The sequence below is a fragment of the Moschus berezovskii genome, chromosome 20, assembly GCF_049115385.1.
Source record: "Moschus berezovskii isolate FMDL1 chromosome 20, NW_MosBer_1.0, whole genome shotgun sequence".
NCBI lineage: Eukaryota > Metazoa > Chordata > Mammalia > Artiodactyla > Moschidae > Moschus > Moschus berezovskii.
The window spans coordinates 10,329,615-10,400,549 of record NC_142479.1 but is presented as its reverse complement, the minus strand read 5'-3'; positions in this window follow the sequence as shown (position 1 = coordinate 10,400,549).

Below are 70,935 nucleotides of genomic sequence, written 5' to 3'. Positions count from 1 at the left end.
CCTTTTCATTGGGACGGCTTAGTAAGGTCCTTTTTGTGTCGCAGAATGGTGTCAAGTACCCGTTCGAGTTTAAGCGGGAATGTGGACTATCCCTTCTGACTCTTCAGCAGAAAATTCCTCATCTAGTATTGCAGGGGATATCTCATCTTTTTTATCGAGTTGCAGTGGGTAGATTCTAGTCCCTCTCGAGTTGCGACAGTGACCTCAGAATCTAGCACTTTTTACTTCAGGGATGTCAGGTCACCTTTCTTGTTGCAAGGAGGGCTTCGGGATTACACTCCAGGCATAGAATGGGAATAGAGCCTCATCGAAATTTGAGTCCATAAATTGTTTTCTCCTCTCCAGTGGGGACAGCTATGTCAAGGAATATCTTGGGTCACAAATAGTGTGTCAAGTCCTGGTTCGAGTTCAAGCGGGATGTGGGATTTCTCTTTAGACTCTGTATGGGAAATTTTCCTCATCTCACCTTGAGTGCAGAATCTTGTGGTTTTTCTCGTGTTGTGGCGGGAAGCTTGGGCTCCTTCTCAAGTTGCGAGGGGAAACTCAGGAACTCGCTCGTGTCGTCCCAGGGACGTCAGATCTCCATTCGTTTTGGAAAGCGATCCTCGGGATTCAGCTCGAAGCAGGGAATGGGATTTGGATCTCATCTTGTGTTGAATCCGTTTATTATATGCTCTTTCCAGTGGGGATGGCTTATTCAGGCATCTTTTTGTGTTGCTGAAAGGTTTTCAAATACCCTTCCGAGTTTTAACCCGGAATGTGTGATTTCCCTTGATACTCTGCAGCAGTAATGTTACTCATCTCGCATTGAAGAGAGAATCCTGTGATTTTTTTCGAGTTGCGGCTGGAAGCTTGTGGTCCCTTTCGCGTTGCTCGGGGATTTCAGGAAGTCGCTCGTGTTGCACCAGGAACTCATGTCTCCTTTACTGTTGGAAAGGGTATTTCAGGATTTCTCTCGAGGCATGGAATGTGAATTGGGCCTCATCTAGAGATGAGTCCGTTAATGGTGTGCTCCTTTCCAGTGGGGATGGCTTGGTAAGTGTCCGTTTTGTGTCGCAGAAATGGTGTCAAGTACCCGTTCGAGTTTAAGCGGGAATGTGGGATTTCTCTTGAGACTCTGCAGGGGAAGTTTTCCTCATTTCATTTTGAGTGCAGAATCTTGTGGTTTTCCTCGAGTTGCAGCAAGCAGCTTGGGGTCCTTCTCGAGTTGCTAAGGGGACCTCAGTAACTCACTCGTGTAGTCCCTGGGAAGTCAGGTCTACTTTCTTTTTGTTATGGGAATTTGGGTTTATCTCGACGCATGTAAACGAATAGGTAGTCATCAAAAGTTGAGTCCATAAATTGTATTCTCCTCTCAACTGGGGACAGCTATGTCAGGGAACGTCTTGAGTCGCATAAAGGGTGTCAAGTACCCGTTCGAATTTCAAGCGGGAATGTGGGATTTCTCTTGAGACTCTGCAGGGGAAATTTTCCTCATCTCACCTTGAGTGCAGAATCTAGTGGTTTTTCTTGAGTTGCGGTGGGAAGCCTGGGGTCCTTCTCGAGTTGCAATTGGGACCTCAGGAACTCGCTCGTCTTGTCCCAGGGAAGTCAGGTCTCTTTTCGAGTTGAAAGGGAAACTTCGGGATTATTCTCGAGGCTTGGAATTGAAATTGGAACTCATATAGTGATGAGTCCGTAAATTGGGTGCTCCTCTTTGGTAGGGAGAACTTCTATGGTTGCAGAAAGTGTGTCACGTACCCGTTCGAATTTCAAGCGGGAGTGTGGGATGGTCCTTGAGTGTTTGCAGCAGAAAATTCCTCATCTCGCATTGATGGGGGAATCTCGTGGTTTTTCTCGAGTTGCGGCGGGCAGCATGTAGTGGCTCTCTAGTTGCGACAGTGACCTCAGAACCTAGCACTTTTTACTTCTGGGAAGTCAGGTCACCTTTCTTGTTGCAAAGAGAGCTTCGGGATTACACTCGAGGCGTAGAATGGGAATATGGCCTGATCTAAAATTGAGTCCATAAATTATGTTCTCCTCTCCATTGAGGACAGATATGTCAAGGTATGTCTTGGATCGTACATAATGTGTCAACACCCGTTTCAAGTTTCAAGCAGGAATGTGGGATTTCTCTTGAGACTCTGCAGGAGAAAATTTCCTCATCTCACCTTGAGTGCAGAATCTTGTGGTTTTTCTCAAGTTGCGTCGGGAAGCTTGGGCTCCTTCACGAGTTGCAATGAGAACCTCAAGAACTCGCTCGTGTGGTCCCAGGCACATCAGGTTTCCAATCTTGTTGGAAGGGGAACCTCGGAATTCTGCTCGTGGCGTGGAATGGGATTTGTGTCTCATCATGTGTTTTGTCCGTTAATTGAGTGCTCCTCTCCAGTGGGGACAGCTTATTCAGGGATCTTTTTGTTTCACAGAAAGGTTTTCAAGTACCCTTCCGAGTTTCAAGCGGGAATGTGTGATTTACCTTGAGACTCTGCAGCAGAAATGTTCCTCATTTCTGAGGGGAGAATCTTTTAATTTTTTTCGAGTTGCGGCTGGAAGATTGGGGTCCCTTTCAGGTTGCAACGGGGATCTCAGGAAGACGCTCGTGTTGCCCCAGGTAAATCAGGTTTCCTTTCCTGTTGGGAAGGGTATTTCGGGATTTCTCTCGAGGCGTGGAATGTGTATAGGGCCTCATCTAGAGATGAGTCCATTTACTGTGTGCTCCTTTGCATTGGGGACGGCTTAGTAAGTGTCCTTTTTGTGTCACAGAAATGGTGTCAAGTACCGTTCAAGTTTAAGCGGTAATGTGGGATTTCTCTTGAGATTCTGCAGGGGAAATTTTCCTTATCTGACCTTGAGTGCAGAATCTTGTGGTTTTCCTCGAGTTGTGGTGGGAAGTTTGGGGACCATCTCGAGTTGCGAAGGGGACCTCAGTAACTCGCTCGTGTTCCCCAGGGAAGTCAGGTCTCCTTTCGTGTTGGAAGGGAAATGTCGGGATTATTCTCGAGGCATGGAATCGGAATTGGAAGTCATCTAGAGATGATTCCGTAAATTTTGTGCTCCTCTCCAGTAGGGATTGCTTAGTCAATGAACTTTTATGGTTGCAGAAAGGGTTTCGAGTACACGTTCGAATTTCAAGCGGGAATGTGGAATATCCCTTGAGACTTTGCAGGAGAAAATTCCTCATCTCGCATTGAAGGGAGAATCTCATGTTTTTTTCGAGTTGCAGCGGGTAGATTCTAACTCCTCTCGAGTTGTGACAGTGACCTCAGAACAGAGCTCTTTTTACTTCAGGGAGATCAGGTCACCTGTCTTGTTGCAAGGAGAGATTCGGGATTACACTCTAGGCATAGAATGGGTATAGGACCTCATCTAAATTTGAGTCCATAAATTGTTTTCTCCTCTCCAGTGGGGACAGATATGTCAAGGAGTGTCTTGGGTCGCACATAATGTGTGAAGTCCCGTTTCAAGTTTCAAGTGTGAATGTGGTTTTTCCCTTGAGACTCTGCAGGGGAAATTTTCCTTATCTCACCTTGAGTGCACAAACTTGTTTTTCTTAATTTTCGGCGGGAGGCTGGGGCTCCTTCTCAAGGTGCAACGGGGACCTCTCGAACTCACTCGTGTTGTTCCAGGGACGTGAAGTCTCAAATCGTGTTGGAAAGGGAACCTCGGGATTCCGCTTGTGGCATGGAATTTGATTTGGGTCTCATCTTGTGTTAAGCCCTTTAATTGTGTGCTCCTCTCCAGTGAGTACGGATTAGTTAGGGATCTTTTTGTTTTTCAGAAAGGGTTTCAAGGACCCTTTCGAGTTTCAAGTGGGAATGTGTGATTTCTCTTGAGACTCTGCAGCAGAAATATTCCTCATCTCGTATTGAGGGGAGAATCTTGTGGTTTTTCTCGAGTTGCAGCTGGAAGCTTGGGGTGCCATTTGGGTTGTGAAGGGGATCGCAGGAACTCGCTCGTGTTGCCCCAGGGAAGTCAGGTCTCCTTTCCTGTTGGAAAGGTTACTTCGGGATTTCTCTCGAAGCGAGGAATGTGAATTGGGCCTCATCTAGAGTTGAGTCCGTTACTTGTGTGCTCCTTTTCATTGGGGACGGCTTATTAAGGGTTGTTTTTGTGTCACAGAAATGGTGTCAATAACCCATTCGAGTTTATGCGGGAAAGTGGAATTTCTCTTGAGACTCTGAAGGAGAAATTTTCCTCAACTCGCCTTGAGTGAAGAAACTTGTGGTTTTTCTTGAGTTGCGGCGGGAAGCTTGGGGTCCTTCTCGAGTTTCGACGGGGACCTCAGTAACTCGCTCTTGTATTCCCTACAAAGTCAGGTCTCCTTTCCTTTTGGTAGGGGAACTTCGGTATCACTCTCGAGGTGTGGAATGGGAATAGGGCCTCATCTAAAGTTGAATCTATAAACTGTGTTCTACTCTCAAGTGGGGACAGGTATGTCAGGGAAAGTCTTGAGTCACATAAAGGGTGTCAAGTACCCATTCGAGTTTCAAGCGTGTTTCAAGCGGCAATGTGGGATTTCTATTCTCAAGTTTCTCTTGAGGAAAGTTGGGACTGCTTAGTCAGGGAACTTTTTGTGTTGCACAAATGGTTTCAAGTACCCTTTCGAGTTTCAAGCGGGAATGTGTGATTTATCTTGAGACTCTGCAGAAGAAATGTTCCTCATCTCGCATTGAGGGGAGAATCTTGTGTTTTTTCTCGAATTGTGGCTGGAAGGTTAGGGTCCCTTTCGGGTTGCGAAGGAGATGTTAGGAAGTCGCTCATGTTGCCCCAGGGAAGTCATTTCTCCTTTCCTGTTGGAAAGGGTAAGGCGGGATTTCTCTCGAGGCGTGGAATGTGAATTGGGCCTCATCTCGAGATGAGTCCGTTAACTGTGTTCTCCTTTGCATTGGGGATGGCTTAGTAAGAGTCCTTTTTGTGTCGCAGAAATGGTGTCAAGTACCCGTTCGAGTTTAAGTGGGAATATGGGATTTCTCTTGAGAATCTGCAAGGGAAATTTTCTTCAGCTCACCTTGAGTGCAAAATCGTGTGTCTTTTCTCGAGTTGTGGCGGGAAGCTTGGGGTCCTACTCGAGTTGCTACGGGGATATCAGGAACTCGCTCGTGTAGTCCCTGCGAAGTCAGGCCTCCTTTCCTGTTGGAAGGAAAACTTCAAAATTATTCTGGAGTCAGGGATTGGCAGTTGGAATACATCAAGAGATGAGTCGGTAAATTGTGTGCTCCTCTCTGGTAGGGATGGCTAAGTCAGGGAACTTCTATGGTTGCAGAAAGGATGTCAACTACCCATTCGGATTTCAAGTGGGAATTTGGGATTTCTCTTGAGACTATGCAGCAGAAAATTCCTCATCTCGCATTGAGGGGAGAAACTTGTGGTTATTCTCAAGTTGCGGCGGGAAACTTGGGTTCCTCCATGGGTTGCGACGGGGATCTCAGTAACTTGCTCGTGTTGCCCCAGGGAAGTCAGGTCTCCTTTCGTGTTGGAAAGGAAACTTGGGGATTATTCTTGAGGCATGGCATGGCAATTGGAAGTCATCTAGAGTTGAGACCGAAAATTTTGTGCTCCTCTCCTGTAGGGAGGGCTTAGTCAGGGAACTTTTATGGTTGAAGAAAGGGCGTCAAGTACCTGTTTGAATTTCAAGTCTGAATGTGGGATTTCCCTTGAGACTCTGCAGCAGAAAATTCCTCATGTCGCATTGCTGGGGAATCTCGTGATTTTTATCGAGTTGCGGCGGAAAGCATGTAGTTCCTCTCGAGTTGTGACAGTGACCTCAGAACCTAGATCTTTTTACTTCAGGGAGGTCAGGTCACCTTTCTTGTTGCAAGGAGAGCTTCGGGATTTCACTCGAGGTGCAGAATGGGAATTTGGCCTCATCTAAAATTGAGTCAATAATTTGTGTTCTCCTCAGGAACATGCTCGTGTTGTCCCAGGCACATCTGGTCTCCAATCATATTGGAAGGGGAACCTCGGGATTCCCCTGGCCTGGAATGTGAGTTGGGTCTCAGCTTGTGTTGAGTCCATTGATTGTGTGCACCTCTCCAGTGGGGACCATTTATCAGGGATCTTTTTGTGTTGCACAAAGTTTTCAAGTACCCTTTCGAGTTTCAAGCGGAAATGTGTGATTTCTCTTGAGAGTCTGCAGCAAAATTGTTCCTCATCTCCCCTTGAGGTGAAAATATTGTGGTTTTTCTCAAGTTGTGGCTGGACGCTTGGGGTCCCTTTGGGTGGCGACGGGGATCTCAGGAATGCATTCGTGTTGCCCCAGGGATGCCAGGTCTCCTTTCCTCTTGGAAAGGGTACTTTGGGATTTCTCTCGAGATGTTGAATTTGAATTGGGCCTCATCAAGAAATGATTCCGTTCATTGTGTGCTCCTCTCCAGTGGGGACGGCTTCATAAGGATCTTTTTTGTGTGGCAGAAATGGTGTCAATTACCCATTCGAGTTTAAGGGGGAATGTGGGATTTCTAATGAGACTCTACAGGGGAAATTTTCCTCATCTCACCTTGAGTGCAGAATCTTGTGTTTTTTCTCGAGTTGCAGTTGGAAGCTTGGAATCCTTCTTGAGTTCCATAGGGGACATCAGGAACTCACTCTTGTAGTTCCTGGGAAGTCAGGTATCCTTTCCTTTTGGTAGGGGAACTTGGGGATTAATGTCGAGGCATGGAAAGGGAATATGGCCTCATCAAATGTTGAGTCTATAAATTGTGTTCTCTCAAGTGGGGACAGCTATGTCAGGGAATGGCTTATGTCAGGAAGGCTTATGACACCCTTGGCATAAAGGTTGTAAAGTACCCTTTCGAGTTTCAAGCGGGAATGTTGCATTTCTCTTGAGACTCTGCAGGGGAAATTTTCCTCATCTCTCCTTGAGTGCATAATATTGTGGTTTTTCTCGAGTTGCGGCGGGAAGCTTGGAGTCCGTCTCGAGTTGTGACGGGGACCTCAGTCCTTGCCCCAGGGAAGTCAGTTCTCCTTTTGTGTTGGAAGGGAAACTTTAGGATTATTCTCGAGGCTTAGAATGGGAATTGGATTCTATCTAGAGAGAATTCCGTAAATTGTGTGCTCCTCTCCAATAGGGACGGTGTAGTAAGGGATATTTTGTTGTTTCAGAAAGGGTGTCAAATTCTCTTTCGAATTTCAAGTGGGAATGTGGGATTTCCCTTGAGACACTCTGGCAGAAATTTCCGCATCTGGCATTAATGGGGGTATCTCATGGTTTTTCTCGAGTTGCGGCAGGAAGCTTGTATTCCATCTTGAGTTGCAACAGTGACCTCAGAACATAGCTCTTTTTACTTCAGGGAGGTCAGGTCACCTTTCTTGTTGCAAGGAGAGCTTCGGGATTACACTTGAGGCATAGAATGTCAATTGGGCCTCATCTAAAATTGAGCCCATAAAGTGTGTTCTCCTCTCCAAGGGGAAAGCTATGTCAAGGCATATCTTGACTCGCATATATTGTGTCAAGTCCCAGTTCGAGGTTCAAGCGGGAATGTGGGATTTCTCTTGAGACTTTGCATGGGATTTTGCCTCATCTCACCTTGAGTGCATAATCTTGTGGTTTTTATCGATTTTCGGCGGGAAGCTTGTAGTCCCTCTTGAGTTGGGACAGTGACCTCAGAACGGAGCTCTTTTTACTTCAGGGAAGTCAGGTCACCTTTCTTGTTGCAAGGAGAGCTTCGGGATTACACTCAATGAGTAGAATGGGAATAGGGCATTATATAAAATTTAGTCCATAAATTGTATTCTCCTCAGGAACACGCTCGTGTTGTCCCAGGGACATCTTGTCTCCAATTGTGTTGGACTGGGAACCTCGGGATTCTGCTCGTGGCCTGGACTGTGATTTGGGTCTCATCTTGTGTTGAGTCCGTTAATTGTGTGCTCCTCTCCAGTGGGGAAGGCTTAGTCTGGGACCTTTTTGTGTTACACAAAGGGTTTCAAGTACCCTTTCGAGTTTCAAGCGGGAATGTGTGATTTCTCTTGAGAGTCTGCAGCAGCAATGTTCCTCATCTCACATTGAGGGGAGAATCTTTTGGTTTTTCTCAAGTTGTGGCTGGATGCTTGGGGTCTCTTTCGGGTGGCGACGGGGATCTCAGGAACCCTCTTGTGTTGCCCCAGGGATGTCATATCTCCTTTCCTGTTGGAAAGGGTACTTCGGGATATCTCTCGTGGCGTGGAATGTGAATTGGGCCTCATCAAGAAATGAATCCATTCATTGTGTCCTGTCTCCAGTGGGGATGGCTTAGTAAGGGTCATTTTTGTGTCGTAGAAATGGTGTTAAGAACCCATTCGAGCTTAAGCGGGAATATGTGATTTCTCTTGAGTTTCTGCAGGGGAAATTTTCCTCATCTCACCTTGAGTGCAGTATCTTGTGGCTTTTCTCGAGTTGTGGCGGGATGCTTTGGGTCCTCGAGTTGCTACAGGGATATCAGGAATTCGCTCATGTAGTCCCTGCGAAATCAGGTCTCCTTTTGTATTTGAAGGGAAACTTTGAAATTATTCTCGAGTCAGGAATGGTAATTGGAAATCATCAAGAGATGAGTTGGTAAATTATGTGCTCCTCTCCAGTACGGATGGCTTAGTCAGGGAACTTTTATGATTGCAGAAAGGATGTCGAGTACCCATTCGAATTTCAAGTGAGAATATGGGATTTCCCTAGAGACTCTGCAGAAGAAAATTCCTCATTACGCATTGCTGGGGGAATCTCATTGTTTTTACCGAGTTGCGGTGGGAAGATTGTAGTCCCTCTAGAGATGCTACATTGAACTCACAACCAACTCTTCATACTTCAGGGAGGTCAGGTCACCTTTCTTGTTGCAAGGAGAGCTTCGGGATTACACTCTAGGCGTAGAATGGGAATAGGGCCTCATCTAAAATTGAGTGTATGAACTGTGTTCTACTCTCCAGTGCGGACAGTTATGTCAAGGAATGTCTTGGGTCACATATAGTTTCTCAAGTCCCGGTCCGAGTTTCAAGCGATAATGTTGGGTTTCTCTTGAGACTCTGCTTGGAAAATTTTCCTCATCTCACCTTGAGTGCAGAATTTGTCGTTTTTCGCAATTTGCCACGGGAAGCATAGGCTCCTTCTCGAGTTGCCACGGGCAACTCAGGAACTCACTCGTGTTGTTTCATGGATGTCAGTTCTCCAATCGTTTTGGAAGGGGAACCTTGTGATTCTGCTCGTGGCGTGGAATATGACTTGGGTCTCATCTTGTGTTGATTCCGTTTATTGTGTGCTCCTCTCCAGTGCGGACGGGTTAGTCAGGGATCTTTTGGTGTCGCAGAAAGGGTTTCAAGTACCCTTCCAAGTTTCAAGCCGGAATGTGTGATTTCTCTTGAGACTCTGCAGGAGAAATGTTCCTCATCTGGCATTGAGGGGAAAATCTTGTGGTTTTTCTCAAGTTGTGGCGGGAAGCTGGGTTTCCTCCTCGAGTTGCGACGGGGACCTCAGTAACTCGCTCGTGTTGCCCCAGGGAAGTCAGGTCTCCCTTCGTGTTGGAAAAGAAACTTCTGGATTATTCTCGAGGCATGGAATGGCAATTGGAAGCCATCTAGAGATGAGTACGAACATTGTGTGCTCCTCTCCAGTAGGCACGGCTTAGTCAGGAAACTTTTATGGTTGCAGAAAGTGTGTCAATTACCCTTTCAAATTTCAAGCGGGAATGAGGGATTTCCCTAGAGACTCTGCAGCAGAAAATTCCTCATTACACATTGCTGGGGGAATCTCATCGTTTTTATCGAGTTGCGGCGGGAAGCTTGTAGTCCCTCTCGAGTTGCGACGGTGACCTCAACCTAGCTCTTTTTACTTCAGGGAGGTCAGGTCACCTTTCTTGTTGCAAGGACAGCTTCGGGATTACACTCGAGGCATAGAATGGGAATAGGGCCTCATCTAAAATTGAGTCAAACAATTGTGTTCTCCTGAGGAACACGCTTGTGCTGTCCCAGGGACGTCTGGTCTCCAATCATGTTGGACAGGGAACCTCGGGATTCCCCTCTTGACCTGGGATGTGATTTGGGTCTCATCTTGTGTTGAGTCCGTTAATTGTGTGCTCATCTCCAGTGGGGGCAGCATAGTAAGGGTTGTTATTGTGTCACAGAAATGGTGTCAAATATCCATTCGAGTTTAAGCGGGAATGTGTGATTTCTCTTGAGACTCTGCATTGGAAATTTTCCTCATCTCTCCTTGAGTGCAGAATCTTGTGGTTTTTCTCGAGTTGCTGTGGGAAGTTTGGGGTCCTTCTTGAGTTGCGACGGGGACTTCAGGAAATCGCTCTTGCAGTCCCTGGAAAGTCAGGTCTCTTTTCGATATGGTAGGGAAACTTCGGGATTACTCTTGAGGCGTAGAATGGGAATAGGGCCTCATCAAATGTTCAGTCCATAAATTGTGTTCTCCTCTCAAGTGGGGACAGCTCTGTCAGGCAATGTCTTGAGCCTAATAAAGGGTATTAACCTGTTCGAGTTTCAAGCGGGAATGAGGGATTTTTCTTGAGACTCTGCAGGGGAAATTTTCCTCATCTCACCTTGAGTGCAGAATCTTGTGGTGTTACTCGAGGTGAGGCGGGAAGCTTGGGATCCTTCTCGAATTGCGACGGGGACATCAGTAACTCCCTCGGGGTGCCATAGGGAAGTCAGGTCTCTTTTCATGTTGGAAGGGAAACTTCGGGATTATTCTTAATGCGTGGAATGGGAATTGGAAGTCATCTAGAGATGAGTCCGTAAAGTGTGTGTTCCTATCCGGTAGGGAATGCTTAGTCAGGAAACTTTTTTTTATTGCAGAGAGGGTTTCCAGTACCCGTTCGAATTACATGTGGGAATGTGGGAATTCCCTTGAGACTCTGCAGCAGAAAATTCCTCATCTCGCATTAATGGAGGAATTTCGTGGTTTTTATCGAATTGCGGCAGGAAGTTTGTTGTCCCTCGCGAGTTGTGACAGTGACTCAGAACGTAGATCTTTTTAATTCAGGGAGGTCAGGTCACCTATCTTGTTGCAAGGAGAGCTTCGGGATTACACTCGAAGCGTAGAATTGGAATAGGGCCTCATCTAAAATGGAGTCCATAAATTGTGTTCTCCTCTCAGGTGGGGACAGCTATGTCAAGGTATGTCTTGGGTCGCATATAGTGTTTCAAGTCCCGGTTCGAGTTTCAAGAGGGAATGTGGGATTTAACTTGAGACTCTGCATGGTAAATTTTCCTCATCTCACCTTGAGTACAGAATCTTGTGGTTTTTCATGAGTTTGGGCGGGAAGTTTGGGCTCCATCTCGATTGTGACAGGGACCTCAAGCACTGGCTCGTGTTGCCCCAGGGACGTCAGATCTCCTTTCGTGTTGGAAGGGAAACTTCGGGATTATTCTCAAGGCATGGAATGGGTATTGGAAGTTATCCTGAGATGAGTCCGGAAATTGTGTGCTCCTCTCCATTAGAGTCTGCTTAGTCAGGGAACTTTTATGGTTGCAGAAAGGGTGCCAAGTTCCCGTTCGAATTTCAAGCGGGAATGAGGGATTTCCCTTGAGACACTGCAGCAGAAAATTCCTCATCTTTCATTGATGGGGGAATCTCGTGCTATTCTCGAGTTGTGGCAGGAAGTTTGAGCTCTGTCTCGAGTTGCGACAGGGACATCAGGAACTCGTTCGTGTTGTCCCAGGGACGTCAGGTCTCCAAACGTTTTTGAAGGGGACCTCGGGATTCTGCTCATGGCATGAAATGTGATTTGGGACTCATCTTGTGTTGTGTCATTAATTGTGTGTTCTGCTCCATTGTGGATGGGTTAATTAGGGAACTTTTTGTGTTGCAGAAATGTTTTCAAGTACGCTTTCGAGTTTCAAGCGGGAATGTGTCTCTTGAGACTGCAACAGAAATGTTTCTCATCTCACATTGAGGCGAGAATCTTGTGGTTTTACTCGAGTTGCGGCTGGAAGCTTGGGGTCCATTTCGGGTTGCAACGAGCTTCTTAGGAACTCTCACGTGTTGCCCCAGAGAAGTCAGGTCTCCTTTCCTGTTGGAAAGGGTACTTCGGGATTTCACTCGAGGCGTGGAATGTGAATTGTGCCTCATCTAGTGGTGAGTCCATTAATTGTGTGCTCCTCTCCAGTGGGGATGGCTTAGTAAGGGTCGATTTTGTATGGCAGAAATGGTGTCAAGTACCCGTTGGAGTTTAAGCAGGAATGTGGGATTTCTCTTGAGACTCTGCAGGGGAAATTTTCCTCATCTCACCTTGAGTGCATAATCTTGTGGTTTTCCTCGAGTTGCAGCAGAAAGTTTGAGGTCATTCTCCACTTGCGACGGGGACCTCAGCACCTCCCTCTTGCAGTCCCTGGGAAGTCAGGGCTCCTTTCGTTTTGGTAGGGGAACTTCATTATTACTCTCGAGGCATGGAATGGGAAGAGGGCCTCATCTGAAGTTGAATCCATAAATTGTGTTATCCTTTCAAGTGGGGACACCTATGTCTGGGAATGTCTTGAGTCTCATAAAGGGTGTCAAGTCCCCGTTCGAATTTCATGTGGTAATTTGGGATTTCTCCTGAGACTCTGTAGGGTAAATTGTCCTCAACTCGCCTTGAGTGCTGAATCTTGTGTTTTTTTCGAGTTGCGGTGGGAAGTTTGGGGTCCTTCTTGGGTTGCGACGGGGAACACTTTCCTTGCCTCTGGAAGTCAGTTCTCCTTTCGTGTTGGAAGGGAAACTTCGGGATTATTCTCGAGGTGTGGAATGGGAATTGGAAGTCATCTAGAGATGAGTCCGTAAAGTGTGTGGTCCTATCCAGTAGGGAAGGCTTAATCAGAAAAATTTTTTGTTGCAGAAAGGGTTTCATGTACCCCTTCGAATTTCAAGCGGGAATATGGGATTTCCTTTGAGACACTGCAGCAAAAAATTCCTCATCTGGCATTGAGGGGGATTCTCGTGATTGTAAGTTGCGGTAGGAATATTGTAGTCCCTCTTGAGCTGCGACAGTGACCTCACAATCTAGCTCTTTTAACTTCAGGGAGTTCAGGTCACCTTTCTTTTTGCAAGCAGACCTTTAGGATTACAATCGAGGCGTAGAATGTTAATAGGGTCTCATCTAAAATTGAGTCCATAAAATGTGTTCTCCTCTCAAGTGAGGATAGCTATGTAATGGAATGTTTTGTGTTGCATAGAGTGTGTCAAATTCCAGTTCGAGTTTAAAGTGGGAATGTGGGATTTCTTTTGAGAGTCTTTAGGGGAAATTTTCCTCATCTCACCTTGAGTGCAGAATTTTGTGGTGTTTCTCGAGTTGTGGCGGGAAGCTTGAGCTCCTTCTCGAGTTGCGACGGGGACCTCATGAACTCGCTCGTGTTGTCCCAGGGACGTCAGGTCTCCAATCGTGTTGGAAGGGAAACCTTGGGATTCTGTTCGGGAGTGGAATGTGATTTGGGTCTCATCTTAAGTTGAGTCCATTAATTGTGTGCTCCTCTCCAGTGTGGGCGGCTTATTCAGGGATCTTTTTGTGTCGCAGAAAGGGTTTCAAGTAGTCTTTCGATTTGCAAGCGGGAATGTGTGATTTCTCTTGAGACTCTGCAGCAGAAATGTTCCCCATCTCGCATTGAAGGGAGAATCTTGTTGTTTTTCTCGATTTGCAGCTGGAAGCTTGGGGTATCTTTCGGGTTGTGATGGGGATCGCAGGAACTCTCTCCTGTTGCCCCAGGGAAGTCAGATCTCCTTTCATGTTGGAAAGGGTACTTCGGGGTTTCTCTCGAGGCATGGAATGAAAATTGGGCCTCATCAGGAAATGAGTCCGTTAATTGTGTTCTCCTCTCCAGTGGGGACAGCTATGTCAAGGAAAGTCTTGGGTCGCATATAGTGTGACCAATCCCGGTTCGAGTTTCAAGCGGTAACGTGGAATTACTCTTGAGACTCTGCAGTGCATCTTTTCCTCATCTCACCGTGAGTGCAGAATCTTGTGGTTTTTCTCGAGTTGCGGCACGAAACTTGGGGTCCTTTTCGAGTTGCAACGGGGAGCTCAAGAACGCGCTGGTGTAGGACCTGGGAAGTAAAGTCTCCTTTCGTTTTAGTAGGCAAATTCGGGATTACTCTCTTGGCGTGGAATGGGAATAGGGCCTCTTCAAATTTGAGTCCATAAATTGTGTTCTCCTCTCAAGTGGGGACAGCTATGTCAGGTAATGTCTTGAGTCGCATAAGAGTGTCAAGCACCCGTTCGAGTTTCAAGCGCGAATGTCGGATTTCTCTTGAAACTCTGCATGGGAAATATTCCTCATCTCACCTTGAGTGCAGAAACTTGTGGAATTTCTCGAGTTGCGGCGGGAAGCCTGGGCTCCTTCACGAGTAGCGACGGGGACCTCAGTAACTCGTTCGATTTTATCCAGGGTAGTCACGTCTCCTTTCGAGTTGGAAGGGAAAATTCGGTATTATTCTCGAGACGTGGAATGGGAATTGGAAGTCAACTAGAGATGAGTCCGTAAATTGCATGCTCCTCTCCAGTAGAGACGGCTTAGTCAGGGAACTTTTTTTGTTGCAGAAAGAATTTCAAGTTCCCATTCGAATTTCAAGCGGTAATGTGGGATTTCCTTTGAGTCTCTGCAGCAGAAAAGTCCTCATCTCGCATTGATAGAGGAATCTCATGATTTTTAGCGAATTCTGGCGGGAAGTTTGTTGTCCCTCGAGAGTTGCAACAGTGACTCAGAACCTAGCTCTTTTTACTTCAGGAAAGTCAGGTGACGTTTCTTGTTGCAAGTTGAGCTTCGGGATTACGCTCGAAGCGTAAAATGGGAATAGGGCCTCATCTAAAATGGAGTCCATAAATTGTGATCTCCTCTCCAGTGGTGACAGTTATGTCAAGGAATGTCTTGGGTCACATATACTATGTCAAGTCCCGGTTCGAGTTTCAAGCGGGAATGTGGGATTTCTCTTGAGACTCTGCATGGGAAATTTTCCTCATCTCACCTTGAGTGCAGAATCTTGTGGTTTTCTCAAGTTGGGGCGAGAAGTTTGGGCTCCTTCTCGAGGTGCGACTTGGACCTCAGAAAGTTGCTCGTGTTGTCCCAGGGACGTCAGGTCTCCAAACGTGTTGGATGGGGAACCTCAATAGTCCTCTCGTGGCATTGAATGTGATTTGGGACTCGTCTTGTGTTGAGTCTGTTAATTGAGTGCTCCTCTCCTGTGTGGCGGAGAAGGCAATGGCAAGCCACTCCAGTACTCTTGCCTAGAAAATCCCATGGATGGAGGAGCCTGGTGGGCTGCAGTCCGTGGGGTCGCTGAGGGTCGGACACGACTGAGCGACTTCACTTTCACTTTTCACTTTCACACATTGGAGAAGGAAATGGCAACCCACTCCAGTGTTCTTGCCTGGAGAATCCCAGGGACGGGGAACCCTGGTGGGCTTCTGTCTATGGGGTCACACAGAGTCGGACACGACTGAAGTGACGCAGCAGCAGCAGCTCCTGTGTGGACCAATTAGTCAGGGAACATTTTGTGTCCCAGAAAGGGTTTCAAGTACCCGTTCAAGTTTAAGCAGAAAGTGGGATTTCTCTTGAGACTCTGCAGCAGAAATGTTCCTCATCTCGCATTGAGGGGAGAATCATGTGGGTTTTCTCGACTTGCATCTGGGAGTTTCGTGTCCCTTTCAGGTTGAGATATGGATTGCAGAAACTCTCTCGTGTTTCCCAGGGAATACAGTTCTTCTTTCCTGTTGGAAAGGGTACTCTGGGATTTCTCTCTAGGCATGGAATGTGAATCAGGCCTCATCTAGTGATGAGTCCATTAATTGTGTGCTCCTGGCAACCCACTCCAATGTTCTTTCCTGGAGAATCCCAGGGATGAGGAAGCCTGGTGGGCTTCCGTCTATGGGGTCACACAGAATCGGACACGACTGACGTGACTTAGCAGCAACAGCAGCAAATCCAGTGGGGACGGTTTAGTAAGGATCCTTTTTGTGTTGCAGAAATGGTGTCAAGTACCCATTCGAGTTTGAAACGGGAATATGGGATTTCTTTTTAGACTCTGTAGCAGAAATGTTCCTCATCTCACTGTGAGAGCAGAAAATTGTTGTTTTTCTCGATTGGTGGCGGGAAGTTTGGGGTCCTTCTCGAGTTGCAATGGGGATATCAGGAACTCTCTCATGTAGTCCCTGGGAAGTCAGATCTCCTTTCGTTTTGGTAGGAGAACTTCGTGATTACTCTCGAGGCATGGGATGGGAATAAGGCCTCATCTAAAATTGAATCCATAAATTCTGTTCTCCTCTCAAGGGGGGGCAGCTATGTCAGGGAATGTTGAGTCGCATGAAAGATGTCAAGCCCCTGTTCGAGTTTCAAGCGGGAATGTGGGATTTCTCTTGTGACTCTGCAGGGGAAATTTTCTTCATCTCACCTTGGGTGCATAATCTTGTGGTTTTTCTCGAGTTGCGGCAGGAAGCTTGGGGTCCTTTTCGAGTTGCGACGGGGACCTGAGGACCTCGCTTGTGTTGTCCCAGTTTCGTCAATTCTCCTCTCTTGTTGGATGGGGAGCTTCGGGATTCCGCTCGAAGGGCAGCAGAAGAATAGTGCCGCATCCAGCGTTATTTATGTAAATTTTGTGCTCTTCTTCAGTGGGGCCGGCAAGGATGGGGAATTTTTAGAGTCCCATAAAGATTGTAAGGTACCCGTTCCAGTTTCAAGCGGGAATGTGGGATTTCCCTTGAGACTCTGCAGGGGAAATTTTCCTCATCTCACCTTGAGTGCAGAATCTTGTGTTTTTTCTCGAGTTGCGGTAGGAAGCTTGTTGTCCGTCTCGAGTTGCTTCCGGGACCTCAGGAACTCGATCGTCTTGCCCCAGGGAAGTTAGGTTTCCTTTCGTGTTGGAAGGCAAACTTCGGGATTATTCCCGAGGCGTAGACTGGCAATTGGAAATCATCTAGTGAGGAGTCCGTTAATTGTGTGTTCCTCTCCAGTGGGGATGGCTTAGTCACGGATCTTATTGTGTTGCAAAAAGGATTTCAAGTACCCTTTCGAATTTCAACCTGCATTGTGTGATTTCTCTTGAGACTATGCAGCGGAAAATTTCCTTATCTTGCATTGAGGGGAGAATCTTGTGATTTTTCTCAAGATGCGGCTGGAAGTTTGGGGTCCTTTTCCGGTTGCAATGGGTACCTCAGAAACTGGTTCGTGTTGCCCCAGGGAAATCAGGTCTCCTTTCCTGTTGGAAAGGGAACTTCGGGATTACTCTCGAGGAGTGGAATGTGAATTGGGCCTCATCTAGAGATGAATCTGTTAATTCTGTGCTCCTCTCCAGTGGGGACAGTTTAGTAAGGGACCTTTTTATGTCGGAGAAATGGTGTCAAGTTCCCCTTCGAGTTTAAGGGGGAATGTGGGATTTCTCTTGAGACTCTGACACGAAATTTTCCTCATCTCACCTTTACTGCAGAATCTTGTGTTTTTTCTGGATTTGCAGCGGGAAACTTCAGGTCCTCCTTGAGTTGCGATGGGGACCTCAGGAACTAGCTCGTGTAGTACCTGGGAAGTCAGTTCTACATTCGTTTTGGTAGGGGAACTTCGGGATTACTCTGGAGGCGTAGAATGGGAATTGAGCCTCCTCTAATGATGAGTCTATAAATTCTGTTCTCCTCTCAAGTTTGACAGCTTTGTCAGGGAATGTCTTGAGTCACATAAAGGTTGTAAAGTATCCATTCGAGTTGAAGCAGGAATGTGGGATTTCTCTTGAGACTCTGCATGGGAAATTTTCCTCATCTCACCTTGAGTACAGCATCTTGTGGTTTTTCTCGAGTTAATGTGGGAAGTTTGGGCTCCTGCTCGAGTTGCGACTTGGACCTCAGGAACTCACTAGTTTTGTCCCAGGGATGTCAGGTCTCCAATCGTGTTGGAAGGAAAACCTCGAGTTTCATCTCGTGGCATGGAATGTGATCTGGGTCTCATCTTGTGTTGAGTCCGTTAATTGTGTGCTCCTCTCCAGTGGGGACGGCTTATTCAGGGACGATTTGTGTTGCAGAAAGGGTTTCAAGTACCCGTTCGAATTTCAAGAGGGAATGTGTGATTTCTCTTGAGACTCTCCAGCAAAAATGATCCTCATCTCACCTTGAGTGCAGAATCTTGTGGTCCTTCTTGAGTTGCGACGAGGACCTCAGGAACTCGCTCGTGCAGTACTTTGGAAGTTAGGTCTTCTTTCATTTTGGTAGGGGAACTTTGGGATTTCTTTGGAGGCGTAGAATGGGAATAGGGCCTCATCTAATGATGAGTCCATAAATTGTGTTCTCCTCTCAAGTGGGGACAGCTTTGTCAGGGAATGTCTTGAGTCGCATAAAGGGTGTTAAGTACCCGTTCGAGTTTCAAGTGTTAATGTGGGATTTCTCTTGAGACTCTGCAGGGGAAATTTTCCTCATCTCACCTTAAGTGCATAATCTTGTGATTTTTCTCGAGTTGCGGCGGGAAGCTTGGGGTCCTTTTCGAATTGTGACAGGGAACTGAGGAACTCGCTCGTGTTGTCCCAGTTTCATCAATTCTCCTCGCTTGTTGGATGGGGAAACTCGGGATTCCACTCGAAGGGCAGCAGAGGAATAGTGCCGCATCCAGCATTATTTATGTAAATTTTGTGGTCTTCTTCAGTGCGGGCGGCTAGGATGGGGAATTTTTAGAGTCCCATAAAGATTGTCAAGTACCCTTTCCAGTTTGAAGCGGGAATGTGGGATTCCACTTGAAACTCTGCAGCATTAATGTTCCCAATTTCGCATTAAGGGGAGAATCTTGTGGTTTCTCTCGAGTTGCGGCTAGAAGCTTGGGGACCCTTTTTGATTACGACAGGGATCTCAGGAACTCCCTCGTGTTGTCCCAAGGAAGTCAGTTTCCTTTATTTTTGGAGGGGAACTTCGGGACTACTCTCGAGGCGTGGAATGCGAATTGGAAGTCATCTAGAGATGAGTCCGTTATCTGTGTGCACCTCTAATGAAGGGAAGGCTTTGTCAGGGAACTCTTTGTGTTGCCGAAAGGGTGTCAAGGAACCATTCGAATTTCACGTGGGAATGTGGGATTTCCTTTGAGACAATGCAGCAGAAAATTCCTCATCTCGCATTGATGGGGTAATGTCGTGGTTTTTCTCCTGTTGAGGCGGGAAGCTCGTAGTCCCTCTGGACTTGCCACAGTGACCTAAGAACTTAGCTCTTTTTAGTTCACGGAGGTCAGGTCACCTTTCTTGTTGCAAGGAGGGCATCGGGATTACACTAGAGGCGTAGAATGGGAATAAGGCCTCATCTAAAATTGTGTCCATAAATTGTGTGCTCCTCTCCAGTGGTGACAGCTATGTCAAGGAATGTTTTGGGTCGCTTATAGTGTGTCAAGTCCTGGTTCCAGTTTCAAGTGGGAACGTGGGATTTCTCTTGAGACTCTGCATGGGAAAATTTCCTCATCTCACCTTGAGTGCCGAATCATGTGGTTTTTCTTGAGTTGCGGCGGGAAGCTTGGGATCCTTCTCGAGTTGCGACGAGGACCTCAGGAACTCGCTCGTCTTGCCCCAGGGAAGTTAGGTCTCCTTTCGTGTTGAAAGGGAAACTTCGGGATTATTTTCGAGGCGTAGACTGGCAATTGGAAGTCATCTAGAGAGGAGTGTGTTAATTGTGTGCTCCTCTCCAGTGGGGCCAGCTTAGTTACGGATCTTTTTGTATCACAGAAAGGATTTCAAGTACCCTTTCGAGTTTCAACCAGGATTGTGTGATTTCTCTTGAGACTACGCAGCGGAAATGATCCTTATCTCTCATTGAGGGGAGAATGTTGTGGTTTTTCTCGAGTTGCGGCTGGAGGCTTGTGGTCCTTTTCACGTGGCAATGTGGACCTCAGAAAGTGGTTTGTGTTGCCCCAGGGAAATCAGGTCTCCTGTCCTGTTGGAAAGGGAACTTCGGGATTACTCTCGAGAAGTGGAATGTGAATTGGGCTTCATCTAGAGATGATTCTGTTAATTGTGTGCTCCTCTCCAGGGGGGACGGCTTAGTAAGGGACCTTTTTATGTCGCAGAAATTGTGTCAAGTACCCGTTTGAGTTTAAGGATGAATGTGGGATTTCTCTTGAGACTCTGCAGGGGAAATTTTCCTCATCTCACCTTGAGTGCAGAATCTTGTGTTTTTTCTCGATTTGCATCAGGAAGCTTCAGGTCCTCCTCGAATTGCGACAGAGACCTCAGGAACTCGCTCGTGTAGTACCTGAGAAGTCAGGTCTCCTTTCGTTTTGTTAGGGGAATTTCGGGATTACTCTGGAGGCGTAGAATGGGAATAGGGCCTCATCTAATGATGAGTCCATAAATTGTGTTCTCCTCTCATGTTGGACAGCTTTGTCTGGGAATGTCTTGAGTCACATAAAGGGTGTCAGGTACCCGTTCGAGTTTAAGCAGGAATGTGGGATTTCTCTTGAGACTCTGCATGGGAAATTTTCCTCATCTCACCTTGAGTGCAGCATCTTGTGGTTTTTCCGGAGATACGATGGGAAACTTGGGCTCCTGCTCGAGTTGCGACTTGGACCTCAGGAACTCGCTAGTTTTGTCCCGGGGACGTCAGGTCTCCAATCGTGTTGGAAGGAGAACCTCCAGGTTCGACTTGTGGTGTGGAATGTGATGTCGGTCTCATCTTGTGTTGAGTCCATTAACTGTGTGCTCCTCTCCAGTGGGGATGGCTTATTCAGGGACGATTTGGTTTGCAGAAAGGGTTTCAAGTACCCGTTCGAGTTTCAAGCGGGAATGTGTGATTTCTCTTGAGACTCTCCAGCAGAAATGTTCCTTATCTCGCACTGACTGCAGAATCTAGTGGTTATTCTCGAGTTTCGGAGGGACGCTTAGGGTCCTTCTCGAGTTGGACGGGGACCCCAGGAACTCGCTCGTTTAGTCCCTGGGAAGTCAGGTCTCTTTTCGTGTTTCAAGGAGAGCTTCGGGATTACAATCGAGGTGTAGAAAGGGAATTGGGCCTCATCTAATATTGAGTCCATAAATTGTGTTCTCCTCTCCACTGGGGACGGCTGAGTCAGGGAACTTTTTGTGTCACAGAAAGGGTTTCAAGTACTCTTTCGAGTTTCAAGCGGGAATGTGTGATTTCACTTGAACCTACGCAGCAGAAACGTGCCTCATCTCGCATTGAGGCGAGAATCTTGTGGTTTTTCTTGAGTTGTGGCGGGAAGCTTGGGTCCTTCTGAGTTACAACATGGACATCAGGAACTCGCTCGTGTTGTCCCAGTTTCGTCAATTCTCCTATCGTGCTGGATTGAGAACTGTTGGAGCTCGAGGGTCAGCAGAGGAATAGTGCCGCATCTAGAGCTATTTACGTAAATTTTGTGCTCTTCTTCAGTGGGGCCGTCTACGATGGTGAATTTTTAGAGTCCTATAGTGTTTCAAGTACCCGTTAGATTTTCAAGCGGGAATGTGGGGTTTCTCTTGATCCTCTGCAGCAGAAATGTTCCTCATCTCGCATTGTGGGGAGAATCTGTTTGTTTTTCTCGAGTTGTGGTGGGAAGGCTGGGGTCCTTCTCGAGTTGTGATGCGGATATCTGTAACTTGCCCGTGTTTTCCATGTTTTGTCAATTCTCCTAATGTGATGGAATGTGAACTTCGGGATCCGCTTGCGGGGCAACAGTAGAATAGTGCCACATTTAGCGTTATTTACGTAAATTTTGTGTTCTTCTTTAGTGGTTTTGGCTAGGTTGGGGAATTTTTAGAATCCCATAAAGGGTGTCAAGTACCCGTTCGATTTTCAAGCGGGAATGTGGGATTTCTCTTGAGACTCTGCAGCAGAAAACTTCATCATCTCCCATTGATGGGGAATCTTGTGGTTTTTCCCGAGTGTTGATGGGAAGCTTGGTGTCCTCTAGATGAGTGCCGGGTCCTCTGGATCACACTCCTGTTGTCCCAGGGAAGTCAGGTCTCCTTTCCTGTTGGAAAGTGAACCTCAGTATTCCTCCGAGACACACCAAAGAAATAGGGCCGCATCTAGCGTTGTGTACATAAATTTTCTGCTCTTCTTCAGTTAGGCTGGCTATTTGGGGGAATTTTTTGCATCGCATAAAGGTTGTCAAGTCCCCTATCGGGTTTCATGAGGGAATGTGGGATTGCTCTGAAACTCTGTATGGGAAAACTTCCTCAGTTCACCATGAGTGCAGAATCTTGTGATTTTTCTTGAGTTGTGGTGGGAATCTTGAGCTCCTTCTCCAGGTATGACGGGGACCTCAGGAACTTGCTTGTGTTACTTCACCAAAGTCAGTTCTCCGTTCTTTTTGGAAGAGAAATTTCGGGATTGCTCTTGAGGCATGGAATGGGAATAGGGCCTCATCCATAATGATTCTTAAATTGTATACTCCTCTCCAGTGTGGACTGCTATGGCAGGGAACTGTTTGAGTTGCAGAAAGGGTGTCAAGTACCCATTCGAGTTTCAAGCCGGAATGTGGGATCTCTGAGACTCTTTAGGGGAAAATTTCCTCATATCGCCCTGAGTGCAGAATATTGTGGTTTTTCTCGAGTTGCAGTGGGAATCTTGAGGTCATTCTCCAGTTGTGACAGCGACCTCAGGAGCTGGTTCGTGATACTTCTGGGAAGTCAGGTCTCCTTTTGGTTTGGTAGCGGAAATTCGGGATTATGCTCGAGGCGTGGAATGGGAATAGGTCCACATCCATATTTGATTCGTAAATTGAATGCTCCTCTCAAGTGCGGACGGCCATGTCAGCGAAATTTTTGAGTCGCAGAAACGGTGTCAAGTGCGCATTCAAAGTTCAAGCGGAAATGTGTGATTTCTCTTGACACTCTATAGGGGAAATTTTTCTCATCTCGCCTTGAGTGTAGAATCTTTTGGTTTTTCTCCAGTTGCGATGGGATGTTTGGGATCCTACCACAGTTTCAACGGGGACCTCAGTAAATCGATCGTGTTGCCCCAGGGAATTCAGGTCTCCTTTCGTGTTGGAAGGGAGATTTTGGGATTATTCTCAAGGCGTGGAATGGGAATTTGAAGTCATCTAAATATGAGTCTGTTAATTCTGTGCTCCTCTCCAGTTGGGAATGCTAGGTCTGGGAAGTTTTTGTGCTGCAGAAAGGGTGTCCAGTACCCATTCGAACTTCAAGCGAGAATCTGAGATTTCTCTTGAGACTCTGCAGCAGAAAATTCCTCATCTCTCATTGATGGGGGAATCTCGTGGATTTTCTCGAGTTGTGGGGGGAAACTTGTAGTCCCTCTCGAGTTGCGACAGTGACCTCAGAACCTTTGCTCATGTTACTTCAGGGACGTTAGGTCTCCTTTCATGTTGCAAGGAGAGCTTCGGAATTACTCTCGAGGCGTGAAATGGGAATAGGGCCTCATCTAAATTTGAGTCCATATATTGTGTTCTCCTCTCCTGTGGGGACAGCTATGTCACGGAATGTCTTGAGTCGCATAAAGTGTGCCAAGTACCCTTTCAAGTTTCAAGCGGGAATGTGGGATTGCTCTTGAGACTCTGCATGTAAATTTTCTTCATCTCACCTTTAGGGCAGAATCCTGTGGTTTTTCTCGAGTTGCGTCTGGAAGCTTGGGATCCCTTTTGGGTTGCGTTGGGGACCTCAGGAAGTCACTCGTGTTGCCCAAGGCAAGTCAGGTTTTCTTTCCTATTGAAAAGGGAACTTTGGGATTACACTGGATATCTAGAATAGAAATTGGAAGTCATCTAGAGATGAGTCCGATAATTGTGTGCTGCTCTCCAGTGGGGACGGCTTAGTCAGGGCCTTTTTGTGTCACAGAAATGGTGTCACGTACCCGTTCGAGTTTCAAGGGGGAATGTGGGGTTTCCCTTGACACTTTGCAGCAGAAAACTTCATTGTCTTTCATTGATGGCAGAATCCTTTGGATTTTCTCGAGTTCAGGAGGGAAGCTTGAGATACTTCCTCAGTTGAGACGGGGACCTCAAGAACTCACTCTTGTTCCATCAGGGAAGTAAGGTCTCCTTTGATTTTGGTAGGGGAAATTCGGGACTACTCTCGAGGCGTGGAATGGGAATAGGGCCTCATCCATATTTGATCCGTAAATTGTATGCTCCTCTCCAGTGGGAACGGCTATGTCAGGGAACTATTTGAGTCGCAGAAAGGGGGTCAAGTACCCATTCGAGGTTCAAGCGGGATTGTGGGATTTCTCTTGAGACTCTGCAGGGGAATTTTTCCTCATCTTGCCTTGAGTGCACAATCTTGTGGTTTTTCTCCAGTTGCGGCGGAAAGTTTGGGGTCCTGCTTGAGTTGCAACGGGGACCTCAGTAACTCCCCCGTGTTACCATAATGATGTCAGGCCTCCTCTGCTGTTGGAAAGGAAACTTCGGGATTATTCTTGAGGCGTGGAATGGGAATTGGAAATCGTCTCGAGATGAGCCCGTTAATTGTGTGCTCCTCTCCAGTAGGGACGGCTTAGTCCGGGAACTTTTTGGTTGCAGAAATTGTGTCAAGTACCCGTTCGAATTTCAAGCAGGAATGTGGGATTTCTCTTGAGACTCTGGGCAGAAAATTCCTCATCTCGCATTGATTGGGGAATCTCGTGGTTTTTCTCGGGTTGCGGCGGGAAGCTTGTAGTCCCTCTCGAGTTGCGACAGTGACCTCAGAACCTCGCTCGTGTTACTTCAGGGAGGTCAGTTCTCCTGTCGTGTTGCAATGAGAGCTTCGGGATTTCTCTCGAGGCATGGGATGGGAATAGGGCCTCATCTAAATTTGAGTCCATAAATTGTGTACTCCACTCCAGTGGGGACAGTTATGTATGGGAATGTGCTGAGTCGCATTAAGTTTGTCAAGTACCCCTTCCAGTTTCAAGCGGGAATGTGGGATTTCTCTTGAGACTCTCCATCAGAAATGTTCCTCATCTCGCATTGAGGGGAGAATCTTGTGGTTTATCTCGAGTTGCGGCTGGAAGCTTGGGGTCCCTTTCAGGTTGCGACGGGGAAATCAGGAACTCACTCGTGTTGCCTCAGGGAAGTCAGGTCTCCTATCATGTTGGAAGGGGAACCTCGGGATTCCTCTCGAGGCGCAGCAGAGGAATAGGGCCGTATCTAGCATTCAGTCGGTCAATTGTGTGTTCCTTGACGGGGACAACAGGGATCTCGGGGTTGCTCTTATTATTCACCTGGGAAGTCAGGAATGGTCTCTTGTTCAGACATGGAACTGCTCATTCATCTCGAGTTGTAAAACGGGTGTTAGGCGACATTAGAGTTGAATTTGTACCTGGAGTTTGTATCGAGTATGCTCCGGGAGTCAGGTCTCCACTCGACTTGTGAGTTGATACTCGAGGATAAATTTGAATGTGTGCAATAGAATCAGACAAAATCTCGAGTGGGTGGTTATATCCATACCTTTTCTACTTGTGTTTTGAAAATCTGCGGATCATCACTAGTTTCAAGGTGGTTCCCGCCTCCTAGTACTGTATGACCAGAACATCCGGATTCCATTCCAGAGTAAAGAGATGAATCGACTCTCATCTGGAAAAGAGGACTGGAAAATTGGGCAATTTGTCAGTGTGGCAGGAAACTCAGTGTTCCTCTAAATTGGGGCTGTGTATGTCGGTTCAATTTTTGAGTCGCATAAAGAATGTTAGGTAACCTGTCGAGTTTTTAGCGGGAATGTGGAATTTCTCTTGCGAATCTGCAAAGGAAATATTCCTCATCTCGCCTTGAGGGCAGAATCTTTTTATTTTTCCCGAGTTTCAGCATGAAGCTTGTGCTCCCTCTCGAGTTGTGCTGGGACCTTCAGGAAATCCTCGTGTTTCTTCAGGGAACTCGGGACCCCTTTTGTTTTGGAAGGGGAACTTCGGGATTACTTTTGAGCCGTTAAATGGTAATAGGTCATCATCTGGTGTTCAGTCCCAAAATGGTGTGCTCCTCTCCAATGGGGAAGGCTATTTTAGGGAACTTTTGGTGTCGCATAAAGGGTGTCAAGTACCCGTTCGAGTTTCAAGCGGGAATGTGGGATTTCTTTTGAGATTCTGCAGCAGTAAATTTCTTCATCTCGCATTGATGGGGGAACGTTACCGTTTTTCTCCAGTAGTGGCGAAAGGATGGGGTTATATCGACTTGCGATGGGGTCCTCTGGAACTCACTCACGTTGTCCCAGGGAAGTTAAGTCTCCTTTCGTGTTGGAAGGGGAACCTCGGGATTCCTCTCGAGGCGCAGGAGAGGAATAGGGCCGCATCTAGTGTTGTGTACGTAAATTGTGTGCTCCTCTTCAATGTGGACATCTGTGTCGGGGAAGTTTTTGGGTCGCATAAAGGGTGTCAAGTACCCGTTCGAGTTTCAAGCGGGAATGTGAGATATCTCTTGAGGCTCTGCAGTGGAAATATTTCTCATTTCACATTGAGAGGGTAATTATGTGGTGTTTCTCTACTTACGACGGGAAGCTTGGGGTTCTTCTCGAGTTGTAACGGGGATCTCAGGAACTCGCTTGTGTTTTCCCAGGGACGTCAGGTCTCCTAAACTGTTGGAAGGGGATCCTGGGGATTCCAGTCGAGGAGCAGCAGAAAAATAGGGCCCATCTAGCATTGAACGGTCAACTGTGTTTTCCTTGCCAGTAGGGACAGCGATCATGCGGTTGCTCTCAAAATCACCTGGGGAGTCGGGATTCGTCTCTTGTTCAGACATGGAACTACGCTTTCTTCTCGAGTTGTAAAACGGATGTTAGGCCACATCAGAGTTGAATTTTTACCTGGGGATTTTATCGAATATGCGGGGGAGTCAGGTCTCCACTGATCTTGTGAGTTGATATTCAAGGATACATTTGAATCTGGGCAGTATAATCAGACAATATCTCGAGTGGGCGGTGACCTCTGTGCTTTGTTCATTTGTGTATTGAAAACATGGGCATCCTCCCGAGTTTCAAGGTAGTACCATCCTCCTCGTACTGTGCGACCGGAACGTCAGGATTCCATTCCAGAGAAAGCAGAGGAATCGAATCTCATCTGGAAAAGAGGACTGGAAAATGGGGCAATTTGTCAGTGTGGCAGGAAACTCGGTGTTCATCTCCACTTGGGCTGTATATGTGTTTAATTTTTGAGTCGCCTAAAGGATGTTAATATACTTGTCGAGTTACAAGCGGGAATGTGGAATTTCTCTTGTGAATCTGCAACGGAAATGTTCCTCATCTCACCTTGAGAGAAGAATCTTGCGGTTTTTCTCAAGTTGCAGCGTGAAGTTTGTGCTCCCTCTCGAGTTGCAACAGGGACTTCAGGAATTCGATCATGTTGCTTCAGAGAAGTGAGGTCCCCTTTTTTGTTGGAAGGGGAATTCGGGATTGCTCTCCAACCGTTAAATGGGAATAGGGCCTCATCTCGAGGTGAGTCTGTATATTGTGTGCTCCTCTCCAGTGGGGATGGCTATGTTAGGGAACGTTTTGAGTCGTATAAAGGGTGTCAAGAACCTCTACGAGTTTCAAGCGGGAATGTGGGATTTCTCTTGAGATTCTGCAGCAGAAAAGTTCCTCAGCTCGCATTGATGGGGGAACGTTATCGTTTTTCTTGAGTTGTGGCTGAAAGATTGGGGTTCCTCTCGAGTTCCGACGGGACCTCAGGAACTCTCTTGCGTTGTCCCAGGGAAGTCAGGTCTCCTTTCATGTTGGAAGGGGAAGCTAGGGATTCCACTCGAGGCACGGTAGAGGAATAGGGCCGCATCTAGTGTTGGGTACCTATATTGTGGACGGCTGTGTTGGGGAAGTTTTTGGGTCGCTTTAAATGTGTCAAGTACCCATTTGAGTTTCAAGCGCAAATGTGGGATTTTTCTTGAGACTCTGCCGGGGAAATATTCCTCCTCTGGTGTTGAGGGCAGAATCTTGTGGTTTTTCTCGATTTGTGTCGGGAAGCTTGGGGTTCTTCTTCAGTTGCAACGATGACCTCAGGAAATCGCATGTGTTGTTTCAGGAAAGTCAGGTCCCCTTTTGTATTGGAAGGAAACCTCAGGATTTCGCTCGAGGTGTGCTAGAGTAATAGGGCTCCATCTAGTGTTGTGTATGTAAATTGTGTGCTCTGCTTCAATGTGGACGGTTATTTAGCGGAACTTTTTGGTCGCATTATTTGTGTCAGGTACAGGTTCATTTTAAAAGCGGGAATGAGGAATTTCTCTTGCGAACCTGCAACGGAATTGTTCCTCATCTCGCCTTAAAGGCAGAATTTTGTGGTTTTTTTCGAGTTGCGGCGGGAAGCTTGGGCTCCCTCTTGAGTTGTGCCGCATACCACAGGAACTCGCTCTTGTTGCTTCAGGGAAGTTAGGTCCCCTTTTGTGTTGGATGGGAAACTTCGGGATTACTCTCGAGCCGTTTAATGGGAATAGGGCCTCATCTCGATTTGAGTCCTTAAATTGTGTGCTCCTCTCCCGTGGGGACGACTATGTTAGGGAACCTTTTGAGTCGCATAAAGAGTGTCAAGTACACGTTCGCGTTTCAAGCGGGAATGTGGGATTTCTCTACAGATTCTGTAGCAGAAAATTTCCTCATCTTGCATTGATGGGGAAACGTTATAGTTTTTCTCGTGTTGCGGCGAAAAGCTTGGGGTTCTTCTCGAGTTGCAACGTTGACCTCAGGAACTCTCTCTTGTTGCTTCAGGGAAGTCATGTCCCATTTTGTGTTGGAAGGGGAATTTTAGGATTCCTCTCGAGGCACAAAAGAGTGATCAGGCTGCATCTAACACTGAGTCGGTCAATAGTGTGTTCCTTGCTATTGGCGACAGAAATTTCGGGTTGCTCTCAAAATTCACCTGGGGTGTCAGGCCTCATCTCTTGTTCAGACATGGAACTGCGCTTTCTTCTCCAGTTGTAAAACGGGTGTTAGGCCACATTAGAGTTGAATTTGTACCTGGAGTTTGTACTGAGTATGCTCGGGGAGTAAGGTCTCCATTCATCTTGTGAGTTGATATTCGAGGACACATTTGAATCTGTGCAGTAGAATCAGACAATATCTCGTGTCGGAGTGACATCTGTCCCTTTTCCATTTGTGTTTTGAAAACCTGTTGATCCTCCAGAGTTTCAAAGTTTTACCTGCCTCCTCGTACTGTGCGACGGGAACGTCCAGATTCCATTCCAGAGAAAGCAGAGGAATTGACTCTCATCTGGAAAAGAGGACTAGAAAATGGGGCAATTTGTCAGTATGGCAAGAAACTCCATTTTCCTCTCGATCGGGGCTGTGTATGTCGGATTAATTTTTGAGTCGATTAAAGGCTGTTAAGTTACCTTTCGAGGTTCAAGCGGGAATTTGGGATTTCTCTTGCGAATCTGTAACGGAAATGTTCCTCATCTTGCCTTGAGGGCAGAATCTTGTGGTTTTTCTCGAGTTGCAGCGGGAAACTTGGGGTCCCTCTAGAGTTGCCACGAGGACAAAAGGAACTCGCTTGCTTTGTCCCAGGGCAGTTAGGTCTCCTTTCTTCATATAAAGAGTGTCAGGCTCCCGTTCGAGTTTCAAGCTGTAATGTGGGATTTCTTTTGATACTGCAGCAGAAATTTCCTCATTTCCCATTGAGTGGATAATTTGTCTTGTTTCTCGAGTTGTGGCGGGACGCTTGGGGTTCTTCTCGAGTTGCCACGGGAACCTCAGTAACTCGCTCGTGTTACCCTAGGGAAGTCAGGTATCCTATTGTGTTGGAATGGGAACCTCGGGATTCCTCTCGAGGTGCAGCAGAGTAATAGGGCCGCATCTAGCATTGAATTGGTCAACTGTGTGTTCCTTGCCAGTGGCGACAGGAATCTCGGGGTTGCTCTCAAAATTCACCTGGCGAGTCAGGCCTCGTTTCTTCTTCAGACATGGAACTGCGCTTTCTTTGCGAGTTGTAAAACGGGTGTTAGGCCACATTAGAGTTGAATTTGTACCTGGAAATTGTATCAAGTATGCACGTGGAGTCAGGTCTCCACTCATGTTGTGAGTTGATACTCGAGGATACGTTAGAATCTGTGCAGTAGAATCAGACAATATCTCGTGTGGGTGGTGACATCTGTCCCTTTTCCATTTGTGTTTTGAAAACCTGGGGATCCTCCCGAGTTTTAAGGTTATACCCGCCGCCTCGTATTGTGCTACCAAAACATCCGGATTCCATTCCAGAGAAAGCAGAGGAATCAATTCTCATCTGGAAAAGAAGACTGGAAAACGGGGCAATTTGTCAATGTGACAGAAAACTCTGTGTTCCTCTCGATTGGGGCTGTGAATGTTGGTTTAATTTTTGAGTTGATTAAAGGATGTTAATTAACCTGTCGTGTTTCAAGCGGGAATTTGGAATTTCTTTTGCGAATCTGCAACGGAAATGTTCCTCATCTCGCCTTGAGGGCAGAATCTTGTGGTTTTTCTCAAGTTGTGGCGGGAAGCTTGGGCTCCCTCTTGAGTTGCGCCAGGGGACCTCAGGAACTCGCTCGTGTTGCTTCCAGGTACTCAGGTACCCTTTTGTGTTGGAAGGGGATCCTCGTGATTCCTCTCGAAGTGCAGGAGTGGAATAGGGCCGCATCTAGCGTTAAGTGGGTCAACATTTTATTTCTTGCCATTGGCGATAGAGATTTCGGGGTTGCTCTCAAAATTCTCCTGGGGAGTCCCGATTTGTCTGTTATTCAGACATGGAACTGAGCTTTCTTCTCGAGTTGTAAGACTGGTGTGAGCCCATTTTAGTGTTTAAATGTTTACCTGGAGATTGTATTGAGTATGTTCTGGGCGTCAGGTCTCCACTTGTCTGGTGAGTTGATACTCAAGGATACATTTGAATCTGTGCAGTAGAATCAGACAATATCTCGAATGGGTGCTGACATCCGTACCTTTTCCATTTGTGTTTTGAAAACCTGGGGATCCGCCCGAGTCTCAAAATTGTACCTGCCTCCTCTTAATGTGGGATCCGAACTTCCGGATTCCATTCCAGAGAAAGCAGAGGAATCGTCTCTCATCTGGAAAAGTGGACTGGAAACGGGGTAATTTGTCATTGTGGCAAGAAAATCGGTGTTCCTCTAGATTTGGACTGTGTATGTCAGTTTAATTTTTGATTCACGTAAATGATTTTAAGTAAACTGTCGAGTTTCAAGCAGGAATGTGGTATTTCTCTTGATACTCTGCAGCGGATATATTCCTCATCTCGCATTGAGGGGATAATTTTGTGGTGTTTCTCGAGATGCGGCGGGAAGCTTGGTGTTCTTCTCGAGTTGCGACGGGGTCCTCAGGAACTCGCCTGCGTTGTCCCAGGGAAGTTAGGTCTCCTTTCGTGTTGGAAGGGGAACCTGGGGATTCCTCCCGAGGCGCGGTAGAGGAATAGGGCCACATCTAGTGTTGTGTATGTAAATTGTGTGCTCCTCTTCAATGTGGACAGCTATGTTGGGAAAGTTTTTGGGTCGCATAAAGGGTGTCAAGTAGCCGTTCGAGTTTCAAGCCGGAATGTGGGATTTCTCTTGAAACTCTGCAGCTGAATATTTCCTCTTCTCGCATTGAGGTGATAATTCTGTGGTGTTTCTAGAGTTGCGGCAGGAAGCTTGGGGTTCTTCTCGAGTTGCGAAGGGGAATTCAGGAACTCGCTCGTGTTGCACCAGAGAAGTCAGGTCTCTTATCGTGTTGGAAAGGGAACCTCGGGATTCCTCTCGAGGCACACCAGAGGAATAGGGCCGCATCTAGCATTGAGTAGGTCAAGTGTGTGTTCCTTGCCAGTGGCGACTGGGATCTCGAGGTTGCTCTCAAAATTCACCTGGGGAGTCAGGCCTCGTCCCTTGTTCAGACCTGGAATTGCGCTTTCTTCTCGAGTTGTAAAACGGGAGTAAGGCCTCATGAGAGTTGAATTAGTACCTGGAGGTTGTATCGAGTATGGTCAGGGAGAAAGGTCTCCACTCGTCTTGTGAGTTGATACTCGAGGATACATTGGAATCTGTGCAGTAGAATCAGACAATACCTCAAGTGGGTGGTGACATCCTTACCTTTTCCATTTGTGTTTTGAAAACCTGGGGATCCTCCAGAGTTTCAAGGTGGTACCGCCTCCTCGTACTGTACGACCGGAAAGTCCGATGCCATTCCAGAGAAAGCAGAGGAATCGACTCTCATCTGGAAAAGAGGAGTGGGAAAAGGGGCAATTTGTCAGTGTGGTAGGAAACTCGGTGTTCCCCTTGATTGGGGCTGTGTATGTCGGTTTAATTTTTGAGTCGCATAAAGGATGTTAAGTAACGTATCGAGTTTCAAGCGGGAATGTGGAATTTCTCTTGCGAATCTATAACGGAAATATTCCTCACATTGCCTTGAGGACAGAATCGTATGGTTTTTCTCGAGTTGTTGCAGGAAGCTTGGTCTCCCTCTCGAGTTCCGATGGGGAACTCAGGAAATCGATCGTGTTGTCCCAGGTAAGTTAGGTCTCCTTTCCTGTTGGACTGTGAAACTCTTGATATATTTCGAGGCCAGGTAGAGGAATAGGGCCTCATCTCGTGTTGTGTATGTAAATTGTGTGCTCCTCTGCTTGTGGACGGCTATGTCCACGAAGGTTTTGGATCGCATAAAGAGTGTCAAGTACTCGTTCGAATTTCAGGCGGGAATGTGGGATTTCTCTTGCGAATCTGCAACGGAAATGTTCCTTATCTCGATTTAAGGGCAGAATCTTGTGGTTTTTCCTGAGTTGAGGCAGGGTGCTTGGGCTCCCTCTCGAGTTGGGCCGGAGACCTCAGCAACTCGCTCGTGTTGCTCTAGGGAAGTCAGGTCCCCTTTTGTGTTGGAAGGGGAACCTCAGGATTACTCTTGACCCATTAAATGGGAATATGGCCTCATTTCAAGTTGAGTCCGTAAATTGTGTGCTCCCCGCCAGTGGGCATGGCTATGTTAGGGAACCTTTTGAGTCGCAAGAAGGGTGTCAAGTACCCGTGCTAGTTTCAAGTGGGAATGTGGGATTTCTCTTGAGATTTGCAGCAGAAAATTCCTCATCTCGCATTGATGGGTGAAAGTTGTCGTTTTTCTCGAGTTGCAGTGGAAAGCTTGTGGTTCCTCTCGAGTTGCGACGGGGACCTCAGGAACTAGCTCGCGTTGTCCCAGGGAAGTTAACTATCCTTTCGTGTTGGAAGGGGAACCTCGGGATTTCTCTCGACGCGCAGGAGAAGAATAGGGTTTCATCTACTATTGTGTGTGTAAATTGTGTGCTTCTCTTCAATGTGGACGGCTATGTTTGGGAAGTTTTGGGGTCACATAAAGGGTGTCAAGTACCCGTTCGAGTTTCAAGTGTGAATGTGGGATATCTCTTGAGACTCTGCAGCGGAAATATTCCTCATCTCGTATTGAGTGGATAATTTTGTGGTGTTTCTCGAGTTGCGGCGGGAAGCTTGGGGTTCTTCTCGGGTTTAGACGGGAACCTCAAGAACTCGCTCGTGTTGCCCTAAGGAAGTCAGGTCTCCTACCGTGTTGAAAGAACATCGGGAATCCTCTCCAGGCGCAGTAGAGGAATAGGGCCGTATCTAGCATTGAATCAGTCCACTCTTTGTTCTTCAGTTGAGATAGGGATCTTGCGGTTGCACTCAAAATTCTCCAGGGGATTCAGGCCTCATATCTTGTTCTGACATGGAACTGCGCTTCCTTCTTGAGTTTGTAAAACGGGTGTTAGGCCACATTAGAGTTGAACTTGTACCTGGAGATTGTATCTAGTATGCTCGTGAAGACAGGTCGCCACTCGTCTGTGAGTTGATACTCGAGGATACATTTGAATCTGTGCAGTAGAATCAGACAATATCTCGAGTGGGTGGTGACATCCGTACCTTTTCCATTTGTGTTTTGAAAACCTGGGGATCCTCCCGAGTTTAAAGGTGATAGGCACCTCCTTGTACTTTGCGACCAGAACGTCCATATTCCATTCCAGAGAAATCAGAGGAATCGACTCAAATCTGGGCAAGAGTACTGGAAAACGGGGCAATTTGTCAGTGTGGCAGGATACTCGGTGTTCCTCTCGATCCGGGCTGTGTATATCAGTTTAGTTTTTGAGTCGATTAAAGGATGTTAAGTTACCTGTCTAGTTTCAAGCGGGAATATGGGATACCTCTTTTGAATCTGCAACGGAAAAGTTCCTCATCTCTCCTTGAGGGCAGAATCTTGTGGTTTTTCTCAAGTTGTGGCGGGAAGCTTGGGCTCCGTCTCGAGTTGTGACGGGGACCTCAGGAACTGGCTCGTGTTGCTTCAGGGAAGTCATATCCCCTTTTGTGTTGGCAGGGGATCGTCGGGATTACTCTGGAGCCTTTAAATTGGAATAGGATCTCATCTCGATTTGAGTCAGCAAATTGTATGCTCCTCTAGAGTGGGGATGGCTATATTAGGGAACATTTAGAGTCGCATAAAGGGTGCCAAGTACGCTTTCGAGTTTCAAGGGGAATGTGGGATTTCTCTTGAGATTCTTCAGCAGAAATATTCCTCTCCTCGCATTGATGAGGGAACGTTTTCATTTTTCTCGAATTGCGGTGGAAAGCTTGGCTTTCCACAAGAGTTACGGTGGGGACCTCAGGAACTCGCTTGCATTGTCCCAGAGAAGATAGATCTCCTTTCGTGTTGGAAGGGGAACTTCGAGATTCCTCTCGAGGCAAGGCAGAAGAATAGGGCCCCATTTATTGTTGTGTATGGAAATTGTGTGCTCCACTTCAATGTGGACAGCTATATAGGGGAAGAATTTGGGTTGTATAAAGGGTGTCAAGTACCCATTCGTGTTTAAGCGGGAATGTGGGGTTTCTCTTGAGACTCTGCAGGGGAAACTTTCCTCATCTCACCTTGAGTGCACAATCCTGTGGTTTTATTTGAGTTGCGGCAGGAAGGTTTGGCTCCATCTCGAGTTGCAAAGGGGACCTCAGGAACTCGCTCGTGTAGTCCCTGGGAAGTCAGTTCTCTTTTCGTTTTGGTAGGGGAACTTGGGGATTACTCTCGAGGTGTGGAATGGGAGTAGGGCCTCATCAAAGTTGAGTATATAAATTGTGGTCTCCTCTCCAGTGGTGACAGCTATGTCAAGGAATGTCTTGGGTCACATAGAGGGTTTCAAGTTCCGGTTCGTGTTTCAAGCGGGAATGTGAGATTTCTCTTGAGACTCTGCAGGGGAAATTTTCCACATCTTACCTTGAGTATAGAATTTTTTGATTTTTCTCAAATTGCGGAGGGAAGCTTGGTCTCCTTCTCGAGTTGCGACGGGGACCTCAGGAACTCGCTCGTGTTGTCCAAGGGACGTCAGATCTCCAATCGTGTTGAAAGGGGAACCTCGATATTCCGCTTATGCCGTGGAATGTGATTTGGGTTTCATCTTGTTTTGAGTCCGTTAATTGTGTGCTCATCTCTAGTGCAGATGGTTTAGTCAGGGACCTTTATGTGTCACAAAAAGGGTTTCAAGTACCATTTGGAGTTTCAAGTGAGAATGTGTGATTTCTCTAGAGATTCTACAGCAGAAATATTCCTCATCTCGCATTGAAGGGAGAATCTTGTGGTTTTCCTCGAGTTGTGGCTGGAAGCTTGGTGTCCATTTCGGGTTGCAACGGGGATCTCAGGAACTCACGCGTGTTGCCCCAGGGAAGTCAGGTCTCCTTTCCTATTGGAAAGGGTAATTCTGGATTTCTCTCGAGGGGTGGAATGTGAATTAGGCCTCATCTAGAGATGATTCCATTAATTGTGTGCTCTTCTCCAGTAGGGATGCCTTAGTAAGTGTACTTTTTGTTTCACAGAAATGGTGTCAAGTACCCATTCGAATCTAACCAGGAATGTGAGATTTCTCTAGCAACTCTGAAAGGGAAATTTTCCTCATCTCACTTTGAGTGCAGAATTTTTTGGTTTTTCAGGAGTTGCGGCTGGAAGCGTGGGATCCTTCTTGAGTTGCGAAGGGGACCTCAGGAACTCGCTAGTTTAGTCCTGGAAAGTCAGGTCTCCTTTCGTTTTGCAATGGGAAATACGGGATTACCCTCGAGGTGTGCAATGGGAATTGGAAATCATCTAGAGATGAGTCGGAAAATTGTGTGCTCCTCTCCAGTAGGGACAGCTTAGTCAGGGATCTTTTATGATTGCAGAAAGGGTGTCAAGTACCCGTTCGAGTTTCAATCGGGAATGAGGGATTTCTCCTGAGACTCTGCGGGTTAAATTTTCCTCATCTCACCTTGAGTGCAGAATCTTGTTGTTTTTCTCCAGTTGCAGTGGGAAGTTTGGGGTCCTTCTCGAGCTGCGAAGGGGACCTCAGGAACTGACACATGTAGCCATGGGAAGTCACGTCTACTTTTATTTTGGTAGGAGAACTCTGGGATTACTCTTGAGGCATGGAATGGGAATAGGGCCTCATTTAAAGTTGAGTCCATAAATTGTGTTCTCCTCTGAAGTGAGGACAGCTATGTCAGGGAATGTCTTGAGTCGCATTAAGGGTGTCAAGTACCCGTTCGCTTTTCAAGCAGGAATGTGGGTTTTGCCTTGAGACTCTGCATGGGAAATTTTCCTCATACCTGCTTGAGTGCAGAATCTTGTGGAATTATATGAGTTGGGGTGGGAAACTTGGGCTCCGTCTCGACATGCAACAGGGACCCCAGGAACTCGCTAGTGTTGTCCCAAGGACGTCAGTTCTCTAGTGATGTTGGAAGGGGAATCTCGGTATTCCACTCGTGGCGTGGAATGAGATTTGGGTCTCATCAAGTTTTGAGTCCATAAATTGTGTTCTCCTCTCAAGTGGGGACAGCTATGTCAAGGAATGTCTTGGGTCGCATATAGTGTGTAAAGTCCCGGTTCGAGTTTCAAGAAGAATGTTGGATTTCTCTTGAGACTATGCAGGGGAAATTTTCCTCATCTCACCTTGAGGGCAGAATCTTGTGGTTTTTCTCGAGTTGCGGCGGGAAGCTTGGGTTTCTACTCGAGTTGCAACGGGGACCTCCGTAACTCGCTCGTGTTGCCCCAGGGAAGTAAGGTCTCCTTTCCTGTTGGAAGGGAAATTTTGGGATTATTCTCGACGCATGAAATGGGAGTTGGAAGTCATATAGAGATGAGCCTGTAAATTGTTTTCTCCTCTCCAGGAGGGACGGCTTATTCTGTGAACTTTTATGGTTGCAGAAAGGGTGTCAAGTACCCGTTCAAATTTTAAGTGGGAATGGGGAATTTCCCTTGAGACTCTGCAGCAGAAATTTCCTCCTCTCGCATTAATGGCATAATCTCGTGGTTTTTATCGAGTTGCTGCGGGAAGCTTGTAGTCCTTCTCGAGTTGCGACAGGGACATCAGGAACTGCTCGGGCAATCCCTAGGAAGTCAGGTCTCCTTTCGTTTTGTTAGGGAACATCGGGATTACTCTCAAGGTGTGGAATGGAAATAGGGCATCATCTAAATTTGAGGCCATAATTGTGTTCTCCTCTCAAGTGAGGACAGCTATGTCAGGGAATGCCTTGAGTCGCAAAAAGGGTGTCAAATACCCATTCACCTTTCAAGCGGGAATGTAGGATTTCTCTTGAGACTGTGCAGGGGAAATACTGCTCATCTCACCTTGACTGCAGAATCTTGTGGTTTTTCTCTAGGTGCGGCAGGAAGCTTGGGGTCCTTCTCGAGTTGCAACAGGGACCTCAGGAACTCACTCGTGTAGTCCCTGGGAAGTCAGGTCTCCTTTCGTTTTGGTAGGGGAACATCGGGATTACTCTCGAGGCGTGGAATGTGAATAGGACTTCATCTCAAGTGGAGCCCATAAATTGGGTTCTCCTCTCAAGTGAGGACAGCTATGTCAGGGAAAGTCTTGAGTCGCATAAAGTGTGTCAAGTACCCGTTCGCATTACAAGCGGGAATGTGGGATTTCTTTTAACACTCTCCTGGGGAAATTTTCCTCATCCCACCTTGAGTTCAGAAACTTTTGCTTTTTCTCGAGTTGCGACTAGAAGCTTGGGGGTCCTTCTCAAGTTGCGACTGGTTCCTGAGGAACTCGCCCGTGTAGTCCCTGGGAAGTCATGTGTCCTTTCGTTTTGGTAGGGGAACATAGGATTACACTCAAGGCGTGAATGGCAATAGGGCCTCATCTAAAGTGAGTCCATCAATTGTGTTCTGCTCTCAAGTGGGGACATCTATGTAAGGGAATGTCTTGAGTCGCATAAAGGGTGTCAAGTACACATTCGCGTTTCAAGCGGGAATGTGGGATTTCTCTTGAGACTCTTCAGGGGAAATTTTCTTCATCTCACCTTGAGTGCAGAAACTTGTGGTTTTTCTCGAGTTGCGGCAGGAAGCTTGGGGTCCTTCTCGAGTTGCGAAAGGGACCTCAGGAACTCGCTTGTGTAGTCCCTGGGAAGTCAGGTCTACTTTTGTTTTGGTAGGGGTACGTCGGGATTACTCTCGAGGTGAGGAATGGAAATAGGCCCTCATGTACAGTTGAGTCCATAAACTGTGTTTTCCTCTCAAGTGCGGAAAACTATGTCAGGGCAAGTCTTGAGTCGCATAAAGGGTGTCAAGTACCGGTTCGCTTGCCCAGCGGGAATGTGGGGTTTCTCTTGAGACTCTTCAGGGGATATTTTCCTCATCTCACCTTTAGTACAGAATCTTGTGGTTTTTCTCCAGTTGTGGAGGGAAAATGGGAGTCCATCTCGAGTTGCGACAGAGAACTCAGGAACTCGCTCTTGTCGTCCCTGGGAAGTCAGGTCTCTTTTCCTTTTGGTAGGGGAACATCGGTTTACTCTCGAGGTGTGGAATGGCAATAGGGCCTCAACTAAATTGAGTCCATCAATTGTGTTCTCCTCTCAAGTGGGGATAGCTATGTCAGGGAATGGCTTGAGTCTCATAAAGGGTGTCAAGCACCCGTTCGCATTTCAAGTGGGAATATGTGATTTCTCTTGAGACTCTGCAGGGGCAATATTCCTCATCTCACCTGAGTGCAGAATCTTGTTGTTTTTCTCGTGTTGCGGAGGGAAGCTTGGGGTCCTTCTCGAGTTGTTTAAGTTACCTCAGGAACTCTCTCGTGTATTCACAGGGAAGTCAGTTTCCCTTTCATTTTTGTAGGGGAGTATCAGAATTACCATCGAGGCGTGGAATGGGAATAGGGCCTCATCTAAAGTTGAGTCCATATAATGTGTTCTCCTCTCAACTGGGGACAGCTGTGTCGGGGAATGTCTTGATTCGTGTAAAGGGTGTCAAGTACACGTTCGCGTTTCAAGCGGGAATGTGGGATTTCTCTTGAGACTCTGCAGGGGAAATTTTCCTCATCTCACCTTGAGTTCAGAAACTTGGGGTTTTTCCCGAGTTACAGCAGGAAGCTTGGGGTCCTTCTCAAGTTGCAACATGGACCTCTGGAACTCGGTCGTGTAGCCTCTGGGAAGTCAGGTCTCCTTTCGTTTTGGTAGGGGCACATCGGGATTACTCTCGAGGCATGGAATGGGAATAGGGACTCATCTAAAGTTAAGTCCATAATTTCTGTTCTCCTCTCTAGTGGGGACAGCTATGTCAGGGAATGTCTTGAGTCACATAAAATGTGTCAAATTCCCGTTCGCATTTTAAGTGGGAATGTGGGATTTCTCTTGACACTCTAAAGGGCAAATTTTCCTCATCTCACCTTGCGTGCAGAATCTTGTGGTTTTTCTCGAGTTGCGGCGGGAAGGTTGGAATCCCTTTCGAGTTGCGACTGGCATCTCAGTAACTCGCTCCTGTAGTCCCTGGGAAGTCAGGTCTCCTTTCGCTTTGGTCTGGGAACATTGGGATTACTCTTGAGACGTGGAATTGTAATAGGGCCTCATCTAAATTTGAGTCCATCAATTGTGTTCTCTTCTCAAGTTGGGACAGCTATATCAGGGAATGTCTTGAGTCGAATAAAGGGTGTCAATGACCCATTGGTATTTCATGCGGGAATGTGGGATTTGTTTTGAGAATGTACAGGGGAAATTTTCCTCATCTCAACTTGAGTGCTTAATCTTGTGGTGTTTCTCGAGTTGTGAAAGGGACCTCAGGAACTCGCTCGTGCAGTCCCTGGGAAGACAGGTCTCCTTTCATTTTTTTTAGGGGAACATTGGGATTGCTCTCGAGGCGTGGAATGGGAATAGGGCCTCATCCAAAGTTGAGTCCATAAATTGTGATCTCCTCTAAAGCAGGGACAGCTATGTCAGTGAATGTCTTGAGTCGCATAAATGGTTTTAAGTACCCGTTTGCATTTCAACGGGAATATGGGATTTCTCTTGAGACTCTGCAGGGAAAATTTTCCTCATCTCACCTGAGTGCAGAATTTTGTGGTTTTTCTCGTGTTGCGGCGGGAAGCTTGGGGTCCTTCTCGAGTTGTGAAAGGGATCTCAGGAACTCGCTCGTGTATTCACAGGGAAGTCAGTTTTCCTTTCGTTTGGGTAGGGGAATATTGGAATTAACCTCGAGGCGTGGAATCGGAATAGGGCTTCATCTAAAGTTGATTCCACATAATGTGTTTTCCTGTCAAGTGGGGACAGCTATGTCAAGAATGTCTTGATTTGCACAAAGGTTGTCCAGTACCCGTTCGCCTTTCAAGCTGTACTGAGGGATTTTTCTTGAGACTTTGCAGGGGAAATTTTCCTCATCGCAACTTGAGTGCAGAAACTTGTGCTTTTTCTAGAGTTGCAGCGAGAAGCTTGGTGTCCTTCTCGAGTTGCGACAGGGACCTCAGGAACTCGCTCCTGTAGTCCCTGGGGAGTTAGTTCTCCTTTCGTTTTGGTAGGGGAACATCAGCATTACTATCCAGGTGTGGAATGGGAATAAGGCCCCATCTAAAGTTGAGTCAATAAATTGTGTTCTCCTCTCAAGTGGGGACTGCTTTGTCATGGAATGTCTTGAGTGGCATAAAGGGTGTCAAGTAACCGTTCCAGTTTCTAGCAGGAATGTGGGATTTCTCTTGTGATTCTGCAGCGCAAAATTTCCTCATCTCGCACTGAGGGCACAATTTTGTGTTGTTTCTCGAGTTGCAGCGGGAAGCTGGGGGTGCTTCTGGAGTTGCGAGGGTGACTTTAAGAACTCGCTCGGGTTGCTTCTGGTAAGTCAGGTCCCCTTTTGTGTTGGAAGGGGAACTTCAGGATTACTCTCGGGTGGTTAAATGGGAATAGGACCTCTTCTTGAGTTTAGTCCTTAAAGTGTGTTCTTCTCTCCAATGGGGACAGCTGTGTGAGGAAACATTCTGAGTTGCCTGAAGGGTGTCAACTACACTTCTGCCTTTCAAGTGGAAATGTGGGATTCCTCTTGAGATTAAGCAGCAAAAAATTTCCTTATCTCGCATTGATGAGATAATTTTGTGGTGTTTCTCCAGTTGCAGCGGAAAGCTGGGTATAGTTCTCGAGTTCCGACGGGGACATTAGGAACTCGCTCGGTCTGCTTCAGGGAAGTCAGGTCCACTTTTTTGTTGAAAGGGGAAATTCGGGATTACTCTCGAGTCGATAAATGGGAATAGGGCCTTTTCTCGAGTAGAGTCCATAAAGTGAGTTCTCCTCTCCATTTGGGACAGCTGTGTGAGGGACATTTCTGAGTCGCATAAAGGGTGTCAAGTACCCTCTTTCCTCAAGCGGGAATGTAGGATTTCTCTTGAGATTCTGCAGCACAAATTTACCTCATCTCACATTGAGGGGATAATTTTGTGGTGTTACTGTAGTTGCAGCGGGAGCAAGTGGTAATTCTCGAGTTGCGACGGGGACCTGAAGAACTCGCTCTGGTTGCTTCAGGGAAGTCAGGTCCCCTTTTGTGTTGGAAGGGGTACTTCCGGATTACTCTAGAGTAGTTACATGGGAATATTGCCTCTTCCCGATTTGAGTGCATAAAGTGTGTCTCCTCCAAACTGAGAACGGATGTTAGGGAAGATTCTAAGTCAGATAAAAGGAGTCAAGTACCCTTTTGCCTTTCAAGTGCGATTTTTCTAGAGAATCTTCAGCTCAAAATTATCTCATGGAGTATTGAGGGGATAATTTTCTGGAGTTTTTCGAGTTTCGGTGGGAAGCAGGGCGTACATCTCGAGTTGGGATGGGGACCTCAGGAACTCACTCCAGTTACTTCAGGGAAGTTAGGTACCCTTTTGTGCTGGAAGGTTAACTTCTGGATTACTCTCCAGGCTTTAATGGGAATAGGGCCTCTTCTCGAGTTGAGTCATAATAGTGTGTTCTCCTCTCCAATGGGGAAGGATGTTAGGGAACTTTCTGAGTGGCATAAAGTGTGTCAGGTACCCTTTTGCCTTTCAAGAAGGAATGTAGGAGTTCTCTAAAGATTCTGCAGCGCAAATTTACCTTATCTCGCATTGAGGGGTTTAATTTTGTGGTATTTCTAGAGTTAGGCCGGAAAAGAGGGGATATTTCTCGATTTGCAACGGGGACAACAGGAACTCGCTCAGGATGCTCCAGGGAAGTCAAATCCACTTTTGTGTTGGAAGGGGAACTTCCGGATTACTCTGGAGCCTTTAAGTGGGAATATTGCCTTTTCTCGATTTGAGTACATAAAGTGTGTTCTCCTCTCCACTGAGGATGGATGTTAGGGAACATTCTGGGTCGCATAAAGGGAGTCAAGTACCCTTTTGCCTTTCCCGCTGGAATGTGGGTTTTCTCTTGAGATTTCGCAGCACAAAATGACCTCATCTCGAATTGAGAGGATAATTTTGTGGTGTTTCTCGATTTGTGGCGGGAAGCAGGGGGTACTACTCGAGTTGCGACTGGGACCTCAGGAACTCGCTAGATTTGCTACCGGGAAGTCATGTCCCCTTTGTGTTTGATGGGGACCTTCCGGAATACTATGGAGCCGTTCAATGGGAATATTGCCTCTTCTAGATTTGAGTCCATAAAGTGTGTTCTCCTCTCCAATGAGGACGGATATTAGGGAACATTCTGAGTCCCATAAAGGGAGTCAAGTACATTTTTGCCTTTCAAGCATGAATGTGGGATTTACCTTGAGATTCTGCAGCCCAAAATTTCCTCATCTCGCATTGAGGGGATAATTTGGTGATGTTTCTTGAATTGCGGCGGTAAGCTGGGGGTACTTCTCGAGTTGCTTCGGGGACCTCAGGAACTCACCCAAGTTACTTCAGGGAAGTCAGGTCCCCTTCTGTGCTGGAAGCGGAACTTCCGGATTATTCATGAGCCCTTTAATGGGAATAGGGCCTCTTCTCGAGTTAAGTCAATAAAGTGTGTTCTCCTCTCCAATAGGGACAGTTGTTACAGAACTTTCTGAGTGGCATAAAGTGTACCTTTTTGCCTTTCAAGCAGTAATGTGGGATTTCTCTTGAGATTCTGCTGCACAAAATTACCTCATTTCGCATTGAGGGGATAATTTTGTGGTGTTTCTCGTGTTGCGGCGGGAAGCATGGGGTACTTTACTTCTCGAATTGCGACGGGGACCTCAGGAACTCACTCGGGTTGCTACAGGGAAGTCAAGTCCCCTTTTGTGTTGGAAGGGGAACTTCCGGATTACTCTCGAGCCGTTAAATGAGAATATTGCCTCTTCTCGATTTGAGTCCAAAAAGTGTTTTTTTCTCTCCAATGGGACGGATGTTAGGGAAATTTCTTATTGGCATACAGTGTGTCAAGTACCCGTTTGCCTTTCTAGCGGGAATGTGGGATTTCTCTTGATATTCTACTGCGCAAAATTACCTCATCTCGCATTGACGGGATCATTTTGTGGTGTTTCTCCAGTTGCGACGGAAAGCAGGGGGTAGTTCTCCAGTTTCGACAGGGACATCAGGACTCCCTCGGGTTGCTTCAAGGAAGTCAACTCAACTTTTGGGTTGGAGGGGGAACTTCCGGATTACTCTCGAGCCCTTAAATGGGAATATTGCCTCTTCTTGATTTGAGTCCATAATGTGTGTTCTCCTCTCCACTGAGGACGGATATTAGGCAATATTATGAGTCGCCTGAAGGGAGTCAAGTCCCTTTTGCCTTTCAAGCGGGAATGTGGGATTTCTCTTGAGATTCTGCTTCACAAAATTCCCCATCTCGCATTCTTGGATTAATTTTGTGTTGTTTCTCGAATTGTGGCGGGAAGCTGGGGGTACTTCTCGAGTTGCGACGGGGAACTAAAAATTCACTCGAGTTACTTCAAGGAAGTCAGGTCCCCTTTTGTGCTGGAAGGGGAACTTCCGGAATACTTTCGAGCAGTTCAATGGGAATAGGGCCTCTTCTCGAGTTGAGTCCATAAAGTGTGTTCTCCTCTCCACTGAGGACGGATATTAGGGAACATTCTGAGTCGCCCTAAGGGCATCAAGTACCCTTTTGCCTTTCAAGCGGGAATGTGGGATTTCTCTGGAGATTCTGCCGCGCAAATTTTCCTAATTTTTCATTTAGAGGATAATTTGTGTTGTTTCTCAAATTGCAGCGGGAAGCTGGGGGTATTTCTCGAGTTGCGACGGGGACCTCAGGAACTCACTCGAGTTACTTCAGGGAAGTCAAGTCCCCTTTCGTTTTGGAAGGGGAACTTCCGGATTACTCTCAAGCAGTTAAATGGGAATATTGCCTCTTCTCGATTTGAGTCCATAAAGTGTGTTCTCCTCTCCACTGAGGACAGATGTAAGGGAACAATCTGAGTCGCATAAAGGGATTCAAGTACTCTTTTGCCTTTCAAGTGGGAATGTGGGATTTCTCTTGAGATTCTGCAGCGCAAAATTTCCTCACCTCGCATTGAGGGGATAATTTTATGGTGTTTCTCTAATTGCGGCGGGAAGCTGGGGGTATTTCTCGAGTTGATATGGGGACCTCAGGAACACACTCGAGTTACTTCAGGGAAGTCAGGTCCCCTTTGTGCTGGAAGGGGAACTTCCGAATTACTCTCGAGCATTTTAATTAGAATAGGGCCTCTTCTTGTGTTGAGTCCATGAAGTGTGTTCTCATCTGCATTAAGGACGGACGTTAGGGAACTTTCTTAGTGGCATAAATTGAGTCAAGTATCCTTTTGTCTTTCAAGCGGGAATGTGGGATATCTCTGGAGATTCTGCAGCGCAAATGTACCTCATCTCGCATTGAGGGGATAATTTTATGGTGTTTCTCGAGTTGCGGCGGGAAGTAGCGTGTACTACTCGAGTTGTGACTGGGACCTCAGGAACTGGCTTGATTTGCTTCAGGGAAGTCATGTCCCCTTTGTGTTTGAAGGGGACCTACTGGTTTACTCTGGAGCCGTTAAGTGGGAATATTGCCTCTTCTCGATTTGAGTGCGTAATGTGTCTTCTCCAGTACACTGAGGACGGATGTTAGGGAACATTCTGAGTCGCATAAATGGAGTCAAGTACCCTTCTGCCTTTCAAGTGGGAATGTGGGATTTCTCTTTAGATTCTGCAGTGCAAAATTTCCTCATCTCGCATTCTTGGATTAAATTTGTAGTGTTTCTCGAATTGTGGCTGGAAGCTGGGGGTACTTCTCGAATTGCGACGGGGACCTCAGGAACTCACTCGAGTTACTTCAGGGAAGTCAAGTCCCCTTTCGTTTTGGAAGGGGAACTTCCGGAATACTTTCGAGCCCTTTAATGGGAATACGGCCTCTTCTAGAGTTGAGTCCATAAAGTGTGTTCTCCTCTCCACTGAGGACGGATGTTAGGGAACACTCTGAGTCGCCTAAAGGGCGACAAGTACGCTTTTGCCTTTCAAGGTTGAATGTGGGATTTCTCTTGAGATTCTGCATCACAAAATTTCCTCATCTCGCATTTAGATGATAATTTTGTGATGGTTCTCGAGTTGCGGCCAGAAGGAGGGGCTAATTCTCCAATTGCGACGGGGACCTCAGGAACTGGCTAGGTTTGCTATAGGGAAGTCAAGTCTGCTTTTGTGTTGGAAGGGGAATTTCCGGATTACTCTCGAGCCGTTAAATGGGAATATTGCCTCTTCTCGATTTGAGTCAATAAAGTGATTTCCCCTCTCCACTGAGGACGGATGTTAGGGAACATTCTATGTCTTCCAAAGGGAGGCAAGTATCCTTTTACCTTTCAAGTGGGAATGTGGGATTTCTCTTGAGATTCTGCAGCGCAAAATTACCTCATCTCGTATCGAGGGGATAATTTTGTGGTGTTTCTCGACTTGGGCTGGAAGCTGGATGTACTTCTCGAGTTGTGATGGCAACCTCAGGAACTCACTCGGGTTACTTCAGGAAAGTCAGGTCCCCTTTTGTGCTGGAAGGGGAACTTGCGGATTACTCTTGAGCCCTTTAATGGGAATAGGGCCTTTAATAGAGTTGAGTCCTTTAAGTGTGTTCTCCTCTCCAATGGGGATGGAAGTTAGGGAACTTTCTGAGTGGCCTAAAGTGTGTCAAGTACCCTTTTGCCTTTCAAGCGGGAATGTGGGATTTCTCCTGAGATTCTGCAGCACAAAATTGCCTCATGTCGCATTGAGGGATTAATTTTGTGGTGTTTCACGAATTCCGGCGGGAAGCTGGGGGTGCTTCTCGAGTTGCGATGGGGACCTCAGGAACTCACTCGTGTTACTTCAGGGAAGTCAAGTCCCTTTTTGTTTTGGAAGAGGAACTTCCGGATTACTCTCAAGCCATTAAATGGGAATATTGCCTCTTCTCGATTTGAGTCCATAAAGTGTTTTCTCCTCTCCACTGAGGACGGATGTTAGGGAACATTCTGAGTCGCATAAAAGGAATCAAGTACCGTTTTGCCTTTCAAGCGGGAATGTGGGATTTCTCTTGAGATTCTGCAGCGCAAAATTTCCTCACCTCGCATTGAGGGGATAATTTTGTGGTGTTTCTCTAATCGCGGCGGGAAGCTGGGGGTATTTCTGGAGTTGCTCCAGGGATCTCAGGAACACACCCGAGTTACTTCACGGAAGTCGGGTCCCCTTTTCTGCTGGAAGGGGAACTTCTGGATTACTTTCGAGGCTTTAATGGGAATAGGGCCTCTTCTCGAGTTGAGTCCTTATAGTGTGTTCTCCTCTCCAATGTGGACGGATTTTAGGGAACTTTCTGAGTGGCATAAAGTGTGTCAAGTAACCTTTTGCCATTCAAACAGGAATGTGGGAGTTCTCTAAAGATTCTTCAGGGCAAATTTACCTTATCTCGCATTGAGGGGTTTAATTTTGTGGTATTTCTCGAGTTGCAGCGGGAAGCCGTGGGTATTTCTCGAATTGCAATGGGGACAACAGAAACTCGCTCAGGTTGCTTCAAGGAAGTCAAGTCCCCTTTTGTGATGGAAGGGGAACTTCCTAATTCCTCTGGAGCCGTTAAGTGTGAATATTGCCTTTTATCGATTTGAGTCCATAAAGTGTGTTCTCCTCTCCACTGGGGACGGAAGTTAGGGAACATTCTGATTCACGTAAATTGAGTGAAGTACACTTTTGCCTTTCAAGCGGGAATGTGGGATTTCTCTGGAGATTCTGCAGCGCAAAAGTACCTCATCTCGCACTGAGGAGATAATTTTGTGGTGTTTCTCGAGTTGCGGTGGGAAACAGGGGGTATTACTCGATTTGGGACTGGGACCTCAGGAACTGGCTCGATTTGCTTCAGGGAAGTCAAGTCCCCTTTGTGTTTGAAGGGGACCTACCGGTTTACTCTGGAGCCGTTAAGTGGGAATATTGCCTCTTCTCGATTTGAGTCCATGAAGTGTGTTCTCCTCTCCACTGAGGACGGATGTTAGAGAACATTCTGAGTCACATAAATTGAATCAAGTACCCTTCTGCCTTTCAAGCGGGAATGTGGGATTTCTCTTGAGATTCTGCTTCGCAAAATTTCCTCATCTCACATTCTTGGAATAATTTTATGGTGTTTCTCGAATTGCGGCGGGAAGCTGGGGGTACTTCTCAAGTTGCGACGGGGAACTAAAAATTCACTCCAGTTACTTCAGGGAAGTCAGGTCCCCTTTTGTGCTGGAAGGGGAACTTCCGAAATACTTTCGAGCCCTTTAATGGGAATAGTTCTTCTTCTCGAGTTAAGTCAATAAAGTGTGTTCTCCTCTCGAATAGGGACAGTTGTTAGAGAACTTTCTGAGTGGCATAAAGTGTGTAAAGTACCGTTTTGCCTTTCAAGAGGGAATGTGGGATTTCTCTTGAAATTCTGCAGCGCAAAATTACCTCCTCTTGCATTGAGGGGATAATTTTTAGGTGTTTCTCAATGTGCGGTGGGAAGCAGGGGTTACTTCACTTCTCGAGTTGCGACAGGGACCTCAGGAACTGGCTAGGTTTGCTATAGGGAAGTCAAGTCTGCTTTTGTGTTGGAAGGGGAATTTCCGGATTACTCTCAAGCCGTTAAATGGGAATATTGCCTCTTCTCGATTTGAGTCTATAAAGTGTGTTCTCCTCTCCACTGAGGACAGATGTTAGGGAACATTTTGGGTCACCTAAAGGGAGTCAAGTACCGTTTTGCTTTTCAAGCGTGAATGTGGGATTTCTCTTGAGATTCTGCAGCGCAAAATTTCCTCATCTCACATTGAGTGATTAATTTTGTGGTGTTTCTCGGCTTACGGCAGGAAGCTGTGGGTATTTCTCGAGTTGCGATGGAGACCTCTGGGACTAACTCGAGTTACTTCAGGAAAGTTAGTTCCCCTTTTGTGCTGGAAGGGGAAATTCTGGATTACTCTGGAGTCCTTTATTGTGAATAGGGCCTCTTCTTGAGTTGAGTCTATAAAGTGTGTTCTCCTCTCCAATGGGGACGGATGTTAGGGAACTTTCTGAGTGGCATAAAGTGTGTCAAGTACCCATTTGCCTTTCTAGCGGGAATGTGGGATTTCTCTTGAGATTCTGCAGTGCAAAATTACCTCATCTCGCATTGAGGGGATAATTTTGTGGTGTTTATCGAGTTGCGGTGGGAAGCAGGGGGTACTTCTCCAGTTGCGACGGGGACCTCAGGACTCCCTCGGGTTGCTTCAGGGAAGTCAACTCAACTTTTGGGTTGGAAGGGGAACTTCCGGATTACTCTGTAGCCTTTAAGTGGGAATATGGCCTTTTCTCTATTTGATTCCATAAAGTGTGTTCTCCTCTCCACTGAGGACGGATGTTAGGGAACATTCTGAGTCGCATAAATTGAGTCAAGTACACTTTTGCCTTTCAAGGGGGAATGTGGGATTTCTCTGGAGATTCTGCAGCGCAAAAGTACTTCAGGGAAGTCAGGTCTCCTTTTGTTGGAAGGGGAACTTGCGGATTACTCTCATTGACTTTAACGGGAATAGGGCCTCTTCTCGAGTTGAGTCCATAAAGTATGTTCTCCTCTTCAATGGGGACAGATTAGGGAACTTTCTGAGTTGCATAAAGTATATCAAGTACCCTTCTGCCGTTTAAGCGGGAATGTGGGATTTCTCTTGAGCTTCTGCAGCGAAAAATTTCCTCATCTTGCATTGAGGGGACAATTTTGTGGTGTTTCTCGATTTGCGGCAGGGTAAAGGGTACTTCTCAAGTTGCGACGGGGACATCAGGAACTCGCTTGGGTTGTTTCAAGGAAGGCAAGTCCCCTTTTGTGTTAGAAGGGGAACTTCCGGTTTACTCTTGAGCCGTTAAATGGGAATAGGTCCTCATCTCGAATTTAGTCCATGGAGTGTGTTCTCCTGTCCAATGGGAACGGCTGTGTGAGGGAACTCTCTGTGTCGCATAAAGGTTGTTAAGTACCCTTTTGCCTTTCAAGAGGGAATTTGGGATTTCTCTTGAGATTCTGCAGCGCAAAATTTCCTCATCTCTCATTCAGGGGGTAATTTTGTGGTGTTTCTCGAGTTGCAGCGGGAAGCTGGGGGTACTTCCCGAGTTGGGACGGGTACCTCAGGAACTCGCTCAGGTTTCTTTAGGGAAGACAGGTCACCTTTTGTGTTAGAAGGGGAACTTCAGGTTTACTCTCTAGTCGTTAAATGGGAATTGGGCCTCATCTCATATTGAGTCCACTAAGTGTGTTCTCCTCTCCAATGGGGATGGCTGTGTGAGGGAAATTTATGAGTTGCATAAACGTTGTCAAGTACCCTTTTGATATTCAGGTAGGAATGTGGAATTTCAATTCAATTGTGCAGTGAAAAATTTCCTCATCTCGCATTGACGGGATAATTTAGTGGTGTTTCCCCTTTTGAGGCGGGAACCTGGGGGTACCTCTCGAGTTGTGATGGGGACCTCAGGAACTCGCCTGTGTTGCTTCAGGGAAGTTAGGTACCCTTTCATGCTGGAAGGGGAATTTGGGGATTACTCTCGAGCCGTTAAATGGGAATAGGGCTTCTTCCCAAGTTGAGTCCATAAATTGTGTTCTCCTCTCCAATGGGGACACCTGTGTGATGGGACTTTCTGAGTCGCATAAAGGGTGTCAAGTACAGTTTTGCCTTTTCAGCTGGAACGTGGGATTTCTCTTGAATTGTGCAGCGCAAAATTTCCTGATCTCGCATTGATAGGATAATTTTGTGGTGTTTCTCGAGTTGCGGCGGGAAGCTGGGGGAACTTCTCGAGTAGCGATGAGGACCTCAGGAATTCATTCTGGTGGCCTCAGGGAAGCCAGGTCCCCATTTGTGTTGAAAGGGGAATTTCTGGATTACTCTAGAGCCGTTAAATGGGAATAAGGCCTCTTCTCGAGTTAAGTCCATAAAATGTGTTCTCCTCTCCAATGGGGATGACTGTGTGAGCGAATTTTCTGAGTCTCACCTGGCGGCGTAGACGTGAGAGATGCTGTCCCCTCTCGCACAGACGCAAGAGACGCCTTCCCTGCCTGCGCAGACGCAAGAGACCCCAGCCCCTCCCGCGCAGACGCGAGAGACATCAGCCCCACCCGTGTAGACACCAGAGTCGCTGGCCCCACCCGTGCATATGTGAGAGACACCGGCACCGCCCATGCAGACCCGCAAGACCCCGGCCACTTCTGAGCAGATGCGAGTGACACTGGCCCCGCCGGCGCAGACGCCAGAGTCACCGGCCCCGCCCTCTAAGACCCTAAAGTCCCTGACCCCGCCCGCGCAGACCCGAGAGAACCTGGCCACGCCCCCGCAGACGCGAGAGACACCAGCCCTGGCGCAACCCACCATGCAAAGATGCACGGCCATGAGGTGTTACGCCACGCCTGAGGCCAGGGCAGGTGGCCAAGAGGAGGTACCCCTCGCCCAATAGGCGGTGGTTCTGCAGGGGAGGGCCAAGAGGAGCTACTCACGTTCAAAGTCAGAGGGGCAGCCTTGAGGACATACCTCTCATCCAAGGTAAGGTGCAGCAGCTCTGCTTTCTTGGAGCAGCTGTGAAGAGATATCTGACACCCAAGGTAAGAGAAACTCAAAGAAGATGGTAGGTATTGCGAGGGGGCATCAGAGGGCAGACACACTGAAATCATAATCACAGGAATCTAGTCGAACTGATCACATGGACCACAGCCGAATGTGGTCCACTGGAGAAGGGAATGGCAAACCACTTCAGTATACTTGCCTTGAGAACCCCATGAACAGTATCAAAGGGCAAAATGACAGGATACTGAATGAGGAATTCCCCAGGTTGGTAGGTGCCCAGTATGCTACTGGAGATCAGTGGAGAAATAACTCTAGAAGGAATGAAGGGATGGAGCAAAAGCAAAACCAGTACCCAGTTGTGGATGTGACCGGTGATAGAAGCAAGGTCCGGTGCCATAAAGAGCAATATTGCATAGGAACCTGGAATGTTAGGTCCATGAATCAAGGCAAATTGGAAGTGGTCAAACAGGAGATGGCAAGAGTGAACATAGACATTCTAGGAATCAGTGAATTAAAATGGACTGGAATGGGTGAATTTAACTCAGATGACCATTATATCTACTACTGTGGGCAGGAATCCCTTAGAAGAAATGGACTAGCCATCATGGTCAACAAAAGACTCCGAAATGCAGTACTTGGATGCAATCTTAAAAATGACAGAATGATTTCTGTTCGTTTCCAAGGCAAACCATTCAACATTACAGTAATCCAGGCCTATGCCCCAACCAGTAACACTGAAGAAGCAGAAGTTGAACGGTTCTATGAAGACCTACAAGACCTTTTAGAACTAACACCCAAATAAGATGTCCTTTTCATTATACGGGACTGGAATGCAAAAGTAGGAAGTCAAGAAACACCTGGAGTAACAGGCAAATTTGGCCTTGGAGCACGGAATGAAGAAGGGCCAAGGCTAATAGAGTTTTGTCAAGAGAACGCACTGGTCATAGCAAACACCTTCTTCCAACAACACAAGAGAAGACTCTACACATGGACATCAATACATGGTCAAACCAAAATCAGATTAATTACAGTCTTTGCAGCCAAGGACAGAGAAGCTGTATACAGTTAGGAAAAACAAGACCAGGGTCTGACTGTGGCTCATATCATGAACCCCTTATTGCCAAATTCAGATTTAAAGTGAAGAAAGTAGGGAAAACCCCTAGACCATTCAGATATGACGTAAATCAAATCTCTTATGATTATACAGTGGAAGTGAGAAATAGATTGAAGGGACTATATCTGATAGATAGAGTGCCTGATGAACTCTGGAAGGAGGTTCGTGACATTGTACAGGAGGCAGGGACCAAGAGCATCCCCATGGAAAAGAAATGCAAAAAAAGCAAAATGGCTGTCTGAGGTGGCCTTACAAATAGCTGTGAAAAGAAGAGAAGCGAAAAGCAAAGGAGAAAGGGAAAGATATAAGCATTAGAATGCAGAGTTCCAAAGAAGAGCAAGGAGAGATAAGAAAGCCTTCCTCAGCGATCTATGCAAAGAAATAGAGGAAAACCACAGAATAGGAAAAACACGAGATCTCTTCAAGAACCTTAGAGATTTCAAGGGAACATTTCATGCAAAGATGGGCTCGATAAAGGACAGAAATGGTATGGACCTAACAAAAGCAGAAGATATTAAGAAGAGGTGGCAAGAATACACAGAAGAACTGTACAAAAAAGATCTTCACGACCAGGATAGTCACGAAAATGTGATCACTGACCTAGAGCCAGACATCTTGGAATGTGAAGTCAAGTGGGCCTTAGAAAGCATTGCTGCTAAGTCACCTCAGTCGTGTCCGACTCTGTGTGACCCCATCGACGGAAGCCCACCAGGCTCCCCCGTCCCTGGGATTCTCCAGGCAAGAACACTGGAGTGGGTTGCCATTTCCTTCTCCAATGTGTGAAAGTGAAAATTGAAAGTGAAGTCGCTCAGTCGTGTCCGACCCTTAGCGACCCCACGGACTGCAGCCCACCAGGCTCCTCCATCCATGGGATTTTCTAGGCAAGAGTACTGGAGTGGCTTGCCATTGCCTTCTCCTAGAAAGCATTACTACTAACAAAACTAGTGGAAGTTATGGAATTCCAGTTGAGCTATTTCAAATCTTGAAAGATGGTGCTGTGAAAGTGCTGCACTCAATATGCCAACAAATTTGGAAACCTCAGCAGTGGCCACAGGACTGGAAAAGGTCAGTCTTCATTCCAATCCCAAAGAAAGTCAATGCCAAAGAATGCTCAAACTACCGCACAATTGCACTCATTTCACATGCTAGTAAAGTCATGCTGCAAAATCTCCAAGCCAGGCTTCAGCAATATGTGATCCGTGAACTCCCAGATGTTCTAGCAGGTTTTAGAAAAGGCAGAGGCACCAGAGATCAAATTGCCAACATCCGCTGGATCATGAAGAAAGCAAGAGAGTTACAGAAAAACATCTATTTCTGCTTTATTGACTATGCCAAAGCCTTTGACTGTGTGGATCACAATAAACTGTGGAAGATTCTGAAAGAGATGGGAATCCCAGACGACCTGAGCTGCCTCTTGAGAAACATGTATGCAGGTCAGGAAGCAAAACTCAGAACTGGACATGGAACAACAGACTGGTTCCAAATAGGAAAAGGAGTAGGTAAAGGCTGTATATTGTCACCTTGCTTATTTAACTTATATGCAGAGTACATCATGAGAAATGCTGGGCTGGAAGAAGAACAAGCTGGAATCAAGATTGCTGGGAGGAATATCAATAACCTCAGATATGCAGATGACACCACCCTTAGGGTAGAAAGTGAAGAGAAACTCAAAAGCCTCTTGATGAAAGTGAAAGAGTAGAGTGAAAAGGTTGGCTTGAAGCTCAACATTCAGAAAACAAAGATCATGGAATCTGGTCCCATCACTTCCCTGGAAATAGATGGAAAAACAGTGGAAACGGTGCAGACTTTATTTCTTTGAGCTCCAAAATCACTGCAGATGCTGATTGCAGCCATGAAATTAAAAGGCGCTTATTCCTAGGAAGGAAATTTATGATCAACCTTGATAGTATATTAAAAAGCAGATACATTACTTTGCCAACAAAGGTCCGTCTAGTCAAGGCTATGGTTTTTCCTGTGGTCATGTATGGATGTGAGTGTTGGACTGTGAGGAAAGCTGATCGCTGAAGAATTGATGCTTTTGAACTGTGGTGTTGGAGAAGACTCTTGAGAGTCCCTTGTACTGCAAGAAGATCCAACCATTCCATTCTAAGGGAGATCAATCCTGGGTGTTCTTTTGAAGGACTGATGCTAAAGCTGAAACTGCAATACTTTGGCAACCTCAGGCGCCGAGTTGACTCACTGGAAAAGATTCTGATGTTAGGAAAGGTTGGGGGCGGGAGGAGAGGGGCACTACAGAAAGTGAGATGGCTGGATAGAATCACCAACTCTGTGGACATGAGTTTGAGTGAACTCCGGGAGTTGGTGATGGACAGCGAGGCTTGGCGAACAGTGATTCATGGGGTTGCAGAGAGTCGGACACGACTGAGCGACTGAACTGAACAGAACTGAATAAAGTGTGTCAAGTACCCTTTTCCCTTTTAATGCGGGAATGTGGAATTTCTCTTGATTGTGGACTGCAAAATTTCCTCATTTCGCCTTGAGGGGATAATTTTGTGGTGTTTCACGAGATGCGGCAGGAAGCTGGGGTTCTTCTCGAGTTGCGACAGGGACCACAGAAACTCGCTCGGGTTGCTACAGGGAAGTCAGGTCCCATATTTGTTGGAAGTGGAACTTCGCTATTACTCTCGAGCCATTAAATGGAAATTGGCCACTTCAGGAGTTGAGTTCATAAAGTGTGTTCTCCTCTCCAATGGGGACGGATGTGTGAGTGCACTTTCTGAGTCGCATAAAGGGTGTCCAGTACACTTTTGCCTTTCAAGCGGGAATGTGGGATTTCTCTTGGGATTCGCCAGAGCAAAATTTCCTCATCTCGCATTGAGGGGTTAAATTTGTGGTGTTACTCGAGTTGCGGCAAGAAGCTGGGGGTAATTCTAGAGCTGCGACGGGGACCTCAGCATCACGCTCGGGTTGCTTCAGGGAAGTCAGGTCCCCTTTAGTGCTGGTAGGGGAACTTCTGGATTACTCTTGATCACTTAAATGGATATAGGGCCTCAACTCGAGTTGAGTCCATAAACTGTCTTCTCCTCTCCAATGGGGACGGCTGTGTGAGGAACTTTCTGAGTCGCATGAAGGGTGTCAAGTACCCTTTTGCCTTCCAAGCTGGAATGTGGGATTTCACTTGAGATTCTGCAGCGCAAAATTTCCTCAACTCTCATTAAGGGGATAATTTTGTGGTGTAACTTGTGTTCGGGCGGGAAGCTGCGGATTCTTCTCTTTTCGATGGGGACTTCAGGAACTCGCTCGGGTTGCTTCAGGGACGTCAGCTCCAATTATGTGTTTGAAGGGGAATTTCCGGATTACAATCGAATATTTAAATGGGAATAGAGATTCTACTCGAATTGAGTCCATGAAGTGTGTTCCCCTCTCCAATGGGGAAGGCTGTCTGAATGAATTTTCTTAGTCGCATAAAGGGTGTAAAGTACTGTTTGCCTTTCACGAGGGAATGTGAGATTTATCTTGAGATTCTGCAGAGTAAAATTTCCTCATCTCGCATTGAGGGGATAATTTTGTGGTGTTTCTCGAATTGTGGTGGGAAGCTGTGAGTACTTCTCGAGTTGCAACGGGGACCTCAGGAACTCGCTTGGGTTGCTTCACAGAAGTCAGTTACCCTTTTGTGTTGAAAGTGGAACTTCTGGATTACTCTCGAGCCGTTAAATGGGAATAGGGCCTCGTTTCGAGTTGAGTCCATAACGTGTGTTCTCCTCTCCAATGGGGACGGCTGTTTGAGATAACATTCTGAGTCGAATAAAGGGTGTCAAGTACCCTTTTTCCTTTCAAGAGGTAATGTGGATTTTCTCTTGAGATTTTGCAGTGCAAAATTTGCTCATCTCGCAATGAGGGGATAATTTTGTGGTGTATCTCGTGTTGTGGCGGGAAGCTGGGAGTACATCTCGAGTTGCGATGGGGACCTCAAAAACTCGTTCGGGTTGCTACAGGGAAGCCAGGTCCCCTTTTGTGCTGGAGGCGAAAATTCCTGATTACTCTCGTGCCGTTATACGGGAATAAGGCCAGTTCTCGAGTTGAGTCCATAAAGTGTGTTCTCCACTCCAGTGTTGACAGCTGTGTGGGGGAACTTTTCGAGTCGCATAAAAGGTGTCAAGTACCCTTTTGTCTTTCAAGCGGGAATGTGTGATTTCTCTGGAGATTCTGCAGCGCAAAATTTCCTCATCTCGCATTTAGTGGATAATTTTGTGGTGTTTCTCGAGTTTGGGCAATAAGCTGAGATTACTTCTCGAGTTGCAAATTGGACCATAGGAACTTGCTCTGGTTACTTCAGGGAAGACAGGTACCCTTTTTGTTGGAAGGGGAACTTTGAAATTACTCTCGAGCCCTTAAATGGGAATTGGTCTCTTCTCAAGTTTAGTCCATAAAGGGTGTTTTTCCCTCCAATCTGGACTGTTATGTGAGGAAAATTTCTGAGTCGAATAAACGGTGTCACATACCGTTTTATCTATCAAGCGGGAATGTGGGATTTGTCTTGAATTCTGCAGCGCAAAATTTCCTCATCTCGCATTGAAGGGATAATTTTTTGGTGTTTCTCGAGTTGAGGCAGGAAGCTCTGCGTACTTCTCAAGTTGCGACAGGGACCTCAGGAACTCACTCAGGTTGCTTCAGGGAAGTTAGGTCCCCTTTTGTGTTGGAAGGGGAACTTTGGGATTACTCTTGAGCCGTTAACTGGAAATTGGACTTCTTCTCCAGTTGAGTTTAAAAATTGTGCTCTACTTTCCCATGGGGAGGGCTGTGTGAGGGAAATGTCTGAGTCGAATAAAGGATGTCAAGTACCATTTTGTGTTTAAAGGGGAACTTCCGTATTACTCTCGAACTGTTAAATGGGAATATTACCTCTTCTCGATTTGAGTCCATAAAGTGTGTTCTCCTCTCAACTGAGGACGGAAGTGAGGGAACTTTCTGAGTGGCATAAAGTGTGTCAAGTACCCTTTTGCCTTTCAAGCGGGAATGAGGGATTTCTCTTGAGATTCTGCAGCGCAAATTTTCCTCATCTCGCATTGAATGGTTAATTTTCTAGTGTACTCGAATTGCGGCGGGAAGCAGAGGGTACTACTCGAGTTGAGACAGGTACCTCAGGAACTCGCTCGGGTTGCTTCAGGGAAGTCAAGTCCCCTTTTGTGTTGGACGGGGAACTTCCGGATTACTCTTGAGCCGTTAAATGGGAATATTGCCTCTTCTTGAGTTGAGTCCATAAAGTGTGTTCTCCTCTCCACTGAGGATGGATGTAAGGGAACATTCTGAGTCGCCTAAAGGGAGTCAAGAACCCTTTTGCCTTTCAAGTGGGAAGGTGGGATTTTTCTTGAGATTCTGCAGCGCAAAATTTCTTCATCTCGCATTGAGGGGTAATTGTGTGGTGTTTCTCGAATTGTGGTTAGAAGCTGTGGGTACTTCTCGAGTTGCATTGGGGACCTCAGGAACTCGCTCAGGTTACTTCAGTAAAGTCAGGTCCCCTTTGGTGCTGGAAGGGGAACGTCCGGATTACTCTCCAATAATGGGAATAGGACCCCTACTCGTTTGAGTCCATAAAATGTACTCTCCTCTCCACTGAGAACGGATGTCAGGGACCATTCTGAGTCGCCTAAAGGGAGTCAAGTACCCTTTTCTCTTTCAAGCGGTAATGTGAGATTTCTCCTGAGATTCTGCAGTGCAAATTTCTTCATATTGCCTTGAGGGGATAATTTTGTGGTGTTTCTCTAATTTCAGAAGGAAGCTGGGGGACTTCTCGAGTTGCTACGGGGACCTCAGGAACTCACTCGAGTAACATCAGAGAAGTCAGGTGCTCTTTTGTGCTGGATGGGGACCTCCGGATTACTCTCAATCCATTTAATGGGAATAGGGCCTCTTCTCTAGGTGAGTCCATAAAGTGTGTTCTCATCTCCACTGAGGACGGATCTTAGGAACCAATCTGAGTCGCCTAAAGCGAGTCAAGTACCCTTTTGCCTTTTAAGCGGGAATGTGGGATTTCTCTTGAGATTCTGCAGCGCAAAATTTCCTCATGTCGCATTGAGGGGATAATTTTGTGGTGTTTCTCGTATTACGGTGGGAACCTGGGGGTACTTCTCGAGTTGTGATGTGGACCTGAGGAACTCACTCGAGTTACTTCAGGGAAGTCAGGTACCCTTTTGTCCTGGAAGGGGAACTTCTGGATTACTCTCGAGCCCTTTAATGGGAATAGGGCCTCTTCTCGAGTTGAGTCCATAAAGTGTGTTCTCTTGTCCAATGGGGATGGCTGTGTGAGTGAACTTTCTGAGTCGCAAAAAGGGTGTCAAGTACCCTTTTACCTTTCAAGCGGGAATGTGGGATTTCTCTAGAAATTCTGCAGCACAAAATTACTTCATCTCGCATTGAGGGAATAATTTTGTGGTGTTTCTCGAGTTACGGCCGGAAGAAGGGGGTACTTCTCGAGTTGCGAGGCGGACCTCAGGAACTCGCTCGGGTTGTTTCAGGGACGTCAGGTTCCCTTTTTTTTGACATGGGAACTTTCGGTTTACTCTCGAGCCGTTAAATGGGAATAGGACCTCTACTCGAGTTGAGTCCATAAAGTGTGTTCTCCTCTCCACTGAGGACGAATTTTAGGGACCATTCTGAGTCGCCTAAAGGGAGTCAAGTACCGTTTTGCCTTTCAAGCGGGAATGTGGGATTTCTCTTGAGATTCTGCAGTGCAAAATTTCCTCATCTCGCATTGAGGGGATAATTTGGTGCTGTTTCTCGAGTTGCGGTGGGAAACAAGGGGTACTGCTCGAGTTGCGACGGAGACCTCAGGAACTCTCTCGGGTTGCTTCAAAGAAGTCAAGTCCCCTTTTGTGTTGGAAGGACAACTTCCTGACTACTCTAGAGTCGTTTAATGGGAATATTGCCTCTCCTCGATTTGAATCCATAAAGTGTGTTCTCCTCTCCACTGAGGACGGATATTAGGGACCATTCTGAGTCGACTGAAGGATTTTAGTCCCCTTTTGCCTTTTAAGTGGGATTGTGGGATTTCACTTGAGATTCTGCAGCACAAAATTTCCTCATCTCGCATTGAGGGGATAATTTTGTGGTGTTTCTCGAATTGCAGCGGGTAACTGGGGGTAGTTTTCGAGTTGCGAAGGGGACCTCAGGAACTCACTCGAGTTACTTCAGGGAAGTCAGGTCCCATTTTGTGCTCGAAGGGGAACTTCCGGATTACGCTCGAGCCCTTTAATGGGAATAGGGCCTCTTCTCGAGTTGAGTCCATAAAGTGTGTTCCCCTCTCTAATGGGGACGGATGTTAGGGAACTTTATGAGTGGCATAATGTGTGTCAAATACCCTTTTGCCTTTCATGCGGCAATGTGGGATTTCTCTTGAGATTCTACAGAGCAAAATTACCTCATCTCGCATTGAGGGGATAATTTTGTGGTGTTTCCCTAGTTGCGGCGGGAAGCAGGGGGTACTTCTCGAGTTACGACGGGGACATCAGGACCTCGCTGGGATTGCTTCACGGAAGTCAATTTCCCTTTTGTTTTGGAAGGGAACTTCCGGATACTCTTGAGCCGTTAAATGGGAATATTGCCTCTTCTCTATTTAAGTCCATAAAGTGTGTTCTCTTCTCCACTGAGGACGGATGTTAACGAACAATCTAATTCGCCTAAAGGGAGTCAAGTTCCCTTTCGTGTTTGAAGGGGAACTTCCGTATTACTCTCGAACTGTTAAATGGGAATATTTCCTTTTCTCGATTTGAGTCCATAAAGTGTGTTCCCCTCTCCACTGAACGGATGTTAGGGACCATTCTGAATCGCCTCAAAGGAGTCCAGTACCCTTTTGCCTTTCTCGCAGGAATGTGAGATTTCTCTTGAGATTCTGCAGAGCAAAATTTCCTCATCTCGCATTGAAGGGATAATTTTTTGGTGTTTTTCGTAATGCAGCGGGAAGCCGGGGGTACTTCCGAATTCCGACGGGGACCTCAGGAACTCACTCGAGTTTCTTCAGGGAAGTCAGGTCCCCTTTTTGCTGGAAGGGGAACTTCCGGATTACTGTCGAGCGCTTTAATTGGAATAGGGCCTCTTCTCAAGTTGAGTCCATGAAGTGTGTTCTCCTCTCCAATGCGGACGAATGTTAGGGAACTTTCTGAGTGGCATAAGGTGTGTCAAGTACCCTTTTGCATTTCAAGTGAGAATGTGGGATATCTCTTGAGATTCTGCAGTGCAAAATTACCTCATCTCCCATTGAGGGGATAATTTTGTGGTGTTTCTCCCATTGCGGTGGGAAGCAGAGTGTATTTCTCGAGTTGCGACGGGGACCTCAGGAAATCGCTGGGGTTGCTTCAGGGAAGTCAAGTCCCCTTTTATGTTGAAATGGGAACTTCCGGATTACTCTCGAGCCGTTAAATGGGAATATTGCCTCTTCTCGATGTGAGTCCATATAATGTGTTCTCCTCTCTTCTGAGGACGGATGTTAGGGACCATTATGAGTATCCTAAAAGGAGTCAAATACCCTTTTGCCTTTCATGCAGGAATGTGGGATTTCTCTTGAGATTCGGCAGTGCAAACTTTCATCATGTCCCATTGACGGGATAATTTTGTGTTGTTTCTCGAATTGCGGTGGGTAGCTGGGGGTACCACTCGAGTTGCAACGGGGACCTCAGGAACTCACTCGAGTTTCTTCAGGAAAGTCAAGTTCCCTTTTGTGTTGGAAGGGGAACTTCCGGATTACTCTGGATCCCTTTAATGGGAATAGGGCCTCTTCTCGAGTTGACTCCATAAAGTGTGTTCTCCTCTCCAATGGTGACGGATGTTAGGGAACTTTGTGAGTGGCATAAAGTTTGTCAAATACCCTTTTGCCTTTCAAGTGGGAATGTGGGATTTCTCTTGAGATTCTGCAGCGCAAAATGACCTCATCTCACATTGAGGGGATAATTTTGTGGTGTTTCTCGAGTTGCGGCGTGAAGCAGGGGGTACATCTCGAGTTGTTACGGGGACCGCAGGAACTCGCTCGGATTGCTCCAGGGAAGTCAAATCCCATTTTCTGTTGGAAGGGGAACTTCCAGAATACTCTCGAGCCCTTAAATGGGAATATTGCCTCTTCTCGATTTGAGTCCATTAAGTGTGTTTTCCTGTCCACTGAGGAAGGATGTTAGGGAACATTCTGAGTCGCTTAATGTGATTCAAGTACCGTTTTGCCTTTGAAGCGGGATATTGGATTTCTCTTGAGATTCTGCAGCGCAAAATTTCCTCATCTCGCATTGGGGGGATAATTTTGTGGTGTATCTCGAAATGCGGCGGGAAGCTGGGGGTATTTCTCGAGTGCCTACGGGGACCTCAGGAACGCTCTCTAGTTACTTCATGGAAGTCAAGTCCCCTTTGTGCTGGAAGAGTAACATCCGGATTACTCTCGAGCCCTTTAATGGGAATAGGGCTTTTTCTCGAGTTGAGTCCATAAAGTGTGTTTTCCACTCCAATGCGGACGGAGGTTAGGGAACTTTCTGAGTGGCATAAAGTGTTTCTAGTACCCTTTTGCCGTTAAGGGGGAATGTTGGATTTCTCTTGAGATTCTGCAGCGCAAGATTACCTCATCTCCCATTGAGGGGATAATTTGGTGGTGTTTCTCGAGTTGCGGCGGGAAGCAAGGGGTAATTCTCCAGTTGCGCCGGGGACCTCAGGAACTCCCTCGGGTTTTTTCAGGGAAGTCAAGTCCCCTTTTGTGTTGGAATGGGAACTTCCCGATTACTCTCGAGCCGTTAAATGGGAATATTGCCTCTTCTCGATGTGAGTCCATATAATGTGTTCTCCTCTCCTCTGAGGACGGATGTTAGGGACCATTATGAGTATCCTAAAGGGAGTCAAGTAACCTTTTGCCTTTCATGCCGGAATGTGGGATTTCTCTTGAGATTCTGCAGCGCAAAATTTACTCATCTCGCATTGAAGGGATAATTTTTTGGTTTTTCTCGAATTGAGGCAGGAAGCTCTGCGTACTTCTCAAGTTGCGACAGGACCTCAGGAACTCGCTCAGGTTGCTTCAGGGAAGTTATGTCCCCTTTTGTGCTGGAAGGGGAATTTCGGGATTACTCTTGAGCCGTTAACTGGGAATTGGACCTCTTCTCCAGTTGAGTTTCAAAATTGTGTTTTACTTTCCCATGGGGAGGACTGTGTGAGGGAAATATCTGAGTCGAATAAAGGATGTCAAGTACCATTTTGTGTTTAAAGGGGAACTTCCGTTTTACTCTCGAACTGTTAAATGAGAATATTACCTCTTCTCGATTTGAGTCCATAAAGTGTGTTCTCCTCTCAACTGAGGACGGAAGTGAGGGAACTTTCTGAGTGGCATAAAGTGTGTCAAATACCCTTTTGCCTTTCAAGCGGGAATGAGGGTTTTCTCTTGAGATTCTGCAGCGCAAATTTTCCTCATCTCGCATTGAATGGTTAATTTTCTAGTGTTCTTGAATTGCGGTGGGAAGCAGAGGGTACTATTCGAGTTGAGACAGGTACCTCAGGAACTCGCTCGGGTTGCTTCAGGGAAGTCAAGTCCCCTTTTGTGTTGGACGGGGAACTTCCTGATTACTCTCGAGCCGTTAAATGGGAATATTGCCTCTTCTCGAGTTGAGTCCATAAAGTGTGTTCTCCTCTCCACTGAGGACGGATGTAAGGGAACATTCTGAGTCGCCTAAAGGAAGTCAAGAACCCTTTTGCCTTTCAAGTGGGAATGTGGGATTTCTCTTGAGATTCTGAAGCGCAAAATTTCTTCATCTCGCATTGAGGGGATAATTGTGTGGTGTTTCTCGAATTGTGGTTAGAAGCTGTGGGTACTTCTCGAGTTGCGTTGGGGACCTCAGGAACTCGCTTGGGTTACTTCAGTGAAGTCAGGTCCCCTTTGTTGCTGGAAGGGGAACGTCCGGATTACTCTCCAGCCCTTTAATGGTAATAGGACCCCTACTCGTTTGAGTCCATAAAGTGTGTTCTCCTCTCCACTGAGAACGGATGTCAGGGACCATTCTGAGTCGCCTAAAGGGAGTCAAGTACCCTTTTCTCTTTCAAGCGGTAATGTGAGATTTCTCCTGAGATTCTGCAGCCCAAATTTCTTCATAATTCATTGAGGGGATAATTTTGTGATGTTTCTCTAATTGCAGCGGGAAGCTGGGGGACTACTCGAGTTGCTACGGGGACCTTAGGAACTCACTCGAGTTACATCAGAGAAGTCAGGTGCTCTTTTGTGCTGGATGGGGACCTCCGGATTACTCTCAATCCATTTAATGGGAATACGGCCTCTTCTCTAGGTGAGTCCATAAAATGTGTTCTCATGTCCACTGAGGACGGATCTTAGGGACCAATCTGAGTTGCCTAAAGGGATTCAAGTACCCTTTTGCCTTTCAAGTGGGAATGTGGGATTTCTCTTGAGATTCTGCAGCGCAAAATTTCCTCATGTCGCATTGAGGGGATAATTTTGTGGTGTTTCTCGAATTACGGCGGGAACCTGGGGGTACTTCTCGAGTTGTGATGTGGACCTCAGGAACTCACTCGAGTTACTTCAGGGAAGTCAGGTACCCTTTTGTGTTGGAAGGGGAACTTCCGGATTACTCTCGAGCCCTTTAATGGGAATAGGGCCTCTTGAGTTGAGTCCATAATGTGTGTTCTCCTGTCCAATGGGGACGGCTGTGTGAGTGAACTTTCTGAGTCGCAAAAAGGATGTCAAGTACCGTTTTGCCTTTCAAGCGGGAATGTAGGATTTCTCTAGAGATTCTGTAGCTCAAAATTACTTCATCTCGCATTAAGGGGATAATTTTGTGGTGTTTCTCGAGTTGCGGCGTGAAGCAGGGGGTACATCTCGAGTTGTTACGGGGACCTCAGGAACTCGCTCTGGTTGCTCCAGGGAAGTCAAATCCCCTTTTCTGTTGGAAGGGGAACTTCCAGAATACTCTCGAGCCGTTAAATGGTAATATTGCCTCTTCTCGATTTGAGTCCATAAAGTGTGTTCTCCTCTCCACTGAGGACCGATGTTAGGGACCATTCTGAGTTGACTGAAGGATTTTAGTCCCCTTTTGCCTTTTAAGTGGGATTGTGGGATTTCACTTGTGATTCTGCAGCACAAAATTTCCTCATCTCGCATTGAGGGGATAATTTTGTGGTGTTTCTCGAATTGCAGCGGGTAACTGGGGGTAGTTTTCGAGTTGCGAAGGGGACCTCAGGAACTCACTCGAGTTACTTCAGGGAAGTCAGGTCCCATTTTGTGCTCGAAGGGGACCTTCCGGATTACGCTCGGGCCCTTAATGGGAATAGGGCCTCTTCTCGAGTTGAGTCCATAAAGTGTGTTATCCTCTCTAATGGGGACGGATGTTAGGGAACTTTATGAGTGGCATAATGTGTGTCAAATACCCTTTTGCCTTTCATGCGGCAATGTGGGATTTCTCTTGAGATTCTGCAGAGCAAAATTACCTCATCTCGCATTGAGGTGATAATTTTGTGGTGTTTCCCTAGTTGCAGCGGGAAGCAGGGGGTACTTCTGTGTTACGACGGGGACATCAGGACCTCGCTGGGATTCCTTCAGGGAAGTAAAGTCCCCTTTTTGTTGGAAGGGAACTTCCGGATACTCTTGAGCCGTTAAATGGGAATATTGTCTCTTCTCTGTTTAAGTCCATAAAGTGTGTTCTCCTCTACACTGAGGACGGATGTTAATGAACATTCTAATTCGCCTAAAGGGAGTCAAGTTCCCTTTCGTGTTTGAAGGGGAACTTCCGTATTACTCTCGAACTGTTAAATGGGAATATTTCCTCTTCTCGATTTGAGTCCATGAATAGTGTTCTCCTCTCCATTGAGGATGGTTGTAGCGAACATTCGGAGTTGCATAAAGAGTCAGCTACCGTTTTGCCTTTTAAACGGGACTGTGGGATTTCTCTTGAGATTCTGCAGAGCAAAATTTCCTCATCGAGTTACTTCAGGGGAGTCAGGTCCCATTTTATGCTGGAAGGGGAACTTCCGGATTACTCTCGAGTCCGTTAATGGGAAAAGGGCCCCTTCTTGAGTTGAGTCCATAAACTGTGTTCTCCTCTCCAATGGTGAAGGAGGTTAGGGAACTTTCTGAGTGGCATCAGTTCAGTTCAGTTCAGTCGCTCAGTCGTGTCCGACTCTCCGCGACCCCATGAATCACAGCACGCCAGGCCTCCCTGTCCATCACCAACTCCCGGAGTACACTCAAACTCATGTCCACAGAGTCGGTGATGCCATCCAGCCATCTCATTCTCCGTCGTCCCCTTCTCCTCCCGCCCCCAACCTTTCCCAGCATCAGAGTCTTTTCCAGTGAGTCAACTCGTCTCATGAGGTGGCCAAAGTATTGGAGTTTCAGCTTTAGCATCAGTCCCTCCAATGAACATCCAGGATTGATCTCCTTTAGAATGGACTGGTTGGATCTCCTTGCAGTATAAGGGACTCTCAAGAGTCTTCTCCAACACCACAGTTCAAAAGCATCGATTCTTCGGCGATCAGCTTTCTTCACAGTCCAACTCTCACATCCATACATGACCACGGGAAAAACCATTGCCTTGACTAGACGGACCTTGGTCGGCAAAGTAATGTCTCTGCTTTTTAATATACTATCAAGGTTGGTCATAACTTTCCTTCCAAGGAGCAAGCGTCTTTTAATTTCATGGCTGCAATCAGCATCTGCAGTGATTTTGGAGCCCAAAAAAACAAAGTCTGACACTGTTTCCACTGTTTTTCCATCTATTTCCCATGAAGTGATGGGACCAGATGCCATGATCTTTGTTTTCTGAATGTTGAGCTTCAAGCCAACCTTTTCACTCTCCTCTTTCACTTTCATCAAGAGGCTTTTGTGTTCCTCTTCACTTTCTGCCATAAGGGTAGTGTCATCTGCATATCTGAGGTTATTGATATTTCTCCCAGCAATCTTGATTCCAGCTTGTGCTTCTTCCAGCCCAGCGTTCCTCATGATGTACTCTGCATATAAGTTAAATAAGCAAGGTGACAATATACAACCTTGACGCACTCCTTTTCCTATTTGGAACCAGTCTGTTGTTCCATGACCGGTTCTAACTGTTGCTTCCTGACCTGCATACAGGTTTCTCAAGAGGCAGGTCAGGTGGTCTGGGATTCCCATCTCTTTCAGAATGTTCCACAGTTTATTGTGATCCACACAGTCAAAGGCTTTGGCATAGTCAATGAAGCAGAAATAGATGTTTTTCTGAAACTCTCTTCCTTTCTCCATGATCCAGCGGATGTTGGCAATTTGATCTCTGGTGCCTCTGCCTTTTCTAAAACCTGCTTGAACATCTGGGAGTTCACGGTTTACATACTGCTGAAGCCTGGCTTGGAGAATTTTGAGCATGACTTTACTAGCGTGTGAGATGAGTGCAATTGTGCGGTAGTTTGAGCATTCTTTGGCATTGCCTTTCTTTGGGATTGGAATGAAGACTGACCTCTTCCAGTCCTGTGGCCACTGCTGAGTTTTCCAAATCTGCTGGCATATTGAGTGCAGCACTTTCACAGCATCATCTTTCAAGACTTGAAATAGCTCAACTGGAATTCCATCACCACCACTAGCTTTGTTCGTAGTGATGCTTTCTAAGGCCCACTTGACTTCACATTCCAAGATGTCTGGCTCTAGGTCAGTGATCACATTATCGTGACTATCAAAGTGTGTCAAATACACTTTTACCTTTCAAACAGGAATGTGGGATTTTTCTTGAGATTCTGCAGTGCAAAATTTCCTCATCTCGCATTGAGGGGATAATTTTGTGGTGTTTCTCGAGTTATGACGGGAAGCTGACGGTATTTCTTTAGTTGCGACAGGGACCTCAGGAACTCGCTCGGGTTGCTTCAGGGAAGTCAGGTCTCCTTTGGTGTTGGAAGGGGAAATTGCGGTTTACTCTCTAGCCGTAAAATGGGAATAGGGGATCACCTCAAATTGAGTCCATAAAGTGTGTTCTCCTGTCCAATGTGACGGCTGTGTGAGATAACTTTCTAGGTCGCATAAAGGGTGTCAAGTACCCTTTTGCGTTTCAAGAGGCAATATGGTATTTCTCTTGAGATTCTGCAGCGCAAAATTTCCTCATCTCGCAATGACGGGATAATTTTGTGGTGGTTCCCGAGTTACGGCAGGAAACTGGGGGTACTGATAGAATTGAGATGGGGACCTCAGGAAGTAGTTGGGGTTTCTTCAGGGAAGTCAGGTCCATTTTTGTGCGAAGGGGAACTTCCGTTTTACTCTCGAGCTGTTAAATAGAAATAGGGGCTCATCTCTAATTGAGTCCATAAAGTTTGTTCTTCTGTACAATGTGACGGCTGTGTGAGGGAACTTTGAGTCGCATAAAGGGTGTCAAGTATCCTTTTGCCTTTAAAAGGCAATGTTGTATTTCTCTTGAGATTCTGTAGCACAAAATTTCCTCATCTTGCATTGAGGGGATAATTTTGTGGTTTCTCGAGTTGGGTCGGGAAGCTGGGCGTACTTCTCGAGTTGCAACGGGGACCTCAGGAACTCGCTTGGGTTGCTTCAGGGAAGTCAGATCCCCTTTTGTGTTGGAAGGGGAACTTCCCGGTTTACTCTCGAGTCGTTAAATGGGAATAGGGGCTCATCTCCAATTGAGTCCATAAAGTTTGTTCCCCTCTCCAATGGGGACTGATGTTAGTGAAATTTCTGAGTTGCATAAAGGGTGTCAAGTACCCTTTTGCCTTTCAGGAGGGAATGTGGTATTTCTCTTGGGATTCTGCAGTGCAATATTTCCTCATCTCGCATTAATGGGATAATTTTGTTGTTTTTCTCTAGTTGTGGCGGGAAGCTGGGGGTACTGCTGGAGTTGCGACAGGGACCTCAGGAACTCGCTCGGGTTGCTTCAGTGAAGTCAGGTCCCTTTGATGTTGGAAGGGGAACTTCCAGTTTACTCTCGAGCCGTTAAATGGGAATAGGGGCTCATCTCGAATTGAGTCCATAAAGTGTGTTCTCCTCTCCAATGGGGACGGCTGTGTGAGGGAACTTTCTGAGTCGCAAAAAGGGTGTCAAGTACCCTTTGGCCTTTCAAATGGGAATGTGGTATTTCTCTTGATATTCTGCTGCTGCTGCTGAATCACTTCAGTCGTGTCCGACTCTGTGTGACCCCTTAGACGGAAGCCCACCAGGCTCCCACTTCCCTGGGATTCTCCAGGCAACAACACTGGAGTGGGTTGCCGTTTCCTACTCCAATGTGTGAAAGTGAAAAGTGAAAGTGAAGTCGCTTAGTCGTGTCCGACCCTTAGCGATCCCACGGACTGCAGCCTACCAGGCTCCTCCATCCATGGGATTTTCTAGGCAAGAGTACTGGAGTGGCTTGCCATTCTGCAGCGCAAAATTTCCTCATCTCGCATTGAGGGGATAATTTTGTGGTGTTTCTCCTGTTGCGGCGGGAAGCTGGGGGTACTTCTCGAGTTGCGACGGGGACCTCAGGAACTCGCTCGGGTTGCTTCAGGAAAGCCAGCTCCCCATTTGTGTCCGATGGGGAATTTCCGGTTTACTCTCAAGCTGTTAAATGGGAATAGGGACTCATCTCGAATTGAGTCCATAAAGTGTGTTCCTGTCCAATGGGGATGGCTATCTGAGGGAACATTCTGAGTCGCATAAAGGTTGTCAAGTACCCTTTTGCCTTTCAAGAGGAAATGTGGTATTTCTCCTGAGATTCTGCAGCGCAAAATTTCCTCATCTTGCAATGACAGGATAATTTTGTGGTGGTTCTCGAGTTGCGGTGGGAAACTGGGGGTACTGCTAGAGTTGAGACGGGGACCTCAGGAACTAGCTCGGGTTTCTTCAGGGAAGTCAGGTCCATTTTTGTCCGAAGGGGAACTTCCGGTTTACTCTCAAGCTGTTAAATGGAAATAGGGTCTCATCTCTAATTGAGTCCATAAAATTTGTTCTCCTGTCCAATGTGAGGGCTGTGTGAGGGAACTTTCTGAGTCGCATAAAGTGTGTCATTTATCCTTTTGCCTTCAAAAGGCAATGTTGTATTTCTCTTGAGATTCTGTAGCACAAAATTTTTTCATCTTGCATTGAGGGGATAATTTTGTGGTGTTTCTCGAGTTGTGGCGGGAAGCTGGGCGTACTTCTCGAGTTGCGACGGGGACCTCAGGAACTCGGTCGGGTTGCTTCAGGGAAATCACGTCCCCTTTTGTGTTGGAAGGGGAACTTCCCGGTTTACTCTCGAGCCGTTAAATGAGAATAGGGGCTCATCTCCAATTGAGTCCATAAATTTGTTCCCCTCTCCAATGGGGACTGATGTTAGTGAAATTTCTGAGTTGCATAAAGGGTGTCAAGTACCCTTTTGCCTTTCAAGAGAGAATGTGGTATTTCTCTTGGGATTCTGCAGCGCAAAATTTCCTCATCTCTCATTAACGGGATAATTTTGTTGTTTTTCTCAAGTTGTGCCAGGAAGCTGGGGGTACTGCTGGAGTTGCGACAGGGACCTCAGGAACTCGCTCGGGTTGCTTCAGAGATGTCAGGTCCCCTTTGGTGTTGGAAGCGGAACTTCCGCTTTACTCTCGAGCCGTTAAATGGAAATATGGGCTCATCTCGAATTGAATCCATAAAGTGTTTTCTCGTGTCCAATATGAACGGCTGTCCATGGGATTCTACGGGCAAGAACACTGGAGTGGGTTGCCGTTGCCTTCTCCAGTTCAGGGAGGATTCTTGTCTTGTCTCCTTGGCGTCAGTGATTTCCACACGTTCCTTAGGGGCCCAGAGGATGTTTCTGGGAAACGGGGATACACGCTTCTGGGATCGGAGAGTCCTGTGCTACTACGTGTGTCTGCTCCTTTGCGTGTGGTTCCTCACCCGAAAGGGGGACTGGATCCTGACGTTTTCCAACTTGCCTCCAATCCTTGGGGACAACCCTCTCTGAGGAGAACGTGTCTCACGTTCTCTTGCCCTGCGGATGGAAGCTAGAGGACTTGGGGGAACATTTCTGACAGAGCTTCCCTGGTGGCTCACACCGTCAAGAGTCTGCCTGCGATGCTGGAGACCCGGGTCCCATCCCCGGGCCACGACAGTCTGCTGGAGAAGGACATGGCGACCCACTCCAGGACCCGACCCTGACGTCTAGAAATCTCCTGGACTGACTCCCCCTCCACCGACTGGTTTCGAATCCGCTCCAGGGATGAACCTGTGTGTTTCCCTGGTTCCCCTACAAGTGCCTCTGAGGAAAGAATAAGTACCTGATTGCTTTCACCCAGGCCTGCTTTCCCGAACACGTCCCTCGACATCACAGCCTCCTGAGAGGAGATACGACAGATAACTCTTTCACTGAATGGAGGATCTGTGCTCAGAAACTATTTCCACCACATGGAGGCCCATATTAACTAACCTATTTGGTCCCTCCCTCCCTCCTTCCCTTGTTCCTTCCTTCTTTCCTTCTGGGTGGGGCCCCCCTTCCTTTCCTTTTTGTTCTTTTTCTCTCACGTCCAGGCATGCACACACACACAAACACACACACGTGAGCGCGCGCCTTCTCTCACGTACACGCGTACATGCATGCACTCACACACACAGTAGTCACCAGTTCAGTGTTTCATGGGTTCCAGGCAAGTGTCAGAGGAGGGAACTGCTGGGGTCTGGAGTAGGCCACCGTCCCCACCCCCCACCCCACGTGAACCTCCGTGCCCTATGGAGTGTTTTGGATTCAAGTGACTTTAAGAACCGGCACAATGTGGCGTGCCGCTGCCCACCCCCCACGATTTCAGGGGAGTGGTCTTGATCATGCAGGTGATTGAATGAGCTCAGAAAACACAAGCAAATGATGCAGAACACCCATGCATATACACGTTGCCCTTTGCCTGACTGTGTCTCTCTGTCTCTGCCCGCTCCCCCTCACACCCCCCACACCACACGCATACCCCACACACCCCCCGCAACCCCCACACACCCAACACACACGGCCCTGCACACTGGCCACACGCCACCGCCCCCCTACACCGCCCACACACAAACTGCATTGTGGTG